The 72,089-nt window shown below is 36.2% G+C and overlaps 2 protein-coding genes and 1 long non-coding RNA gene across 7 annotated transcripts; 1 reads left to right on the forward strand and 2 right to left on the reverse strand.

The window, feature by feature from the left end:
* Positions 1 to 10,445: 10,445 nt before the first annotated feature.
* LOC133878652 (protein SEMI-ROLLED LEAF 2) lies at positions 10,446 to 42,263 on the reverse strand. 5 transcript variants are annotated; one of them, XM_062317246.1, is made up of 22 exons: positions 42,188 to 42,263; positions 41,973 to 42,043; positions 41,496 to 41,624; positions 40,803 to 40,877; positions 39,771 to 39,886; positions 38,080 to 38,194; positions 37,526 to 37,654; positions 26,724 to 26,771; positions 26,325 to 26,515; positions 26,022 to 26,218; positions 25,626 to 25,918; positions 24,703 to 24,852; positions 24,245 to 24,610; positions 23,964 to 24,113; positions 23,473 to 23,568; positions 23,182 to 23,257; positions 20,002 to 20,129; positions 19,675 to 19,875; positions 13,830 to 13,970; positions 13,615 to 13,737; positions 12,162 to 12,368; positions 10,446 to 10,959 (listed from the first exon to the last, which is right to left on the reverse strand). In XM_062317246.1, exons 3-22 carry the CDS (start codon positions 41,619 to 41,621, stop codon positions 10,801 to 10,803), a joined length of 3,087 nt encoding a protein of 1,028 aa, XP_062173230.1. In that variant the 5' UTR covers positions 41,622 to 41,624; positions 41,973 to 42,043; positions 42,188 to 42,263; the 3' UTR covers positions 10,446 to 10,800. The 5 variants fall into 5 exon arrangements, with proteins under 5 accessions (XP_062173230.1, XP_062173214.1, XP_062173243.1 ...); XM_062317230.1 differs by having other exon boundaries at positions 10,446 to 10,971; XM_062317259.1 differs by lacking the exon at positions 23,473 to 23,568.
* Positions 42,264 to 47,160: 4,897 nt separating this feature from the next.
* On the forward strand, positions 47,161 to 50,047 carry LOC133859110 (protein FAR-RED IMPAIRED RESPONSE 1-like). The gene is made up of 5 exons (XM_062294427.1): positions 47,161 to 47,176; positions 47,274 to 48,002; positions 48,129 to 49,492; positions 49,586 to 49,699; positions 50,012 to 50,047. Exons 1-5 carry the CDS (start codon positions 47,161 to 47,163, stop codon positions 50,045 to 50,047), a joined length of 2,259 nt encoding a protein of 752 aa, XP_062150411.1.
* A 2,881-nt stretch (positions 50,048 to 52,928) lies between these two features.
* LOC133863035 (uncharacterized) lies at positions 52,929 to 55,794 on the reverse strand. The gene is made up of 3 exons (XR_009899352.1): positions 55,577 to 55,794; positions 53,355 to 53,490; positions 52,929 to 53,262 (listed from the first exon to the last, which is right to left on the reverse strand). It is a non-coding gene; the product is annotated as an uncharacterized LOC133863035 (long non-coding RNA).
* Between the last annotated feature and the right edge of the window lie 16,295 nt (positions 55,795 to 72,089).

Here is a 72,089-nt window from a genome sequence, read left to right on the forward strand (position 1 = left end):
GGTAGACTTCATGTTCCATGGAAAACTTAGTACAAATTTGTCCTCACAAGATTTTGTAGTTTCAATGTCAAATTATCTTATATTATATGATAAGTGTTTGCGAATTGTTCATATTTAAGTGATAGAGACCTAACATTTGACTCACATGAAGACATCTTCCCATATGTCAACAAACTAAACTTAGATAAAAGATTTACTTTGAACTAGTACTAAAGATTCAATGAGGACCCTATTCTCTGCTTATCTACTGCATCAAATCATAACAGATGAATTAGGAACATATTAGCCATCTTGATGATTCACTATGTGAATATTCCTCATCTAATTCCATCGTAAATAAATGAATCAAGAGCAAAACAACCCTCATTCATTCCCCTGGATTTGTGACGAAGCAACACTTCAATAAATTCTTCACTGCTTTTGATATCTCATCGGGATATATGGCACCAATCCAACCTACATCGCTCTCAGAAATCCCATGACCACTTGATTTTTCAATTAAATCGATCAGATTTCCTCTTGAAGCAATTTTCAAGAGCACGTTTTAAAGCACACTCCCAACCTTCAGTTCTGCTCTGTTAAAAATTAACATTTGACATGATTTACACCGTAATCAAATTAAACAAGCATACTTGACAATTAACATGATAATCAAATCCCTTCAGGTTGGATTAAGATCATTCATCTCATCAATTGATGTCAATAAACATAATGGTGAATCATTTTTATTTTTGAAAAAAAAATTCATAAACAAAAGACAAATTGATTACTCTACAAATTTATGGGCCAAAAGCCAAAATCAAAGCTTACTTTACATTAGATCATAGAGAGAAAAGAAAGCAAAAAAACAACAACAAAAAAAAAAAGCAAAAGCAAAAGAAAAAAAAAGACACTTACGAAACCACAACGAGGCCTAAATGATGAAATTCACAACGACACAACTCTCCTCGCTCTGCCATCTTGTATTGAAATTTTTATTTTTAACAGACATGAGAAGCTGCAACGACTCTTGCGATCGATTGGAAACCCAAAAATTTCCATTTTTTTTTGTTGTTGTTGTTGTTTGTAGAAGATGAGGGTCTAATAGTCTTCTCCTTTTTCAATCCACTACGCTTCTCTCTCTCTCTCTCTCTCTCTCTCTCTCTCTCTCTCTCATGTGAGAAAATGCTGAATTCCATGGGATTGTCACCGAGTCTGCATATGCGTTTGGTTTTCATCTGGTTGTTTGGAAGAAAATATCGGGGAAGAAGAAAATTCCAAGCATTTTGAGATTGACGCTTTTAATCGGATTGGGATTTTTTAAAGGAATTGTTTAAATTTGAAAGGTTATTTTAGACATTTAGAATGTAACGAAAATGATAAGTCCATCACTACCGTTAAGGATAGACAATTTTATTTAACTGAGATGGGACATTGACAAATTTTAGTAGTTTGAGATGGGACATTGACACAATTAATAGTTTAGGGGAGACATTGACAATTGAATGGTAGTTTGAAAGGGGTATGTATACTTTTATCTGATTCCTTTTAAATTGTGACTAATTCTATTATCATAGACTTATGACATAGTCATCTCTTATATTTACAAGAAAAAAAATTATGAAATCACTCGAGTTTTTGGCCCTTATTAAATCGCCCATTAGGTTTCTATTTTTATCTTTTAACTCTTTACGGTTGTCCTCATTATCAAATCGCTCATTCCATCCACTCTCATACAAATTCCTTCATTTGTTTTTTAATGGAATTCATTAACAAGTACAATTATTCCATTTCTAAAGAAAAGCCATAAACAAGAAAGAGTGAGAGAGTAACCATTAGCCACTCGACTTATAATGGGGTGGAGCCACCCCATTAACAAGGTGGTGGCTCATGGCTACTTCAATGAAACAAGATGTGGCTCATGGCCACTCCCATTGATACAGAGGTGGCTCACGAGGGTGGTTGTGATTCACCCTCTTGTTAGTGCTAATAGTCATGAGCCACCCTCTTATTTGTGGGAGTGATTGCAAGCTACCAACCCCTCATATGGCCACCCAGATTTCTTTTTTCTTTATGTTATTTATTTTTATTTGAAAAAGTGTATATCTATAATTTACCATTAAAAAAAATGACAAAATCTATATGGAATTGAAAAAAAAAATGAGCAATTTGATCATGGAGACAAACTCAAGAAGCTAACAAATAAAAACAAAAACTCATACAGTAATTTGATAAAGACATAAAACTCAATGAGTTATTCAGTAATTTTTCCTATTTACAACTCATAACACGACAAGTAAAAAATAGTCCATTACTAAAAAACAAATTTTATTGATTTTGAGTTTTAAAAAATACTACATAGTTAATCATCACTTCATATACCTTGTTATGTATTCTACAATATTCTTAAAAGAAATAACACTATGCTTTGTTTGGCTGCTATAAGCAAGTGTTAGAAACTAAGGCTCCGTTTGTTTCGATGTAAAATATTTTTTAGAAAATGTTTTCCATATTTTTCTGGTGTTGGTGTGACCGAAAATAATAATCAAATCAAAAGTTATTTTTGGTTTGACAAAAAAAAAAAAAAAAAAAAAAACGCTTCTTTAGTTACAGGAAATGATTTAAATTTTTAAATTTTGTAAATTATTTTCCGAGTTTGAATTTCTCCTCAAATCGCCGAACCATCATTGGACCACCACTGAACCATCTTGGACCACCATCAAGCCAGAATTGGGCCACCACCGAGCCACCCCAGACCATCACCGAGCCACTCCTGAACCACCATCGGGCCACCCTGAACCACCACCAAGCTACCCCCGGAGCACCAACCACCCCTGGAACACCCCCGAGCCACCATTGAACTACCTCCGAACCACCACCAAGCCATTGCTAGACAACCAACCCTAGACCACTATCGAGCCACCCCTGGACCACCGATGAGCCACATCAAACCACCCCCAGACCACCACTGAGCCATCCCCAAACTATCACCAAGCCACCATCAAACCACCATCAAGCTATCCTGAACCAGTATCGAGCCATCCCCGGACCATTACCAAGCCACCCCTAGGTCACCTCCGAGCCATCGTCTTTGGACCACCATTGAGCCACCCCCGAACCACCCTCGAGCCATAGCCGAACCATCATCAAACAACCGTTGGACCACTCCCGGGCCATCGTCGACCCAAAACCAAAAAATATTTGTGATTTTCCATACATGCCATACGTCGAAAAATGTTTTCAGTAAAAAATATTTTCCTGAAAATGATTTTCTTGAAAAGATTTTCTAACGAAATAACATTTTATGCCGAAACAAACGGAGCCCAAATGTAACTAATTAAATACCAAGTATTGAAAGTAATAGATTAATTATCTTGTAAATGAATTATTCAAAAAAGGAAGAAAAAAAATGCTTGGTAGATGAAAGGAAGAAAAAGAAGGGAAAAAACTATTAAGAATCGTGATAGGAGCAAAATCCTTCTCTAATAAATCTTGAAACGATATTTTGTAACTCAAAAATAACTCAAAAAACGATATTTTGTAACTCAAAAATATTTTCCCTCCATCAGTTTCACTTTCAATCACAGGTGGTACCTCCCTTATGGGCATATACCTAAATAGTACTTCCGTTCATCTGAGTTAAAAAAGAAAAAAGAAAAAAAGAAACTAACGTAATTCTACGTCTCAGCCATGCTGCCCCTATAAAAAAGCGATACATGTCCTCGATGCCACATAATTTCTCCACCAATTGACTGGTATTACATGTAATTTACTAAACTTGGCCACAACATTTTTTTTTATCCATGCCAGACATTAAAATTTGAGAGGGAAAAAAATACGTTGATTTCTCATTTTTCTCTCGGTAACATTTTGTCCTAAGTTTTCAAAATCCACCATAATTGGCCAAAATTTTTGTCTTCTTGCAAAATTTCCCCACAGAAAACTCAAATCTACGATTCTACTACTTGTCCGAAGAGAGAAATCCAACATCACGGCTTGGTTTGCGTATGTTGAAGCTCGATTCAATTCGCCAGAGCCTTATTTTCAGCATGGCAACTTGCGAAGGTCATAGTAGCCTAAGAACATTTTTCCATTACTGAAGGTATGTTTGAAGCACTTTGCTAATTTCACACTATTTTCCTACAACAAAAAGTTGGTACGTTTGATTGATTGGAGTTACAGATTTCAAGCCAATGGTTGTTTTTTTGTAGTCTTTAGTATATGTACTCCACATGGGTTTCACATGTTGTTATCACATTTATGTTGGCGTGAGGGGGATGATTTTGTATTTTGGCCTCCAATGTACGTGCTCTTGTTAGCTGTTGGTTGATAGGCAAAGTATAAAGTTCTTTAAATTTTTTCACATAGGATACTTTATTGTATGTTTGGTTGTTCGGCAAAGTATAAAGTTCCTTAACTTTTGTTGGTTTTTTTAAGCCCTAGTTGGTTGGATTTTTTGACATTCGACCTTACACATTTTGTGCATGTGTTGTATATGAGTGTGAGTGCATGTGTCTTAACTACTCATATAGTATTGGTGCATAAATGTCAGGATCAGAAGTTGATCTCATTACTCACCATCATGGGTCACTGTCTGGACCACGAATGGAGTATGTAGGGGGGATGTGTTTACTGTAGAGTGTTTAGATTTAGGTCGCCTATGCTTCTGGGATATTACAAACATACTAAAAGAATTGTACTTGAGGTACAACTATAAGGACCTTCCTCGTTTGTCCTACACTTTCGATAATTAGAGTAATGAGGAAATTCATGGACTTACCAAAGACAAGGACATTACGTATTGCTGAACAAGTTGGTTAAGTATGGGGTAAAGAATTTGCACATATTTGTAGATGATTGCAAAGTTGAACATGTCCCGATTCAAGTAATGCCTTCATTGTTGTATTTACTTCAATCGCCTGCTCAGGTGAAAATTAATGATTATGAAGTGAAGAGTACATAAGTTCATGATGGGGATGAAGATGAGGTGCTCGAGCAGCATGCATAGAAACAGCCTCCACAACAGCCTACTCAAGAGCATCAGTAACTTGCACAACAGTAGCCTCCACAACAACCTGTTGGGCAGCATCTGCAGCATGCACATCAGCATCCTCCACAATAGCAGCGTCAAGTACATGCATAATAGCATGTTGGGTTTGAGGACGAGTATGAGGATGAGGGGAGATTCCCTTGAATGACTTTGAAGTCACATATGGTGATGAGGAGACCATTTACTTTGGTAAATGCAAAGAAGCTTTATGGGCTACTAGGTAGGCTAAAGCCAACTGGTTTCAGCCATAGGGTGGAGCATCATCCTCTAAGAAGGGAAAAGGTGAGGACAATCCTCCTAAGATTGCATCAAAAGAGCTAGATGAAAATGTTGTTAAGAGTGACGACTCAATAAGCTTAGACAGTGAAGATGATGGTGAATGGTCACTGAGACGAGTTAGAATGAGGTATCCAGAGTGGAAAGAATTGCAACACATGAAAGACAAGGTTGAATTAGTAGTGGGGTTGGATTTTAGGGAACCCTTTCAGTTTAAGGAGACACTTAAGCTAAATGCAGTTCAAAATTCTTTTGACTTCAAGTACACGCACAACGAGAATAAGCAAGTATTTGTATTTTGTAAGAAAAATTGTGGTTGGAGAGTACATGCATCATGGACTCTCGATAACAAGTATTTCCAAATCAAGACTTTGTTTGATGTCTATAATTGTATGAGTCATTACTACAACAAAAGAGCAACAATCAAGTGAGCCGCAAATCGATACTCGGTAAGTTTTCGAGACCAACCTAATTGGAAACCAAGTGCATTGTAAGAAATGATTAGAAGGGATTACAATGTGGAGATGACGTTGTTGAGTTACCGTTGTGCTAAGAAAATGGCGTTGGACTTGTTGAGTGGGAAACATAATGAGCAATACAAACACACAAAAGAGTACGCCAATGCAATAATGAAGTGGAACCTTGGTAGCTTGGCTTTCATACAAAGGGATGGAGTATTCTTCCATAGGATGTATGTTTTGCTAGCTGGTTGTAATAGGGCTTTTTGGATGGATGTAGGCCCATGATTTGTGTAGATGCATATTTTTTGAAAGGTCTCATGGTGGCCAGCTCCATGCCACTATTACTTGGGATGCAAACGACATCTTTCCAATAGCCTATGCTGTATGCGAGGCTAAAATTAGAGAAACATGGAAATGGTTTTTGAGTATTTTGTTAGATGATATTGAGTAACCAAGACAGAACATGTGGTCATTCATGTCCAACAGACAAAAGGTATTTTCTAATGTAATTGTATAATTATTTAAATATTTCTAAGTATATATATATTTTTATTTTTATTAACATTTGTTAAGTGTCATTGCAACGTAGGGGCTGCTTGATGCCTTAAAGTATTTGATGCCTAGTCTGGAGCACAAATTTTTGTCAGGCATTTGCATGCGAACTTCAAAGGCAAAGGATATAAAGGCAAGGCCTTCAAGGATGCATTGTGGGGTGCAGCTCGAGCAGCTAACGAATTACAATTCCAACACTACTTGTCGATGATAAAAGGTATGGATTCAGATGCATACGACTACATTGAGAAAGTAGACCCAAAGATGTGGTCAAGGCATGAATTTAGTGCGAGTAGTTACAATGATATTCTGTTAAACAATACTGTTGAGGCTTTCAATGTGTGGATCATTGAAGCAAGGGAAAAGCCTATCCTCATATACATGTAGATGATAAGGAGGCAGGTAATGGATAGGTTCAATGAAAAAAGGGCTGGAGCAGCAACTGCAACTAATGTTATTTGTTCGAAGATTGTGAAAAAACTTGATAAAAATAAGTTAGAAGGTAGGAACTACATTTCACTATGGAGTAATAACTTAACATTTGAGGTTGATCATAGTCATGAGTCTAGGAGGGTTGTAAATCTGACAACCAGAAACTGTGTATGTAGTAGGTGGCAACTGAATGAGATTCCATACCCTCATGCATGTTGTGCTATTTATACAAATAGGAAATTCCTAAGAGTTACATAAGACAATGGTATTTAATGGAGACATTTAAGAATTCATATGCCTGGGTAATTAATCCAATGCCTGGACCTGAGGAGTGGCTTATTGACTATGACATTGAACCTATTATGCCACCTTTGCCTAGAAAACAACGCGGTAGGCCAAAAAATGTGAGAAGAAGAGTTGGTGAAAATGAGCCGATGAAGGTGTTAAGGACAGTCAGATGGGATATGATGTACGTTGTGGAAACAGTAGTTGACAAGGCCTCAATGATAGAGGATGCACCCAACCGGACAATCCAAATAGGAAGAAGTGGCCCAAGAGGGTTAGGAGGTCAAAACTAAACACTGAAGTTCAGGTGAGTTGTAAACAATACTTTGAAATTGTTTTCTATTATGTCCATAAGTTTGCAATTCAATATATTTTTTAGTATACGTATGTGTATGTATGTTGATATGATGTGGTAGGGAGAAGTCTCATCCAATGCCTGGACTTGAGGAGTGGCCTATTGACTATGACACTGAACCTATTATGCCACATTTGCCTAGAAAACAACGCGGTAGGCCAAAAAAGGTGAGAAGAAGAGGAGTTGATGAAAATGAGCCTGATGAAGGTGTTAAGGACAGTTAGAAAGGATATGATGTACGTTTTGGAAACAGTGGTTTACAAGGCCGCAACGATAGAGGTTGCACCCAACCGGACAATCCAAATAGGAAGAAGTGACCCATGAGGGTTAGGAAGTCAAAACCAAACATTGAAGTTCAGGTGAGTTGTAAACAATACTTTGAAATTGTTTTCTATGATGTCCATAAGTTTGCAACTCAATATAGTTTTTAGTATACTTATGTGTATGTATGTTGATATGATGTGGTAGGGAGAAGTCTCATAGCCAATGCAACCCACTAGCACACAGCCAAGGGTGAGTTCCTCAATTTGGGTGTAGTGGCAGTAATTGTCATCTTATGGTGTACTTAAATGACTTTTAAACATATGTTTATGATTTTGGTCCAGGTTGGAACTTCACAACCATCGGACAGAATGAGAAGAAAAACAAAGCCAAGCCAAGCAAGGGCCACTCAGTAGGGATATGGATTCTGAATTTATGTTGGCGTTACTCTTGTTATGTATTTTGTGACTCAATATAATTTGATTGTACATTACCATTAGGGTTTTGAGGACAATATGGATGTAAATGCTACAATGTTTTGTGTTGATGCATGTTTGGGGTTAGTTTGGTTATTTATGGAAATATGGATGGAAGGGTTATAATGTTTTTGTTTTTGAGAAGTTGGATGTAAGTGATGTCCTTACATTCATTTGAACATCGTTGTAAATTTGACAATATAATGATGGGCATTTTGAAGCAACAAGTTGTACTAGTTTAGTTGTGTGTATATACTCTTGTTTGAACACTTTATTTGCTTGCACTTGCACAAGTGGCACCTAATGTGCTAGATGAATTGAGATGAGCATTTTGTAACAGGTTGTACCATTTTGGTACCTAATATGCATACTTGTTGTGTATGCTATTATGGTGTAGAAATTTCCAAACTACATAATCAATTTACATGATTTCGTTACATAATTCAAAACTACATAGTCAATTAACATGATTCCATTACATAGTCAACTAACATGAGGACATTACTTCGTGTAGAAATTACAAATTACATAGTCAATTAACAACATTACAAGAGAGTCACTTAATAAGTGCAATACCATCAATCAACAACATTAGCAACCATGACAACAACAAACCAATTATATAAAATTTCTCTCTTGCCCTAGAGATATCATTTTCCTTCTCTAAGTAATTAATCATCTCCATATGTTCATCAGCTTCCTTTTCTAACTGCTTCACCCTTGTCATGTATTGTCATTTCATTCTCCAGTTCTTGAACCCTTGCCATATAGTTGTAATTTTCATTCTCTATGCCTTTAGCCTTCTTCAACAGCTAAGGTAATACCTCCATACTCCTTCCATATATTAGTTTGTCCAACCATTTGAAAAATCAGCACGCTTTTTATTTTTTATTTTATTTTTGCATGTTGGATAATAACCTACCAGTCAACTTAGGTAACATCTAATTCGGGATTTACACTTCACAGGTTGTTGGATATTTCCAAATTGTCAACATCAAACTACCTATGTTTGAATCATAGGTAGCGCAACCCTAAAAGCATCCACTAGGGTTCTCCTCAGTCCAGTATGTCTTCAACGGTGTTGGTAAATCACAAAAACATACCAACGACATCTCACTATAGCCCACTAAAGAAGATGCAGATGATGACTTTGTCTGGTCCTAAGGAAAAAAAAAAAAAAAAATTCCAACTTAACTCCCCAAACAGAATCAAGAAATCTGATTTGATTCAGAACGCATACCTTATCTATGCCGCGGGAAGCTTCCTTTGGAATCCCGTATGCGACCTGATGATGCCATTTACTCCTTCATGCCTTCTATCGTGTGAGCTTTAGGATGAAAATCACTATAGGAAGGTATTTGACTTCGTCTGCTTCAAGATCTTTGAGCGATTTGGGGAGAAAGACAAAAAAAATTACAGTTTAGGGTTCATGCAATTTGGGCATCAAATGGGGAAACGGTAAGGACGAAGAAGATGAGTTACTACTTTATTATTTGAAGTGAATAAAAAAAATGACGTGGCCAAGCCATGTAAATTACACGTAATACCAATCAATTAATTGAACAAATTACGCGGCACCGACAATAGGTGTCATTTATTTATGACTTGGTTTTTTTTTTTATTATTATTTTTATTATGACAGATAGACATAGGTACTATTTGAGAATATGCCCTTGCAAGGTACCACTTATGATCGAAAGTAAAACCGATGAAAAAATAAAAAAAAGTTGTTAGAACCGACTAGGCAAAAAGATATTTAATCCTTTTTATTATTCCAATCAAAATGACAAAATTGTAGCCCTCATCAAAAGTTCCTACCGGTTAGCTTAATGTTAGAGACCATTCTGGTAAGCATATTGTCCCAAGAGTTCAATTATGAAGATTAGTAGTCAAGAAATTTGAGCTAATGCTCATTGGCACATTCTACATATTAAAAATAAGATGGGAAATAAAAGCAAAAACTTGCTTATTTAAATGTTTATTTACCTTTTGTTTTTTGTTTTCCACTTTTCCTGGTTCTCTTTCCCTCCTTTTCATGAAGAGTTACAGCCATGTATCCATAGATCAAGAGAAATGCTACATGTACAGTACTCCCAAGTGCTTATCAGTGAAAATCATCATTGATGTGAAATATACAGATTAACCCATTCAAAATCTGACAATGATTTTAACTGCCATATAAAAGAGCAACCACTCGGAAGTACATGTAGCATTCCTCGTAGATCAATCCCCAGCACCCTGTGTTTCCATTTTTCTACTTCTACACACTTGTGGCAAAAAAGAAAAAAAAAAAAGAAGGGAAACCAAAAACCTGCATATAACAAGAAGAATACCTTTATAGTGTACTTTTAAAAAGTCTCGCATATAATTTACATGGTACAATGTCCTGTAATATAGAAACTCGGTAAGCATCTATTCATGTATTAACAACTCTGGCCAGATATCCAAATATGAAATATGCACAAGACAATCCATTTTCTTCACCACTCTTTGTCCTGCTCATTTCATCATCATTTGGGCATGACTGGTAGAAGGCATCTAAGCATACTGGAACTTGGTTTATAGTTAATGCTAAAGAATGAAAAAATAGCCAACTGATTGGGGAGGGAAAAAAAAAGAAAAAAGAACAAAGAAAATGAACTAGAGATGGTAATATATATGCAGCTCATTCTATTAACATCCAGCTGCTTTCAAGAATTTGTCGTAGGGGCTTGAAGGTGGTAATCTGAAAGAATGTTGTTGATACTCAAGTGAACAGAGGAGAAGCTGATCATGCCCTTGAATTGGCTCCTTATTTACCAACTTCAGATCCCCGTTTGAAAACTCCAAAGGCTGAAACAATGGCTAAGAAAGAATGATTCAGTAACATTTTGCACATGTATACTAATAACAAAACCACCCAGCATTCAAGATGCTATAATGTTCAAATATGCTCCAGCAACTACCACATTATAAATAAAATTACCCACCTTTCCAAGCTTAAAAATTAGAATTAATGTTCTTGAGCCCAAACTTCCTCTCTAATATAACACAAAAAATAATGAGAAAAATAACATTATGAACTATGAGCAACTTTTTTCTTTTTCCTTTCAAACCTCTGAATGAGTACAAACACCTTAAAAGTTTCTGAACTGGCAACGACTTCACTAGTCAGGCTGCTTTGCTTATGTGAAGTCAGTTTTTCCAACTTACCAGAAAACAAAGTTCCTCCGACAGAAAATTAATATTTCCTTTTGATTCGTACACAAAATTTAATGTCCTTTTCCACCATTTTAAGTATCACCATCATCTTTAATACTGGTATGATAAAGTTTTAAATAACAGGTCCCAGATTCCCCCCTTTTTCTCTCTTCTTCTTCTATAGGTAAAAAAAAAGGGCCAGACCTAATTCCCATAATAGGGAAAAATCAAAGAAGATATGGTTATGTTTGCTAACATATTCTCCAAATGTTTTCTGTTTTCAGTTTGAAACACTTTTTTCAAACACATTAACAAACAACTCAAAAACACAAAACACTTTTCATAAAAAAAAAAATTCACAACTTATTGTAGAAATATTTTGACAAAACAAGTGCTTAACTTTTGCAAAGATGGGAGTTAACATTTTATTTAGAAAAACTTAAAAAAAAAAAAAAAAAAAAAAATTAAGAGTGGCCACCCTCAATGGAGGAAAGGGGTGGCCGCGTGGCCACTACAATAGGTCAAGGGTGGCTACGCGACAACTCCAACCAGGACAAGGGTGGCCCCGCAGACACCTCTTTCCTCCATTGAAGGTGGCCACATGACACTTTTTTTCTTAAATTTTTAATTTTTTATAAGTAAGCAATCAACTCTAGATATTTTTGTGTTTTTCTCAAAATTAGCAGGTGTAATCCCCAAAACAACATTTTTGCAAATGTAGATCCCATCAGGATATACTTCTATTGACTTCATGTTACAACCAAACACTTTTCAAACTAACAAAAAAAAAACACTTCCCGAATACACAAACAAACATGGCCATTAAATTTTCTTTCCATGACGAATTTACTCACCTTGGTTGGTAAAATGTGGTGTTTCTTTTCATTTTCGTCGCAGATAACTATTGCATTGGACTCTTTTTGATGCTTGAAACTATGAAGCACTGACATCTTCCGCTGTTTTCCCGTTACAAGGGCTTCGCACTGGCTCTTCATTTGATCATAAGGTATGGGTGTTGAGGAAACTGGGACACTAGCAACTTGTCGAGCTGTCTCCAAAACCTGTTGAATAGAAAGGTAGGTTAGTCCTCGTCCTTCCATGTGTTGAATTTAAGACCTTCCCCTTAGTAAAGGGAGAGTGATATTGGTTGGCTACAAAGGCCATTAACTTAAGATGTTATTTGACTTACAGAAGTATGAACAGATAACACAGCCGTGAATTACACAAACAACCAAGGCCACTCACAGTAATCATAGTGATATAAAGGGATGATATCAATTATTTCTTATCCTATCTTTCACCACCTTAAAATGCCATATACCATCTCGACACTAAATCATCACTTTATACTTACTCACCAAAGTATTGAGTAATAGAAATGGCAGCAATATCTAAATTCATTATGACCAAGAGCAGCTCTACAGGGTGGGTGTGCACCTACTTTTTTATTTTATTTTTATTTTAATTTTTAGAAATTATGTGAGTATATAATGCAATTTTAGCTTTCATATACAAGTTCATAGTTGCATTAGTCAATGTAATGCAAAAGTCATAGCTCGGCATACCAAAATTGTTGGATCTAGTACAAATATCTTAGGGAACATGTAATATATCAGGTTCAGAATGACAAAACAAAAGCATTTGTATGTCTGAGGTTCAGCCACAGGCACACTCTAGGTTCACTAACATACTCTCTCTCCCTCTCCCCCCGATTTAGGAATCACAAATTAAAATGAGAAAACCAAGGATACACAAACTGACAAAAAACCATAATAAAGAATATTTGAAGACTTGGCTACTTTTATACTTGGCTTTGTTCTGTAACGTAGTTCAACTATAATGATTATTTAACCAAGAATTGGAATCAGAAAATTAAATATTGGAATTTGCAGATTTGAGAAAAATCAAATCTATTTTCTCTTCCTAGTTGGCAACACGATTTCTCAGGAAAGGAAAAAAATGGGTAGCAGAAAGGCAAAATACAGGAAAATTAAACACAAGCAATCTTGATAGCGTGTCACACAATACATGCAAACATACACAAACTGACAAAACCATAATAAATAATATTTGAAGACTTGGCTACTTTTAGAGTTGACTTTGTTCTGTAATGTAGTTAAACTATAATGATTATTTAAGAAAAAGACAGTATCTCCAAAATTCAGTTTTAATCGAGAAACTGAAACTGATAATTTGGGAAAGAAGTCATTAAGCTATTAACTTAGCTAATTTACAGAGTTATTGAAAATAGTACCTTAAAATAATAAGTAAAATACTGACAACTAAACATAAAAAAGTTTGTCTTACTGATTCTAAAAGCTGATTAACACTAATAATGTCAAGGGTATTGATGGAGAGCGATGTTCTGCGACCCGACTGACTTCCACTCGGTTCTGGGAAGGCTTCCTCATCTGTCAAGGCTCCAGTGACCTGAAAATAAGCCCATTATGTCAGCAAAACTGTTTGATATAAAATGGTTGCTAGAGCCATGAAGATGGAGATACAATCACAAGAAATTTTACCTCATCAAAATCCGGAAACTCAATCTGGGCAAGAGGAGAACAAGGCCGTGGTGTCTCCATAAATAATGGAGGTCCTAAGGGATATGCATCATCAGGAGAAAATCCCTGTGAGAGCTGCTTCTTTATGCTTGACAACTCATCCTAGGGAGAAAAAGAGAAGTTTAATACAAAATTAATTCCAGAAAAATACATGGACAGACAAACATATACAGCTCAGAGGATTAGAAAGCAATAACATATTTGATGGAGCTTTGACAAAAAAGTGATCAAATGTACACCTGAGTTCAATTGTAGATCATGTAATTAGGCAATCCATTTCTTATCTTTCAAAAACTCCCAAAGGATTCAAGCATGGTAAGTGAAACCAAGAAGAAATCAATGTAAGTGGTCTGGCATATTAACTCAATGAAAAATCAACCAGAACTGAATTAAATTATATGTATTCAGAATTAGAAATTCAAAACCCTTCTTCCAATTAAAAATCTCCCCCCACCCCCCGTGTGTGGCCCAAGATTTACATCCTTTGGTATGTGTTCGTGTATGTGTCATTATATGTATTAACACAACTCCAATAACAACTACAACTCAAGACTCCAAATCCACTTATGAGTCTTGTGCGGCACTACATAATCCAAAGACTATTGAGTAGAGGTCTAATCCTATCCGGAGTCCTAATCTGAAGAGAGAGTTCTAAGATAAATTGTATTCTAGTTATTTGAGAGATAAAGAAGTCCTAGATCAATTATGTATAGGAGTCCTTGTGTATGTTTATCTCTTGTAATACTCCTATATATATTCAATGAAAGCTCATCTATAGAGCATGGTTTTACAGCACGGTTTTACAGCCTAATACATTAGTTCTATCATGGTATCAGAGCCATATCACCGACTAACGCCGTGATCCATGGCTTCCGACTCCGAATCCTCTGCCACATCGGCAACTTCTCATGCTTCACAGCATCCCCCACCACCCGCCCAGCCCTCTGTTATTTTTTCAGTCCCAAACATGAGTCATAACCTCAGCATCAAACTTACCAAAGGTAACTTCATGGCCTGGCAAACTCAAATTCTTGCGTATATCAAAGGCCAAGACGCTTATGGCTTCCTTGATGGTTCTTCTCTTCCGCCTGCCCAGACGATTCCAAATCCAAGCACTGCTGCTGGAGCACCCGCCACCATCGTCAACCCAGACTTCCTCGCCTGGAATCAACGGGATCAGATGATCCTTAGTATTTTAATTTCTACACTGTCCGAGCCCTATGTCGTCCATGCAGTCGGCTCTCCCTCGGCTTCCTCTCTGGAACACGCTGCTCACCATGTTCGCTTCTCAAGCCCGTGCTCGGGTCATGCAAATTTACTTCCAGCTCGCAACGGTCAAGAAAGGCACCAACTCGATCACCGAATATTTTCAGACTATAAAGACGCTCAGTGATACTCTTGCTGCCGCCGGACAGCCTCTCAACGATTTTGAGAGTATTTCTTTTCTTCTCAAAGGGCTCGGCTCTGAATACGATCCATTTGTGACTTCGGTCACAACCAAAGTCGACCCACTGTCCATTGATGAACTTTACGGCTACCTCCTTGCTCACGAAATGCGACTGGAACAACAAATTCCGAGCATTGATGTTCACCCACCTGCTGCGAACATCACCACCCACATGTCCAACTTTTGTGGTCGAGGTTTCCGTGGTTGTGGCGGCTGATCCTCCAACCGGGATGTGGATCTTTCAACAACAGAGGACGCGGTTCCTATTTCTCCACGGATGCAGCCTCTTCTCGACCTATCTGCCAAATTTGTGGCAAGCCCGGACATACAACAGTCCGTTGCTACTATCGACAGGACCAATCTGAGTCGTCTCAACCGCCCGAGCCGTACCAGTCCTCCAATCCCCAATGTTATTACTCCACACCTACCTTGCCAGCTGAAGAACTGTGGTATCCTGACACCGGTGCAACTCACCATCTCACTGGCCACCTTCAGAATCTCAACTTAGCTCAAGAGGAATATCACGACCAGGACCAAATCCGCATAGGGGATGGAACAGGTTTGAATATTTCTCATACTGGTACTGCTTCCCTTCCTTTGTCTCGTCGTAAGTTCATCTTACAGCAAATTCTTCATGTCCCCTCTATTTGTAAAAATCTTCTATGTGTTAGAAAATTTGCCCTTGACAATTTTGTTTTCTTTTAATTTCACGCCTCTTATTTTTTGATCAAGGACAAACACACCGGGCTCCTCCTTCATCACGGGCACCTTAAAGATGGCCTTTATCAGTTGCTTCCGTCTTCCTCTAGTTCGTCATCATCAATAAATCAAGCTCTTGTTGGGGAACACACCACTCCGGTCTCCTGGCACAAGCGCTTAGGTCATCCCGCTTTTCGCATTGTTCATCGTGTCCTATCTCAGTTTAAGCTTCCTGTTATTTCCAATAAGGCTGATCCGTTTTGCTCAGCTTGTGCTCAAGCAAAGGGACATCAATTGCCATTTTCTCCCTCTATTTCTAAAGTTTGTAAGCCCTTACAATTAATTCATTCCGATGTATGGGGACCATCCCCAACTATTTCAGTTAATGGAAATCGATATTATGTCTCGTTCATTGATGTTTTCACTGGATATACATGGGTTTTCCCTATTCAAGCAAAATCTGATGTCATGTCCACCTTTCTTAAATTTCAAGTCATGGTTGAATGTCTCCTTAATCATAAAATTATAAGTGTTCAATCTGACTGGGGTGGTGAGTATCGTAACCTTCATACATATTTTCAATCTGTTGGTATTACTCATCGTCTCTCTTGTCCTCATACACATCAACAACAAGGATGTGTTGAACGTAAACACAGACATCTTATTGATACCACCTTGGCATTGCTCGCTGACAGTCATCTTCCTCAAAAATTATGGGATGAAGCTTGTCTTACATCATGCTATCTCATAAATTGCATGCCAACTCCAGTGTTACAAAATCAATCTCCCTTTGAAAAACTTTTTCATAAAACACCCGACTACACTTTCCTCAAAATCTTCGGGTGTGCTTGCCATCCAAATCTTCGTCCCTATAATTCTCACAAATTTTCTCCTCACTCAAAGGAGTGCGTTTTTCTCGGGTATAGTCAACATCACAAAGGTTATAAATGTCTCCATCTAGAATCCGACCGGATGTACATCTCTAGAGATGTCATCTTTCATGAAGACCGGTTCCCCTTTTCCAAGGGCTCTCCTCTTCCTGAATCTTCCAGTGTCTCCCTTCCTGTTGTGCTTCCTCCATCCTTGTTTTCTCCTCCTTCTACCACTATATGTTCCCCGGACTCTCCTTCTATTTTATCTTCTCCCTCCCAGTCCTCCCCTGCTATTTCCAATACCTCTTCAGCAGTTTCCAGTATGCCTTGTTCTACTTCCTCTGCAGATCAGCCTCCTGCCCGAGTACACTCTATGAGAACTAGGTCAATGAACAACATTGTGCAGCCACGACAACTCACAGATGGTAGAATTCGGTATCCAGCTCCTCATGCTTTCATGGCAGCAGCTTCTCCTGCCAATATTGAACCAACCTGCTACTCCAATGCTGCCCCTATTCTAGAATGGCGACAAGCTATGCAAACCGAGTTCAATGCACTTCTTCAAAATCAGACCTGGTCACTTGTTCCTCCTCATCCTTCTCAAAACATTGTGGGATGCAAGTGGGTGTTTAAGCTTAAAAGAAAAGCTGATGGTTCTATTGAAAGACATAAAGCTCGTCTTGTTGCAAAGGGTTTTCATCAACAGGCTAGGGTGGATTATGGAGAAACCTACAGCCCAGTAGTGAAGCCTACCACAATCCGGACAGTCCTATCTCTTGCTTATTCTGCTAGCTGGTCCATGAAACAGATTGATATCCAGAATGCTTTTCTCCATGGGCTCCTTTCGGAAGATGTTTCTATGGTGCAACCACCAGGTTTTGTTCACTCTACCTTCCCTAAACATGTGTGCAAGCTTCAAAAGGCAATCTATGGCCTCAAACAGGCTCCAAGAGCCTGGTTTTCAAGACTTAGTGACAAGCTCCTTCAACTTGGTTTTGTGGATTCTAAAGCTGACACTTCTCTTTTTATTTATCGCACCAAGACTCTTACTATGTATCTTCTTATCTATGTTGATGATATCATCATCACTGGGTCAGATCCAACAGCCATTACCAAACTTTTACAGCTTCTTAGTGCAGATTTTGCTGTAAAAGACTTGGGCGATCTTCATTATTTTCTCGGTGTGGAGGTGATCAAGCTCAATTCGGGTCTTCTACTTTCACAACATCGTTATATCATGGACCTCTTGAAGAAAACAAATATGCATGAAGCAAAACCGATCACCTCTCCGATGGCTTCTTCATCATCTCTCTCGACTTTTACAGGTGATCCAATGGAAGATCCATCACTCTACTGTAGTACAGTTGGATCCTTACAGTATCTCTCTCTCACTCGGCCAGATCTCAGTTATGCAGTCAACCGTGTGTGCCAATTCATGCATCGGCCTCTCAAACCTCATTGGCAAGCGGTTAAAAGAATTCTTTGATACTTGAAACATAACGGTTTCTCATGGTCTCCTTCTTCATCACAATTCTTCTAATACTTTACAAGCGTATTTCGATGCGGACTGGGCTGGATGTCCCGATGATCGTCGCTCTACAAGTGCCTATTGTGTTTATCTAGGTTCCAATTTAATTTCTTGGAGCTCCCGCAAACAACCGACTGTTTCACGATCATCTATTGAGGCCGAATATAAAGCTGTTGCCAACACTACAGCCGAACTACTTTGGATTCGTGCACTTCTTAAAGAACTTGGAATCACTCACTCAACTCCACCAACTCTTTGGTGTGACAATATTGGAGCCACTTACATGTCGGTTAATCCGGTTTTTCATGCTCGCACGAAACATGTAGAAATTGATTTCCACTTTGTCCGTGACCGAGTGGCTGATAAATCTTTAGTTGTTCGTTTTGTTCCTACTTCAGATCAGATTGCAGATGTCCTTACAAAGCCACTAGTTTCTGCCAAGTTTCTTCACTTTTGTTACAAGCTCAACGTGCGATCTCCCCCGTTGATCTTGAAGGAGGGTATTAACACAACTCCAATAACAACTACAACTCAAGACTCCAAATCCACTTATGAGTCTTGTGCGGCACTACATAATCCAAAGACTATTGAGTAGAGGTCTAATCCTATCCGGAGTCCTAATCTGAAGATAGAGCTCTAATCTGAAGAGAGAGTTCTAAGATAAATTGTATTCTAGTTATTTGAGAGCTAAAGAAGTCCTAGATCAATTATGTATAGGAGTCCTTGTGTATGTTTATCTCTTGTAATACTCCTATATATATTCAATGAAAGCTCATCTATAGAGCACGGTTTTACAGCCTAATACATTAGTTCTATCAATATGTGTGTGCAGGGTGTGCATGTCAATACATGTTTGTGTACATGCATCGATGGTGGAGGCAACCATGATGACAAATAATAGAAAATTCCAGTTTCATCTTCTTTTACTTAATATGACTTCTTGTTCATTGACCACTCCTTGATTTCTTTATTACCACTTGATCTTCTTATCCTACTCACTTTTTAAAATATTATTTTCTCTCTGGTTGACTAGTAGCGAACAACACTTACTATGTAATAGTCCTTGCAGTGTAAGTTGAAATTTCCTAAACCCACAAATACAACTACTGACTGTTGCAAAATAAATCAGATGCTCAGTATTGGATAGCTATCATATGCTTGATGAACATATTTTTCATATTTTGATAAAAAAAATAAACAAATTTCCCACCTAAAAGACATATTCTTAAGAGACTGCAACAGACAGAACCGGTATATCACCTCTGACAATTTTGCAGATTTAGACATGAAGTGCGATATAAAGGTTTCTTTCAACTGTTGGTCATCTAATTCTATTGCTGAGAGAGATTTCAATGCAGCAACTTCATCTTCCTGTGATCCATATAACATCTTCTCCTTATCAGATTCTATAGAGACGGCCTGTAGTCGGATATTGTCGACCAACTCAAGGTAAGGATCAACCTGTCAAATGCATATATTTAATAAAATGATCTAGAGTATGAAGAGAAGCTCAGCAAAATACGAATGTTCCAAAAGTAATATGTGTGTGTGTGTGTAATAATCTGAAGGGTAGGTGTAGGTATTAACTGTTTTATCTGTCAACGATTCCTTGACAACAGGAATTAGCTCCGGGAGACTGCCTGCTCTGGCTGAAAATATAAGCATCGATGATGCCAAGGTAAAGAGAGACCTTCTGCGAGATGGTTGTAAACCTCCTTCATAAGCAGGCAAGAAACACATTAGAAATTTTCACCAATGAAAAGCTTTATTGAGTTCAACGAAAAAGTTCCACTTCCTAAAAGCAAAGCGATTTCCACATTGTTTTGATTTATGAAGATATAACAAGGAAATTTTATTAGAAAACTAATAGGTAACCTGTTTTGTCTTGTTTTTTTTAATAAGACGAGAATTTGTCTAAAAGGTCCCAAGCCAAGTACACCCGATGTTTACCAAAGCAAGAAATGGTGCATCAGTGCTTACAAAAAGGCAAACCACAGAATCACATGGTCGACCTTTGTGCTGCGAACCACATTGCTGTCTACTGACTAGTCAGTACATATTTGACTATGGACTTTTTAAAACAGTTGTAGTGAAAAATGTAACGAGGAAGCGCTAGCCACATCTGCTATCACTCCGAAAGCACTAACCAGGTTACACTTAGATTTCTTTAGAATCACTTATAAAACTCAATCTCCCATGGTAAGAAACTAATATGAAACTTAATACTTATAAACACCTTTATAATCCATCCACCGAATGTGGGGCTAACATTTTGAGGTGTCACAATCTCCCTCACTCAAATCTCTGACATTCACGTCAAGGACAATGTCATGTAGTGCCCTAGCGCCTCATGGTGTTATTAGGTTGCTCTGATACCATTTATAACAATGTAGAGAAGCGCTAGCCATATCGGCACTATTACTCTAAAAGAAGTGGTCAAGTTATAATTGAAACTCTCTAAAATCACTAATAAAGTAGTCTCATCTAGTAAGAAACCAATGTGGAACTTAGCACGATAAGTACCTTTATAATCCACAAACTCAATGTTTGCAATCCAACCGCACAATGTGGGACTAATATTATTGGGTGTCACAATAAGACAAAATTATTTTCTAAACCAAACTAGTTTTGATTCTATAATTTGAAATATTGTAAAAACTACCAAAATCAAAAAGAACTTTAAAAATTCTTGTGAATAGTTCGCATAACCCCATTTACAACAAAATAAAATGAACTTTAAGGTATTTGCTTGAAGAAAATAGGAAAAACTCTTACCTAGGAAGGCAGCTAGAATTCTAGAGATTGTTGGGGGCCACTAGGGTTGAAGGTGTTTTCTCTTTTGTTTCAAAAATGACAAGGTTTTTGGACAATGGGGTGGCTGGCCATGTGAAAAACATTTGCTTTTATATGCTAGGTTTTTAGGGTTTTCATTAATTAGGTCTTTTAATGACAAAAGAGCATTTTTCAACTGCCCGGAAACACAACTCAAGCCCCGCCCATCCCGGCCTTCATGAAACATGGTCATCCCTATCCGACCGCCCACGGCGTAGACCACCACCTCCAAAAATTGATCACAGCTGCTCCTACCACTCTGAACGATTGTCACCTTCGAGTCTTCCCCAAAGGATATAACAAAATCCTTCGAAACAGTGCTACGCAACGCCTCTTCCACCATTGGAACCAGCCAAACGGTGCATCGCGAGCTTAACAAAACAAACCCAATAAAACCTTTCCTCTTTTCCACCATCCTCAACTCATCTGACCCATTTGTCACCGAGAAGAGGAAAGATTTAGCCTCCACAAAGAAACAACTCTCCATCCCCAAACTTTAACGGCAACCCTGGGAAGGGTCGCTGTAGCTACTCCACCTCAAGGTGATTTACATGGCCGCGACAGCGAGAAATACAGTGGTAGGTGAAGGAGAAGAAACCCTAGTAGAGTGGGTAACTACGTAGTGACCTCCAACTTCAGGGAGATGTCAATCTTCCCGATGATCTGCCAACCTACTTTTACTGTCCATAGAGAGAGACTGACAATGGTCGGCGCTCTTGGTCAACAATAGGCGGCGAACTACGGTGGGTGGCAATTGCGGTTGTCGTGGGCAATGGAGATTGGGGGTGAAATTTGGAGGGATTTTGAGTAGAGATTCTATTAAAGATATTTCAGAAAGTTCCTTTTGCAAAAAAAAAAAAAAGAAAAAAAAAATCATATCAAAGTTTAGTAGATAGCTTTTGTTTTTATAGGTAAGTAGAGAAATATATAAAAAGCATAAAGGCACCCCTAAGCATACAAGAAGTATACAAAAAGGACACCAAAACAGGAAAAAGAAAGAATAAAATAAAAACACCCGCAAAACCAAAAAACAGAAGAAAACCCAAAGACCATTACATCACAACAATAGCTCTCTTGCCTTTGCCCCGGTTAGAACCAAAACCCCTAGCATCATACTTAGTCGAGCACTCTGAGTTTTTCACCTCTATACTCCCTTTAAACTTAGGAGTAGAGACTGAAACCTCTTGATGCTGCTCCTCATCAACTTGAGCCAATAAATCCAGAAAGCCCTTCAAATTTCCCTCGTGGGAGACCCCATAGTATGGAAACAGAACCTAACATCTATCGCAGCCCTAGGGGAACTACAAACCCCTTCAAAATCACCTCCCCTCAAAGATTCACCCACCTTTAAGGAAGACGACAACAAAGGAGGACACCTAATCACAGGAGAGACGAAAAGCCTCGGCGGGGGCATCAATGCCCATCATCTTCACACCCACAAACTGGGCCGAAGAGAGAGGAGATCCACCCACTTTAGTAGAAGGAAGGGCCACATCGCTTGGGAGAAGGAAGCCACGCCAAAGAAGGCTAGCCGAAGGAAGCTTACTGACCGTTCACCCACCAGGCTCCAACGAGGACTAGACCATGGTCCCGACCAAAGCCTGAGTAAAAGAACCAAAAGGCGGTGCCATCAAAGCACTAGTCGCCGTCAATGAATACTATTTCTTCAATTTGTATTTCTTACGCAATATAGGGAATTAAGTGCCATGTTGGCATGCTAGAAAGCTATTGTTTATTTACTTTTGTTTCCCATAACAGTTAGTTTAGACTTTTTAATACTTTCAACATTAGTATTATTTTTAAGTTTTGCTTTGGTTTATTGTTGGTGCTCGACCTTCTTCCTTCGGGCATCTGAGAAAACTTACTCCAGTAATTAACCCTGGTAGGGTTAGGGGGTGAGACAAAAAATATCTTTTAATCATACATTCAGCTTACCTTCTTGATCCAAAGAGATGCTTCTAAGGGAGAATGCCAGCTGGAAACATCTTACTAGAGCTGCGTGACTGGAGGTCTGTCAAGAGCAAAATAAATCATCACACGATTTGGGAGAAAGCCATCGAGTACAAAACTTCAAAAATTTATTGCTGATATTAACATGCCAATATGATTAGTATTAGAGACGAAATAAAATTGACATGTTCTGTTTCTAGGGAAACTCCTCTCCAGAGCTCTTTGTTCCAAAATCCAAGTCAAGAGAACCAATCTTGTCGGACCACCACTACCTACCAGCTCAACATTGATTCCCATTTCACCAGAGTTTTGGTGGTCTTTATCATCAGGCTGACCAACCACATGCGAAATTGTCTTCTTAAAGTTGTAGGCCTAGAAAAACAGAAAAATCTACTGACATGGCAGGAAGAGAATCTTGTCAGGTTAATTCATGATGCAAGAGATTTCATGAAATGACTGAGAACCATCAACAAGTGACTCCCAAAATGTTCAAAAAGACCCATGTGTGCTGGAAATCACTTGGAAGACTATATGCTGTCCAACCACCAGGTTGACTAATGTATTGAGGGCAGGGTAAGCAGATTGTATGGATGCAATATATTTACACAAAACTTGTATTCTCCACCAAGTGAGCAAGGGAGATTTAAAAATTTACCAATAAAATAAGAAATTTATTCTCCACAAAAAACGAGAGGTATAACACTAAAAACATAGGAAAAATAAGAAATAACAAACCATAACAGCATGCACAATGTGCAAAATCTGACCTTAGATCGGGTAAAAAGCAAAGCAATGTTATAAGCATGGGCCATCGCCACGAAATTTGCAGGGGTGTTTTCTGCAGATGTTGCCTGAACCCAAATTGATGAAAGCAAAAGACTGATTTGGTGACTGCTCAACCGAAGGCAAGTTAGCTCCTAAGCATTTCAGATAGATAAAATATTTCAATTAGATTTAAATAAGTACTACCTATGACAAGTAAACTAAAATGCTAAATCATGAATTATTAACCAGGAACTTCAGTAAGATATGAGTGGCAATTTCATACTGTTTTTCCATCAGTCAAAGCATGCTTGAAACTGTAGGCCTGATCACATGATGGATCAATTCCAGACCGTTTAAAACCCACATCTGATATTTGAATTACTTCCTCCCTCAGTCCAACATTTGTGGGTTCTGTGGCGTCTTTACCTTCATCCTGAATGGAAAAACTTCCACTCCTTACCTTCTTCATCGAACCAACTGATGAAAACCTAGAAACTGCTTGAGAAGGTTCGAGATTCTGGTCGAACCAAGGGCAAAGAAGGGATGGCATAAGCACCATGGAGAAAACACTGTGTGCCCCAACTCGTGTTTCAGGGTCTGGATGGGACATTGCTAGGAGCAAATGATGAAACAGAGCTTCAGGGAAAGCCTGAAACAGGTCATAAGTATCACCTCAGAAACTTGAATAATTTTTTACAAGATCTCAAAATAGCATAGTACAGCGTATCTAAGGGCACTGGCCTTCTTGTGATATGATACATTAGGGATGGAAGAGATAATCTTTGCAGTTTGAAGTACAGCAGAGATTGTTGTTCTAGCCACAAGAGCAGTTGCTGGGATATTCTCAAGCACCACAGCCATCGTATCAAGAATGGGTCCCATGTCTCCAACCTGTGTTAATAAAAAATAAGCTTTGTAAACTAACTACAATGCAACAAGAATGATTCTCACACCTAACCAAACCCACACCCCTCCACTCTTCCCCCGCCCCCAACCCCAGCGCCAAGAGAGAGAGAGGAGGAGGAGGAGGAGGAACTGTTTCTGAACTGTAACCCAGAAAATCTGTTTAATTCACTAGGATTTGCTTGTGTGAATAAACAAAAACAAAAAAATAAAAATAAAAATTGAGAACTAACAATAGAAAGGCTGTAGTGTTAAGAAAGGTAATTGAGAGTACTGAGTAAGACTACATTCAAAATTGGATTAGAAATGGTTTGCTTATACTGGGATGCTGCTTAATTAGTTGAGATGAATAAAAGTGTGAAGAACTGCAATGTGCTTATCAATTTTAGGAGTTCACAACTATGAGACCAACAATGTGTTATGTACTGACCACCCAGTCATTCACATTAATAAAAGCTCAAATAAAAAGAACATGGTCCAAATCTAGACAAAGTTCCAAATATCAAAATGAAATTAGAAAATTATCTTAATTAAAACATGTCATGACTTTCTTAGTGTTTTCGCTTCAGTATTCTTGATATTTCACAAAATAATTCACATTTATCTGGATTTTTTTTATTAAGTAATTGGCCTCAAAGGAAGGGGGAAGAGGAAATTCGAACTAGTAATCTTCGTTTCATGAGGCGTTGTGCCTAGCTGATTGAGCGTAGCCCTTGTGATTTCACATTTATTTGGAATACAATGGCAAAACAATTACAAACCTTAATTGACAGCAGTGAAATGCATTTTTCTAGAGCGGAATGAAGTTCAGTGTTCCATTTATCTGTAGCATCTCTAGGGCTGGATGCTTCAGCTAAATTTTGCAGGCATTTCCGCAAGTGTTTGATCAGGTCAGATATTGCACCAATGATCGCGACTGAGGCCTGCTGCTTTGCATTTTTTGCAAGTTCTGTGGTGACATTAACAATGTTTATCTGTACGAGAGGTTGTTTGACAACATTCTTATGATCCAAGTGCTTGACAAGGATAGACAACAAGAGGTGGGAGTTGTCTCCTGGAGTTTTGCAAAAAATAGAAAAATATTAATTATGCACAAATGATTTATTAGAAAAATAATTTTTGAAGGAAAGATAGAGCATTAAGGATCCCAGTGTAACCTGATTCCTCGAAAAGTGACTGGAAATACATCAAAACAGAAAAGGCAACTCCTTTTTCTGGGGACCAATGGTTACCAGCATCAAAACTATGGAAAAGTGGTTCAAGCACACGACGCACTGTTGTGGCTTCCTTTGCCAATCTGGCCATATTATGCAAGCACACCCTTGACCAGTAAGCAGGACTTTTGGAAGTATCCCTGTGAAATTGGCAAATGAATCAGGGATGTTAGGAATATTAATTATTTCTTAAGAAAATTAATATAAACCAATGAGTTTTTGAAAACAAAAAATGAAAAGCTTTACGTTGTGGAGTCCAAATGAGGATTAGTCATGATATTCGGCACCGAAGAATCCTTCTTACTGATATTGGGGAAATATGAACCATGTTCTTCTTGAACCCATGGGTCCTGAGGCTGAGAATATAGTCCATCTTTCTTTGCATTCTTGGAGTTAATTTGGAGATCCATGTAGTTATCCAAGGTGACTGATATGATCTATTTCGGAATGGACAAAAAGTAAAAATGATTTCATACTGATACAGAAAGCCAAATGCCACACACTTGCACCGTACTTCAAAATAAAACTTCCAATTTTTTTACAAAAGATTCACAATATTTATTATTTATTATTTTAATTGGTCAAGGCCTTTGCTTATGTCAAAGACATTGATAATAAAAGCGACAAGAGAAAAAGAATACGCACATTGTCGAAGTCCATTGAGATATGGGAGTGCTCACCCATGAACCACACCTAGGCACAATATAGTGGAGACAAAACAACAGAAGAGATCATACAGAGTGGAAAAAGCTTACATTAGGATGTATTAGCCAATTGGCCTTGGTAAAGAAAGTTACAAGTGAAAAAAAAGGTAAATATGAAACACAAAGATTTTTTTTTTGGGTGAATAATAATTTATTGAAAGAAAAAGGCAAAACACTCGTACACGAAAAGTATACAACAGAGAAAACCACCCTAAAAGCGTCTACAATCTAAAAAATTAACAAGGTCTAAAAGATTCAAAGAGAATAAATTATGAGTATAGGCTACAGCCCAATCTAAGAGAGATCTCAAAAAAGAGGATTTTAAACAAAGCACGTTAGACTTGTAGTCCCTAAAGAGACGCCGATTCCTTTCTCTCCAAACGCTCCACATTAAGAATACACAAATAACTTTTCAGATGGCCTCATTGAGATGTCCCCGCCCTTGGAGTCTTACAACAATGTAGTGGCTCTAGAATGTTACTAGGCATAACCCACGAAACGTTGGATAAGCTGAGAACCAAGCGCCAAAGATCACTGGTGTACTCAAAGTGAATGAGGAGGTGATTTACGATCTCCTCGTTCTTTTTGCATAGACATCACCAATTTACAAGAGTACCCTACCTTCTAAGATTATTAACCGTGAGAATTCTATCCAAAGCTGTCGTCCAATAAAGAAAGCAATGTGGGGTAATTGATAGTTAACCATGTTAATTGGGCCTTAACCTTCCAAACACTTTCCAAGGGAATAGACAAGGTTTCCAGTCAGTAAAGTTTTAAAATAGCTCTTCACTTCAAAGTCGTTATTGATAGTTGGGGTCCACAACATTCTATCTGCCTCCCACGTATGAGTTTTTGAGGAGAAAAACAGATTGAGGAAAGAGACAAGAGATTCTAGCTCCCAATCCCAGATTGCCCAAGTAAAACTCGGATTACTTTAATAAATTTTGCACGCACTTATCAAAAAAAAAAAAAACTCGGATTACATTGGATATATGAGTTGGAGGAATCCAAGTAATCTGACACCAAGGCCTCTTTGTCACGTGCTATAAAATAAAGTTCTAGGAATGAAGACTTCAAAGCAGCTTCTCCGTACCACACATCATGCCAAAAACGAATGCGGGATTCATCCCCAACCTTGAAAGAAATGAGGTTGAAGAAATTCCCCCAGCCATTCCTCCAAAGGCACACCTTGAAAGGCCCTTTGACCAACCCCTTCTTTGGACCTCATACTGCTCAACAATCACTTGTCTCCATAGAGAATTCTCCTCTTGCACGAATCTCCAAAACTATTTACCAATTAGAGATTTATTAAACATGAGACTTTAACTCCCAACCCTCCTTCAGGAACTGAGGAGCAAATAGCCTTCCAGTTCACCATATGAAATTCATACTCATTGTTTGGTCCATCCCAAATAAAGCCTCTTTGAAGACACTCCAATCTCCTAGCTATGTCAGTTGTTATAGAAAAAAGGGGCAAAAAGTACGTAGATAAATTGGATAACGTACTCTTGATTAGAGTTAGGTGACCCCCTCGAGACAAGTAGATCTGCTTCCAACTAGCCAATCTTTTTTTTCATTTTCTCAACTACCCCATCCCAAATAGCTTTTAAATTAAAAGAAGCACCTAGCGGAAGTCTCAAACATTTCAAGGGTAGAAAAGAGATATTACAAATGAGAATATCGGCTAGCTCTTCCTAATTTTTTTTTTTTTGATAAGTAAGAAAATTTCATTAAAAAAGCATAAGGCGTCCCTAAGTACACAGGAAGTATACACATGAGCAACTCAACTAACCCACATGAAAAACCCAAGAAAACCCATAAGAAACTACACACCCACAACACCCAAAACCCACATGAAACCCAAGATACAAAGCAACCCCCCAACAAACACCCAAGATACAAAGTAACCCCCATAATAAAATAAAACCCAATAGAACCCTCCATCCAACACCCAAGATACAAAGTAAACCCCAATAATACAATAAAACCCAAGATTCAAAAGAAATCCCCCATCAAACACCCAAGATACAATAGAACCCCCCATAATACAATAAAACCCCAAGATACAAAGTAACCCCCCTCATACAAGAAAACCCCCCAAACCCAAGAAAACCCCCAAACAATACCCCCAAAACCCACACAACAATACCCCAAATACAAGAAAGCAAACCCACACAACAATACCCCAAATACAAGAAGCAAACCCAAAATACAAAGCAAACCCGAAATACAAAGAAAAGCCAGATCTACAGGAGGAAAAAAAAAAAAGCAGTGGCGCGTGGAGCCACGCGCACCAGTGCGCCACCGGCGTGTGTAAACACGCGCAACCGGAGCGGAGTGAAACCAGCTGGAAGGACCACCGGAAGAAGCGGAAATTGCCGAAGAAGTCATCGGAGAGGCGCGTGTGTGGAGGAGAGGTCCCATACGCCGCAGATCTAGCACCCAAAAATCAGAAACACCCACGGCCGAGTGCGCCGGAATGGCGCGAGGCGGCCACCCGCAGCAGAGCCGACGGCGGAGAAGAGCCAGACCACGACGGAGAGTCCTCCGGAAAGGCAGGTGGACGGCAAGGAGGCCCCAAAACCCGTAGATCTACAACCCAAGAAGCGCATGAACAAAAACAGCCACCCACAACGGCGCGGCGGCAACTAGAGACGGCGACATCGGCAAGGACCGGAACAAGCTGGCGAGGTCACGAGCTGGGCGCAAGCGCGCAGGAAAACCCAACCACTGAGAACTACCCCCAACAAAAGAAAACCCCAAAACTAAAAGACCCAAGCGAAGAAGAAAAGCTAAGAGAACCTAGACCGGAGAGAACCAGAAGGGGGGGAGGGAGGGAGGGAGGGATCCCTCCCTCACAAGCGAAGTAGAGTAGGCTAAGGGTTTTTTGAAGATTGGCCTTCAAGCCCAAAATGGCCTCAAAACACAGGAGAATGTGACCCAAATATAGATTTGATAGCAATCTGCATCACACATAATAAGTGTATTATCTGCAAAAAAAAGGTAGGATATTTCTAGGGGGTAGCATTTTGGATGTCTACCAATTCCTCATAAATAACCCCCAATCATAGCGCTCTAGAGAGCATCCTACTAAGAGCCTACATGAAAATCACAAAGAGGAGATAGAGAAGAGGGTTGTGGAGGTACAAGCAGACATCCATTTCCTCTATTTACTACCAAAACCAAGATGCCCCCAAGAGATAAAAGAGGAACTCCCAATTAACATGGTCGTAGGCTTTTTCCAAGTCTAGCTTGCAAATAACACCAAGAATTCCTAATTTCAACTTGCTGTCCAGACACTCATTAGCTATAGGAACTAAATCTAGAATTTGTCTTCCCCCTTATAAAGGCATTCTAATTGCTCGATATGAGCACTCCTAACACCTGCTTTCATTCTGCAAGCAAGTACTTTTGCTAAAATTTTATAAACACTCCCAGTCAGGTTATAAGGTCTGAAATCCTTTAGTTCCAACTGCCCAATCTTTTAGGGATGAGAGCAATAAAAGTCGCATTGAAAGTTATGGAAAATGCACATAAGATCATCCTTCATTGTTGCCCAACAAGACCAAAAAAATAAAGCAACAGTGAAGTTGTCTTGGCCGACACTTTGTCACCATCCATACTAAGCAATGCCCAAAGAACTTCCTTCTCTTAAAACAGTCTCTCCAACCAACCCGCTTCTGCAGATTTTAAACAATCAAACTCCAAACCATCTAATTTGGGGCGCCAAGGAACTGTTTCATTTAAGAGATTCTTGTGATACTAATGATTGTATCATTGATCGTCTCTTGGTCAGAGGTAGCAATACCACCAATACAAAGACTAGAGATAAAGTTGTTTTTCCTATGAGAGCTGGCAAGGTGGTGAAAAAAATGTCATGTTGTGATCTCCTTTTAACCAAGTCGCCTTAGACTTCTGCCTCCAACTAACATTTTGCATAAGAGCAACATTCTCCAACTCTGCTTTTGTCTTAGCCCTACTGACTCTCTCCTCTTCTAAATGATCAAGAGATTGGATCTCCTTAAGTAAGGACTTCTTCCTCTCTCCTGTACATATCCGAAGACCTCATGTTCTAGCATTTTAAGTCAAGCTTCAACCGTTTTAGTTCAAAACAGGGTATACTAAGGAACTGATATGAATTCCACCACTGTTTCACCATGCCTACAAAGCCTTCTGCTTTCAATCACATGTTCTCAAATTTAAATGAGCGTGATCCTCTAGAAATACCTCCACTGTCAAGCAATATGAGAAACTGGTTTGATAAGGGTCGAGGAAGATGGTGCTAAATCAAGTTTAGGAAATGCTCTTCCCAATCTGAATAAAAACTAGAAATCTATGAATCCAGGACATAGAAGGGGTCTTGGTTATTAGACTAGGTGAAGGAACCTCCAACCTACGGAATAATCATCAACCCCTGCTCTGAAATGAAATCTGAAAATTCTCACACAGTAGATGTTAACGGAGACACCCCAACCCTTTTGTTCGGGAAGAGAGTAACACTGAAGTCTCCCACCAACTGAAAACCCTTGACAACTCCTCCCACAAATAATGCCTTTCAGAATCAGCATTGAGAACATAGACTCTTGAGAAATCCCAAACAAACTGGTTCAAAACAAACTTGAATTTGCAGGAGATAGAAAAAGTGCCCACTGCCTCTTTAATGCATCCCACTACATGTTTATCCCACATTAAGAAAATACCACCCAAGGCTCTTGAGGTTGGCAGAATTGTACACCCCGTGAAAGATCCACCCCACAAACCCTAGACAATACCAGCAATAATCCGCTCTATTTTTGTTTCTTGAAAACACTCTACTTCAAGCCTCCAATTTTACAATAAAGTGCTAATGTTGAACATTTTCCCTGCGTCGTTAAGTCCCCTAACATTCCAACAAATAATTTTCAGATTCATAATTGTTAAGAGTCCCACATTGCCAATGTATACTTGGGTTGTGGACTTTATAAGCCTTGAGCAAACCTCTTATCTAAAGGTATCTTTTGTGGAAAAGTAAGGCTTAATGGACTTTATCATGGTATCAGAGCTTCAAGGCCTTGGACAATGGTGTGCTTTCCCTCTTGTTGTACACGTGTTTGGACAATAGTGCCACACGTGAGGGAGCGTGTTAAGAGTCCCACATTACCAAGGTATACTTGGGTTGTGGGCTTTATAAACCTTGAGCAAACCTCTTCTCTTAAGGTGCCTTTGGTGGAAGAGTAAGGTTCAATGGACTTTATCAATAACATGATAGAAGTCTTACCACAATACCGAGAAAGACGGGTTTGGGCGGGTGCCTTTTGGAATCATAGTTCACTGACCATGACAAATTGAGAAGTTCCTTAACTCCTTTAACCCTAATCCCTGACTCTTTTTTTTGGGAACCCAATGTTCCTATGACCCTTACGGCTAGATTCCATGGCAGAGAACAACTCTAAAACCTCATGTTCAAATCCTTCATATGAAACCCCCAAGAATTTTTCTAACCCACACATGCGTCTCTTAACCCAATTTGAGCTCTCAATCTAACTCGCACATGGGGTTGAGTTGAGAGGAGAATTCATGGGAGCGATACAGAGGGCACCCTCTTTGCAAGAGGAAACCACAGTAGTGGGCTCAGGTTTAGCTATGCTGGTTCCCTCAAAAAAATTGAGATCATCCCTACCAAAACCATGCTCAGAGCCATCCGAATCCTCTAGCAAAGGCAGTCTTTCACTCCTCTCGGATTCGAAGGGGAACCCTCTACAAAAAGAAACCACATGGAGAAGCCTACTATCGTCATCCGGGAGAAAGCGAAGTTGGGCAAGATGACAGGGAGGAGCTACAGCGAAGGGATCAAACCTTGAAGTCCATTGCCGATGGAGAAGACCCGGCCATTGATGAGATTGTAGCCATACTCGCCATCATTATCTGACACTCTATTGCCGACCTAGAAGCAAGAATCACCAATGATTTGTACTCGGTGAGAAGAGGTTTGAAGAAAGGGAGAACAATGTTGACCCATGAATGGTCCAAAAGGATCTCTAGCTTGAGAAAGAGAGACAACCTGAGAATCGCAACTCGTGCCACACACTTGTTACCCATCACAAGCTGTTTCCCATTGGTATTTAGGCATTCGGGTAACATATATATGAAGCCAATTCAAACATAAAATCCTGGAGTGAAGCCCGCTGGTTACAAGTGAGAATAATTGGGCTGTGGAAGCCTGTAGATGGGTCCTTTGTTACTACAATCTCCTTAGACAAGGATGGCCTCAACTGACTTGGCCTACGAATTCCACTAGGCCCAAAGCACTGATAGAGTTGTTGGATTGTCTACCCCCAAGCCCAACTTGCTCTGGGGCCTTGTCGATTTTATTTACATGTGGAATCCACGTGGGAACTAGCAGAGCTTTTACCCACGACATGTGTCGCTTTTCTTTCTTGTCCACGCAGACTCTCAATCGAGGTCCGTTGCCAACACCCGATTGCCTTGAGGAGCACTGAAAAAGTACTCTTTTGGATTTCTTCCACATAAGGAAGAACAGTGTACCCACCTTACTTCCCCTCCCGTCTTGTTTTTGACAGCACTGAACGGTTGTGCTACCACACTCTAAGCGTGCCTAGAGGGACAAACTTTCTGGTGCACCGCTACAAAGGCCCCTCCGGCCACAACTTTTGTTTGAAGTGGTCAAACCACCTTGCAGCTAAAGGCTAAGACAAAAATCATATAGAAGTTGCACAAAAGCTTAGTTCCAAGTAAATCGAGAGATCCTAACACAATCTGACAAAAAGCTTGAATTGAATACAAAGGTAAAAAATAGTTAGAAACACTTCCAGATCGTGTCTAATATAAGGATATACTATACTCTAATCATATTTATCCCTATATGTTTTTTGATAGGATCTATACAAATGAATATCTCTCTGCTCTAGCATCGGCGCGTGAGAGCGCGTCTAGCTAGGGGTCGTTTTCTCTTCTGATTCCTCTCCCCTCCTCTCTCTCTCTCCTAGCCGCTTTCTTGCTTTTTTGGGGTCCAAGCTTCGGTTTGCAGGTTTTGTGGGGTGTGTTTCTCGTAGGGAAGTCAATCAGTGTTACTCTGGTTGGGTGAATCTCTGTCTTGGCGATGTGATCATTCAGGTTTGGACATCTGTTTTTCGGAGGTGTAGCGAGATGGAGAAGAGATTTACTGTGGAGTCGAAGTCTTTTGCATTCGCAGTTTTGGATGGGGCGTCGGTGCTGAGGGTGGTGGAGAAGAGAAAAAAAGTTTTGGGTGAGGTCGTACTGAGTACTCAGTGCGCAGATTGGTTAGTGTCGACGTTGGAGGTACTGTTGGGTATACCAGAAGAACAAGAATTTGTCAAGTCATTCCGAGAAGGCTCGAAAATCCTGATTGCTCGGAGGGGTGGGAACAGAGCTGGGCGCTTCTTAGAGACGACAATCTTTGGCTTGGGCGGTCGGAAAGGTTTTATCATCATCCCTGAGGGTCATGGAGGGTGGGGATGGCAGAAATTCTCCAGCGAGTTGAGTAAGGCTGTCAACTTCCTCTCTGTTACGGTGGGTAGCGGGCTAGGTTCCTCGTCTTCATCGACCAAGAAGGATGCGAAGGTTTTAGGGTTGAGCTTGGGTTTGGCTTCAAAGTGGACGGGGCTGTCCTTTGCGGAGGTGTTGTGCTTGATTCCGACCATTGCTGTGAAGAAGTTGCCCTTCATGGGGGGTCTTCGTTCTGGGTTGAGGTCTTCATCAGAGGAGGTGGGTGCTCTTGTTCCCCTCCCAGCGCCAACTCATGCAGAGCAAGTCCTGAGCTCGGCGGTGGGTTGCATCGATTTGGAGTCTCGTCCACCTAATCCGTTGGTTAAAGACCAGTCTCTTGATTCGCTGGGTAAGAAGCCTCCCCCACGTTCAAATTTGAATTTTAAATGTTCGATGATGTGCACGTGGAGCAAGCTGGTCAACGATTTGAAAGTGGTCTTGGGTCGGGCTATTAGGAAATTTTTGGGCCGGCTTGTCGGGTCTGGCCAGGGTCGAAAACGTTCTGGTTTTCGCTTGGCCCGACTCCTGCCAAAACCTAAAGCACGTCTGTCGACCAAACCAGAGGCATCTCCTTCTCTGGCGCCGTCTCGGCCGGAGCCCTCGTTGTCGGCAGTTCCAGGGGCACTTCCGGTTGCATTGTCTTCTTCTGGTTCTCTCTGGTTCATCCTCCTCCAAGGGGTTTGGAGGCTCTTTCGTCGGGGGAGGGTCTAGCAGCTCCAAGGGCGTCTCTTGCCCTTCGGGCACCGTCTCTTTGGCCGGAGCCCTCGTCGCCGGCAGTTCCAAGGACTTTTCCGGTCCGGTCTTCCTCTTCAGGGGGAGGGACTAGCAGCTTGAAGGTGGATCCTAGCCGAGTTATTGCCTCTAAGCCTTTCAGTGATTCTCTAGCAGTCTCTCAACTCACGGCCTCTCCTTCCTCTAGAGCGACTGAGATGGGGGAGAAGCTGTGCTTTTCTCTCCCCGTGGTCTCAAAGCCTTTTCAGAGTTATATCAAGAAGGCGAGGGTACTCAGGGAAGGGGTTTCGTTGAAGTGGAACGATGTGCTGCTTTCAAATTCCCTAAAAGCCTCGAAGAAGGTTGCCGACTTAGCTGTTAATAAGGTTTCGGTTGCAGAGCCTCCAGTGAAGAAAGGCTTCTCAGAAAGGGGTTTCTCAACCCTCGCCCAGATATTCCAGCCACTCCCACTTTGCCTCGGAAGGTCTTCGATGGACCGATAGTCGGGCCTTCCTCCCCTCCTAGAGGTTGCTCCATTTCTTCACCAGTTGACGGTAATGGATTCTCCCAATCTCGAAATTGGCCGATTGGTTTTGATCATAATGGGGAGATTGTGGTTTGGGAGGAAGTTGATCTTTGGGATGTTTTGCCTTTGGATTGAGCGTCAGAGGGTGCTTTAGGGGGAGGAGGCGTTGGCAATTCGGGATGACATGGAAGAATATTTTCAGCGTGACAAGATGATATCGCGCCAAAAGTCCAAAGACAAGAGGGAGCTTCTGAATCTGCATAGCTCTATTAACTATGGTGACGCTAAACCTTCCGCTAGGCGTAGGAAAGGAAAGGACCTTATGTGGTAGAGTTGTAAGCCTGGGTTGGTTTGTGGGTCATTTCTCGGACTTTTGGTTTTTGCTTGGGATCTTTTGAGGGTTGTTGTTCGTGGGTTTTTCCCTCTGTATTTTGGGTGGGGGCTTCTTCTGTAGTTTGGGTTTTATGGGGGTTTCGTCTGGATTTTGGGTTTTATGGGGGCTTTGGGTGTTGTGAGTGCGTAAGTCCTTGTGGGTTTTCTTTTGTGGGCTAGTTGGGTGGTTCTTGCGTGTACTTCATGTATACTTAGAGGCACTTTTCGCTTTTTTTAATAAAGTTTTTCTTACTTATCAAAAAAAAAAAAAATTATCCCTATATGTCTCAACACCTAGACAATATAGGATTAATTGCTGCTAACTAATGAGGTGTACCTCACATGTATCATACCAAAAATAACTTGATCATCACTATTGTGTTTAAATTCTCCTAACATGTGGATTATAGTAAGAACAAATAAAAAATATAGGAGTAAAATGATCTTTTGTTTTCCATAAGAGGAAAAAAAAAAAAAAAAAGATACATCTCAGACAAATACACTTTAAAACCAAATAATAAAATAAAGGGATAATTGCACCATTAGTCCCTGTGGTATACCATATTTATTTTTCACTCCCTATGGTTTAAAAAGTTCATGGGAGGTCCTCGTGATATACAATAATTACAAATTGATCCCTGGCGTCAAATTCTGTTAAAATTTTTAACAGATTCCGTCAAATGCCACATCAGCGCCACGTGTCGCCAATAAGATGGCGACACGTGTCTACCGTAATAAAAAAATATAAATTTATTAAAAAATAAATAAAAATACTTATTTTTTTATAAAAAAAATTCAAAAAAAAAAAAACAAAAAAAAAAAAGCTGAAGGGGTGGCCCAGCCACCCCTTGGGGGTGGCGCCGCCACCCCCAGTGGCTGCAGGGGGTGGCACGCAGCCACGCCCAAGGCCCAGGGGGTGGCCTTCGGGCCACCCCTAGATCTACTAAGGGTGGCCCGATGGCCACCCCCGGCCACTGGGGTGGCCGCTCGCCACCCCAGGTGGCCTCTGGGGGTGGCGCGCGGCCACCCCCAGTGGCCGGGGGTGGCCATCGGGCCACCCTTAGTAGATCTAGGGGTGGCCCGAAGGCCACCCCCAATGGCCTTGGGGTGGCCGTGCGCCACCCCCGGCCACATGGGTGGCCGCGCGCCACCCCAGGCGGCCCCTTTCCCCATTTTTGTTTTTTTTTTTTTTTTAAAAAAAATAAAATAAAATAAGTATTTTTTATTTATTTTTTAATAACTTTATAATATTTTATTAAAATTAGACATATCAGCGCCACGTGTCACCAATAAGATGGCGACACGTGGCGCTGACGTGGCATTTGACGGAATCTGTTAAAAATTTTAACAGAATTTGACGTCAGGGATCAATTTGTAATTATTGCATATCACGAGGACCTCCCATGAACTTTTTAAACCATAGGGAGTGAAAAATAATTATGGTATACCACAGGGACCAACGGTGCAATTATCCCTAAAATAAAATAAGTCCACATATACATGTATACAAATAGGTTGGGCTATCCTAACAAGAAAAAGAAAGAGCAGTGCATAGATGTATTAACAAAAGTGAATACATGTCTGAGCAATTTTTGTACGTCACATTTAATCTAGGAAAAAGAATGTACCATATAAGCCAAAGCTTGTAGTCCTGCTGAACGTAAACGTAGAGCTCTTTCGTTTTCTCCAACTTCTTGAGCCAAATTACAAAGTTTGGGAATGAGGCCCTCTAAGTTGAACATGTACGTACTATCAATCTACTTTAATTTCAAGATGTCAGTATCAATTAACTAATGACAAACTAGATAATTAGAGCATATTTGATCTATGGCCTAACTTATAGACAAAATTAACATGGCATATGTATGGTCTCAAGCAATATGGGGAGCATTCAACAGGTCCCTCTGTAGCATCTGTCAATTCAAATCAGGTATCTAATCTTTAGGTCACTGCAAACACTCCCATTCCCTTTCCTGCCAATGTCCACAAGATGACATAGACTATCTGCTTCAGAATTTACTAAATTGTTCATTGATGGGGTGGTGAATTCATTAGAGGCCCATCAAACAAGTTCCCCATATGCACTAATACCATGTGTATATAACCATGGTATTAATAAATACATTATTTACGTCAAAATGACTCAGAACAGATCAAATTTTCATCTTTCTATATTATGTACCTTGCTATTTATAAAGTCGACAAGAATACTGCAACCCGAAATCTGCATTTCGTCTTGCCGAGTTTGTTCTAAAAGAATCCGAACAATCCCTAATAAACTACTAGCAAATAGTGGCCTGCACGGATTGAAAGCCTCTGGTGAATATCATCACAAATAATAATAATTTCATGGGAAAATATGATGGAACCCCTCTTGTGCTTTACCCGATTTAGACTTTTAGACCCCAATTTCCAACTTTGCAAATTTTAAGACCTGAGTTTACGGTCAGTTTAAATCTGAGACCTTCATCTATTTTTCTGTCAAATAAATAGCAAAAATAATATGCCCCCCCTCATAATTTTTTTTTTTTTTAAAAAAAAAGGAAAGAAAAAAGAAAAGAAAGATAGAAAGAAAGAAAGAGAAAATAATAAAATAAAATAAAATAAGAAGAAGTAAAAAGAACAGGAAAAAAGAAAAAGGAGGTTGGGTCATGACTCAGCCACTGTGGCTGGGTTTCCCAGCCGTAGCCATGGCTGGATCATCCAGCTGCCGCGGCTGGGTACAACCCAACCATGCCCATGGTTGGGTTACCTAGCCACCGCCGTGGCAAGGCACAAGGTGAGAGCCCATTCTCTCTCTCTCTCTCTCTCTCTCTCTCTCTCTCTTAATTTTTTATAAGATGAACATAATTGTATTTTCATTTCATTTTTGTTATTTATTTGACAGAAAAATGGATGAAGGTCTCATATATAAAATAATCGTAAAGTCGGGTCTTAAATTTACAAAATTGAAAACTGGGGTCTAAAAGTTAAAAACAGGTAAAGCACAAGGGGGTTCTATCATATTTTCCCTAGTTTCATATCAAAAATGGAAAAGTGATACTTCTTAAAGAAACAAGTTAGCAACCAAATAGCAGCGATCAAGCAAACAAAATATACAATAAATGAAGCTTCTTGCTAGAAGACTTCTTTATACATTTACCAAGACTAGTTCCCTGCGAAGTAGCAGGGATAACACAACATTTCCTCAGACTTCTCCCTCTCCCTATCTTTTTTCTTCAGACTGAATCTTGTATAACCTTGTTTACATCATTTTCCCCCTTAAGAAGTTGGCATACTTCTAAGATCAGATGAAGAACCCCATCTGACCAAGACGATACGTATTGTTTATATATAGTCTCCAATAATACTTTCTAAAAATTACGTTAGCTCTTCCGTAAGAGAGAGCCGAGGGGTGGTAAGGTTGTCGACTCTCTTGAAAATGGGGTTTTTCAAAAATTAGTTACCACAAAGTGGCACAATCTGTGTCTGAACATATGTCCAAACACGCTTCTCTAGAAGATTCTTATAGAGTATTATAAAGCAGCATTAGCAGACACATAAAATGTCAAGATTCAGCACATTTTCTCTTCGTCCAGTCATAAAATAGATCCTCTAAAGCAGATGCAGATAATATATTTATAGACTTCATAATGAGGAAATACTTTAAAACCCGGTGGGAACCATAAAGGGGGATTGGAGCCCAGGAAGAAACCCCTTTCATTGTCTACGCCCCAAAAGTCAGCTACATATCATGGTTTGCCTAGTGCAGAATTTTCTTCATTTCCAAAATCTTCTACCCCTGCCCCTCAATTGTTGAAAAGATTGGGTAAAAAATAACGCATTTCGTTGAGATCCAGATCAAATTATAAGATTAAAATAGATCAAACTTACATCTGCTCCTTACATGACGATAGCAATTTCCCATAAATGCACAACACAACTTTCAATGATCCAAAGTTCTCATTCCGCAAATCCTTGTAACATCTCTGCTCTAGCTGATTGGTAATCTGTGGAGACAGTACACTGACCACCATGAGAATGAAGCTAATAGATGTCCTTTTTTTTTAATAGGTAGGCATTTAAACCAAAACTACAACTTGACATGACTGGTGGAAATTTAAAAAGTTCTTTATCTCTAGCAAACTTCTTCAATTTTGAGCCAGAAATATTTTCCATTATAGCTTATCAATTACTTCAAACAATTGTTGAAAAAAAAAATTGTAAATATACTGGCATAAAATCATAACTCTTCTTATAAGAAGTTCGGCCACAAAATGCAAAAGAAAGCACTAATTGAAAAACAATATGAAAGTGTAACTATGATAGCACTATCATATAGCAAGCCTAACTAAATCTTTGTAAAAATGGATGGGTTGATGAAGATGAGATTTAGAACTAATAAAGAGCATGTGTTGACTACAAACAGTTTCCTTTTCATCAAAACTAATGAAAGAGAATATTGAAAACTAAAAATATATAATTAAAAGCTATATTGCTCAAAAATCTTTAGGGGTGGATGGCTGCTTTCAACAATTCTCGCTTTTCTAATTTTCTAGATTTTCTGGATTTGCGTTTTTCTTCTTCTACCTAATTGGGTGTCTCTTGTATATACTCCATGTTTACTTGGATTGCACCCCTTTACACTTTCTAATAAGATTGAATTACTTATTAAAAAAAAACAATTGAACAATTTGCAAAATTATAGCTTCTTCTTCTTTTTTGATAGGTAAACAAATTGCATTAAAAAAGCGTAAAGGCGCCCCTAAGCATACAAGGAGTATACAAAAAGGACACCAAAACAAAAGAAAAACAAAAAATAGAAGAAGAACACCCGAAAAACCCAAAAGACAGTAGAAAAGTTACATCAAACCCAAAATTATAGCTTCTCAAACAAAGAAAAAAAGGAAGAGAAGAAAAGTCTACCTTGGGGATTCGCAATGGGTTCTTTGAAGCATATTCACAAAGTTTCCCAATTTTCCTATCGCTTGGTTCAGCATCCTGCCATGTATAATGGGAGAACAATAAGCATATCCAAAGGCTCTATTTTTTCTTTCTTTTGTTCTTTAATTTCCCAACAAAGCCTCTCTGCCACCCCTTCCGAATTTCTCTTTACAAAAAAAATATTTTCACAATGACTACTATACCATCCCTACCCAATTTATATTTTACAAGATTTACTAATAATAATACTCATGAAAAAGGTATAATGATAATATAAGAACTCAACAACAGCAACAGTAATTAATCTTACAATAGCTACTACACTTTCATGGTTAGGCAACACACATCACTGACATATATGATATATCATAGCAAAATAAACAATAAAACTTAATATTTTTTTTTAAAAAAAAAGTACTAATCTAACTTATCATTACTGAAATACCACACATTCAGTGTTCATAGCACCAGCACTGAATACAACCTTAGATTTGCTAAGTCAACCCTTCTTCCAAGCAAGCAAAAAGAACTTACTTGATGAGAATAGTCGTATACATTAAGAGTCCTTGAATAGCTAAGCAAACTCAAAAGTTTATCACATGAGCAAATATCAATGACAAGCATAGAAAGGATATGAATTGAAGGAAAATGGCACTAAATTAGCAGAAAACTCACCTTTAATATATCAGTGAGCAACTTCTTGTACCGTTTCACGGGCTGTCTTGACCTTGCTCGCATCGAAGGACAGAAGAAGCAGAGGTTACCGCAAGCGGGCACAACCCGCCTCGACATAACCCCCATTTTCTAAGGAAACACAAACCCCCGTCGCCAAAAGTCAAAATCAAAATTCAGTAAACCATTTCTCATAAACTCACAGACCCACCAGACCAAAACAACTTAAATCCTCAAAACTATCCTAAAATTCTGTTCTTTTGGTGTTTTACAGAATTGGGTACGGGAAAAGCTCAAAAACCCCAGTTGAATTCAGCAGACTCCAACAATGCAAATGTGTTCCAATGTTTTCAAGAATCAAAAACAGTAAAATCCCAAGAACCCAGATTAAAATAGCAGATTTGACGGTATATGAACTCTAAATGAAACAAAATTTAAAATCACCAAATTGAATCAAAATTTTCAAATTTAAAGACATACCTACAAATTCGAGTTATGCAAAATTCAACTTTCAGGCACAACCAAGGCCCCAGACCGTGATCTGGGCTAGCCTGAAGACAAAAATGATACAAAAGTGGTTCAGAAGACTACTAAAAAAAAAAAAATTCTATAAGAACTCTTAAGAATTATAAAGCATAAATAAATAAACAAAAAAATTCTCAGATATTTGATTGAATTTGATTAAGTTAATTTACCTCAGAAAATTGCCAATGGGGCAGAGGCTTGAAATATCCCCTCGGCGTTTTTCTTCTCGCTCTCTCTCTCTCTAACATCAATATGGGAAATTTTGCATTAAATTTCGATTTGTAAGATAAAAACTTCATGCTAAAGTCACGGCCATGTGTAACGATATGGGTGACAGTCCTCTAGTCCAGTCGCCGCTGTCTTGCAGAACCCTTCATCATGGTCACTCTTGGGTCCACAGATGACCCCAACCATTTTAATTTGAGCGTGCGGTGGATATTATGGCTGTGATTAATGGTTTAGACAGGTGGTTGTGACTTTACTTTTGCCCCAACCAGAATATGACAACTATATGTCCAGTTGTTGGGGTAGCCCCTGTTAGTGCCAAAAAGCCCCAACGGTCCCGAGATTTAAGGGCGAGTGCTTTTCTGATTGCATGACAGAAATGTCCCTCAACTATTCACCTTTTGACTTTTTTTCCTTTCTCTTTTTCTTTTTCTTTTTCTTTTTCTTTTTTATGCGTTCCAAAGGGAAGGGGAGGCCACCTTTTGTGATCTTCTTTAGCCACTTAATTATTCTCCTTTTCCAAGGTTTTGTCCTTAACGAATATAAAAATAAAAAAGGTTTTGCCCTTACAAAAGAGCCCATCGCCAATAAACCAAGTTTGGTTCGGATAAATTTGATTATGATGAACATAAAAATATATTTAATTATTAAACGAAATATATTCCTATAAATTTAGCTCAACTCGGTTAATATTCATAAACACAAAATCATATAAGCTCAACTCAACTCTTTAACATGTTCGTGTATATATATTAGTATAAGTATGTATGTGTATATATAAAATATGTAAGCATAAATACTAATATCTTATATAAATATAAGATTGTACTTTTCTTATTCTTTTTTGATATGTCCACACAAGAGGGGGAAGAGGGATTCGAACTAGCAACCTCCGCTTCATGAGGCGTGGTCTCCAACCGATTGAGGTACACTTTGAGACTAAATATAAGATTATACTATATAAATATTAACATACTAACATATTAACTAGTTAATTAATATGTATTCTTCCCCTGGTTTGAGCATAATTATGAAAAGATTAACATTAAAGAAGATAATATTAGTAAAACTGAAAATACTCAAGAAGTATACTCTTCTAATCTTCCTTCTGAATCTATAACTTCTATACATTTAGAATCACAAATAATTGTTTCTCCTCTTGAAGTAACAAGTCTTAATGATGATAATAAAAATATGAATAATAATGAAATTAGTCCAAATCCTTTACCTAATGAAATTAGTCCTTTACCTAATGAAATTATTCATAAAAAATATACTCCTAACGAATCATTAGGCCTTATTTATAAAGATTCACAATTAGTTACTTCTCCTCTTAAATTAATTACTTCTTCTTTTAAAGCTAGTCCTAGTAATGATAATAATAGCATGTTACAAAATGATTTTCCAAATATTTGTATAAAAGATTTTAATGACAAAACTAATAAAATTGAAAATCAGATAAATTCATTAAAAACTAAAAATCAAGAAAAAGAAACTGAAAGACTTTTATTATATGAAACTCCTCCGGATTTACAATTTTCTTTTACAATAAATAATACATAATTATTAGAAATTCCTAAGATTCCAGATCAAAAGAATAAAAATCATATGTCTACATCAAATCATAATAAAATTTTAGAAAGATCACAAGAAGATTCTAAAACAGAATTAGATATAGAATCTAAAATAGAATTAGGTATAGAATTAGACATTGATAAGTTACAATCTCAAGATCTAGATCTAAACAGAATGATTTTAGAAAACAGAGATAATAGTGGAATAATATTTAGGAATAATTATAAAGGAAATTATGTTACACATACTTCTATAATTCATAATTGGTATCCTAAACCTCCTGATATACAATTTGAAGAATTAGGAATAAAAGCTAAATTAAGAATAAAAAATGCTTATATAGCTAATGCTTTGTATAATTGGAATATAAATGATTTATTTGAATATGAAACCTTAAATATCTTGCATGATATAATAATAATAGCAAATACTTATAAATGTCCTAATAAATCAAATTATCAAATATCAAATATTGTTTCAAATCAATCTATAAAAGATGTTTTAAGATATAAGAAAATATTTATAAAAATTTGAAACATTTAAAATACCTTTCTTCAACACATTTTAAGTGGTATAAGGATGTATTTCTTTCAGAATTATTAAACAAATGAATAATAAAGCCCCTTATTGGAAAGAAAGATTAATAGATTATTTCGCCCATAAGGTTAAAGAAAAATTTAATAATTGTCACGATGATTGTATGAGTCTTACATATAGAAGAATTATTAATGCATTAAAACATATAGAATTAAATTTATGTATAATCTATGATTTAAGATTAACAAATCATTTTAAGGATAAGAAATATGATAAAAAAGAATTAGGATCTTTTTATCAAAATAGTTTTCTAAATTGTTTTATTTCTTTAATAGTATCATCCATTAAGTATAAGTTTCATAAAAAGAAAATAAGATCATACAAATCTTATAAGACAAAAAATTCTAAAACTTTATATTACAAATTTGGTCAAAATAATTATTATAATAATTGCAAAATAAAAGATAAAATTATAAGATTTCAACTTTTAAACATATTATTTGAATCTGATACAAAATCTGAAGAATTATTACAAATTGATAACAACAATATTATATCTCAAGATGATGAATATTTTAATAGTAGAATAAGATTATGTTTCTATAATAATAAGAATATGTGTAGAAAAGAGATAAATACTATAACAAAAGAAGAAAGAATAATATTGGAATTAATAAACCACATTGAAGATCCAGAAACAAAAATAAAATACTTATCTAAAATCGTTCAAAAAGAGAAAATTATTGCTAATGACATAAATTATAATCTTATTGATATCTCTAAAAGATTTAAACAAGAAAAATATCCTACTACAAGTCAAGATTTAAAATTTGAAATAAATAATATAATACAAGATGATAAAATCAAAAATCATATACAAGATAATAAAATCAAAGATCATGATAATATCAAACAAATGAGTAATGATAGGCAGGGGCCATCCTGCCGGCCCCTGCCCGGCCCTTTCCAACGTGGAAAGGGCCACGTCAGTTTTTATTTATTTTTTTTAAAAAAAAAAATCAAAAAATCAAAAAAATTCAAATTTTGAAAACAAAACCAGATGTCTTTCTCATTTTCGCACATTTCTTCCCCGAGCTTCCCCCCAAATTTTCCCTCCCTCTCTCCCCACCGCCGACCACCGTTCCGAGCCCGCCCAGCACCGTCGTTCCACCGTTCCGAGCCCGCCCAGCACCGCCGACCACCGTTCCGAGCCCGCCCAGCACCGCCGACCACCGTTCCGAGCCCGCCCAGAACCGTCGTTCCACCGTTCTGAGCCCGCCCAGCACCGTCGTTCCACCGTTCCGAGCCCGCCCAGCACCGTCGTTCCACCGTTCCGTTCTGCCCGCCACCGTGCCGAGCCCGCCCAGCACCGTCGTTCTGCCCGCCACCGTTCCGAGCCCAGCACCACCGTCGTTCTGCCCGCCCAGCACCATCGTTCTGCCCGCCACCGTTCCGAGCCCAGCACCGTTCTCCACCTCCGGCCAAAACCTAGGGTTCCATCGACCCATTTCCGGCCCAGAATGACCCAACTCCGTCGTTGTTCCAGTTCCGGCGGCGACCATTCGACCATTCGTTCTCCACCGTGGTTCCGTCGTTCTCCATCTTCGGCCAAAGCCCACCCACCGGCCGTCTTCCAGTGGCGGCCCTCTTCCATCTCCACCTCCGGCCAAAAAGAGCAGGTTCGCCCATTTTCAAGTCAGGTTAATTTGCTCTCCTTTTCTGTTGCTCCATCTTCTATTCCATCTTTTTTTGATTTCTGATTTATGGAAAGGCCATGCTTGATGCTTGGTTGAGAGAAAGATCCAATCCTTTGGGTTGTGCCCAGTGCAATTTAGTAGCGGAAGAATTTGAGGCCATGACCATAGGTGGAATCTGGTGGTTCATCTGTGTAATCTTTATTTTATTTTATAAGTTGCAATCTTTATTTCCCTTGTATTTTATGTATCTCTTACTCCTTTCTTCACGTCATGTTGTGCTATTGATTATCATTTTTATGGAATATTGAATTTATAACAGCCACATTCAAATCGTCTTAATTGTAACATGTCATGTTGGTAATTCTTTTTCTTTTGTTGCACTGATTACTCATAGAAAGTGTTGATGGGTTATTTCTGATGGTATTGGTTTGTCTTCGGTTTGTTTTGGTAGCGTTAAGAAAAGAAATGCGGGGAAAGGGGTAAGTTGCAATTAAAGAGTTTGGGGTTAATTTGTTGCAGTAGTTGTAGTCTTCTGTAGTTTCCTTTGCAAAAGAAAAAAATGCTATGGTGAATGATTTTTTTTGTTGCTAGTTTGGTTCTGGTGGTGGTAAGAACAGAAATGAGGGGATGGGGCCGGGAAAGTTGCAACTGAAGTTGTAGTGTCTATATGCTCTGTTCTCTGCTCTTGTTCTGAATGAAAATGTTCTGTTGGTTTTGTAATTGTGTGATGTATTTGAGTTTTGTATGGTTGTTGTTGGTGTTGTTTTGGGATGGTGATAATTTTTTTTTTTTTTTTTTTGGGGGGGGGGGGGGGGGGGGGGGGGGGTTAAACTGTTAGAAAAATGGATTGGAAAAGTAATTCTTAGAAACAATTTGGAGTAATTATGTTGCATTTTCTGTAACATTGAAATTAGGAACCAATTTGTGCTGTGTTTGAATTGGGGCTACTACGTGGTGAACTAAATGAACTAAATGATAATGCATTGATATGAATCTTTATTTGTTACAGAAATTTTTAAATGGATTTATCACAATTGGACTTGATTTCACAACACGAAGATGATTGTTCATTGACACAGATTGAACTTGATGATGTTGTGCCCATTGAAATGGACCCTCAAAATGGTATGTTGGACACTTCATGCTTACCTTTAATTTTTGTAACATAATAAATGTTATTATTTATAGTTGGGTTCTTTACACCATATTTATTTATTTATAGATGTAAATGAAATTGTTGCTAATGACCAATTGAATGATGGTGTGGATAATTGTCGGTCCAAGGCCAAGCTCATAGATGGAGATAAAGTTGTTGAGGAGCCTAAGAGCGGTATGCTATTTGGCTCCATAGAGGAAGTCGTTGACTATTATAGGAATTATGGAAAGCAAGCGGGCTTTGGTGTGACACAAAAGAAGAAGAAAAAGTATGAAAATGGAGATGTACACTACATCAGTCTGACATGTGCTCGCGGAGGCAAAGCATCATCCAGTTCAAGTAACAACCTGTGCAAGGCTAGCAAAACAAGCAAAACGGGGTGTCAGGCTACTTTGAATGCAACGTTAGTGGATACATCGTGGTATGTGACAAATGTAAATCTAGGGCATAATCACGACTTAAGCCCAGGTAAAGCGAGATACTTTCGGTGCAACAAGAAGTTGGATCCTACTACGAAGAGAAAGCTTGATATAGATGATAGAGCTGGAATCCGCACCAATAAAATTTATAACGCACTAGCCGTTGAAGCGGGGGGTTATGAGAATCTTACATTTGGAGAGAGAGAGTGTCGCAATTATATTGCGAACTCAAGACGCCTTCGCCTTGGTACAGGAGGTGCCGCAGCACTTCGTGACTATTTCAATAGAATGCGGAAAGTAAATGATGATTTTTATTTTGATATAGATGTGGATGATGAGTGTAGGCTGAGAAATGTTTTTTGGGCTGATGCACGAAGTAGGGCATCATATGAAGATTTTGGTGATGTGGTTACATTTGACACAACATACTTAACCAACAAATACGAAATGCCATTTGCTCCTTTTGTGGGAGTAAACCATCATGGTCAATCAATTCTTTTAGGGGCGGCATTAATTTCAAGTGAGGATACGGAGTCATTTGTTTGGTTGTTTGAGGCATGGTTGAAATGCATGAAGGGCCGTGCGCCAAGGGCAATTATTACAGATCAAGATAGGGCCATGAAAAATGCTATTAAGAAGGTGTTTCCGAATGCTCGTCATAGATTTTGTTTATGGCATATACTGAAAAAACTTCCGGAAAAGTTTGGATCACATTCACAATACTATGCCATTAAGAGTGCCATAAGAAATTGTGTGTATAATTCTCATACATGTGACGAGTTTGATGCATGTTGGCAGAGTATGCTTGAGTGTTATAATCTAGAGGAGAATGCATGGCTGCGTGGTTTATACAGTGAAAGGACTTTTTGGGTACCAACATATTTGAATGATGTATTTTGGGCCGGCATGACTACCACACAACGTAGTGAGAGTATGAATGCCTTTTTTGATGGTTATGTGCAATCGTCCACCTCATTGAAGGAATTTGTGGATCAATACGATAACGCTTTGTGCAGGAAGGTTGAGGTTGAGAATGTTGCTGATTTCGATTCCTTCAATACCACCATTTCATGTGTGAGCCATTGGCCCTTTGAGAAGCAATTCCAAGAAATTTACACCCATGCAAAGTTTAGAGAAGTTCAGAAGGAGATTTCATCGATTATGTATTGTGGTTCTTCTCTTTTAAAAAGTGAATGTGGAATTCGTACCTATCAGGTGATCGAACAGGTAGAAATTAATGAATCCTATAGGAAAAAAATCGTTTTTAATGTTTGCTACAATGACCCTGTATGTGAAGTGAATTGTAGTTGCCGTTTGTTTGAATCAAGAGGAATTTTGTGCAAACATGCCATATCCGTGTTGACTGCATTTGAAGATGTGGATTTGTTGCCCGAAAAGTATTTTCTAAATCGATGGAGGAAGGATTTGAAGCGGCCATATAAGTTAATCAAGAGTAGTTATGATCCTTTGAGTGGCAACCCTACTGCAGATCGATATGCTGAACTGAGCAACAATGTGCTGAAGTTGGCCGCTATTGCAGCACCAAACGTGGACCATTGCATGGAATTGCAAAAGTATGTTGATATGCTAATTAAGAAATTTAGCGGTCCAAGCTGTGAACAAAGTCAACCTTCCCAATCACTCCCAAGTGCAAAAGATCTACCAAGTGCACCTATGATCGATAATGGAGCCATGGATTGTATGGAGGTGGAGGTGTGTAGTCCTCTTGTGGCTCGAACTAAAGGCGCGCGACCATCAATCAGAAAAGTGTATGTGGTTGAAAAAGTGGTGAGAAAAAAGTCGTCAAAAGGAGGAAATAAGAAACAGAGCAACGCAAATCCCGAGCAGCGAAGGAAAAGAAAGAAGGTATTCAACTATTCAAAAGTCGTTGTATGTGTACTTATTGATGTGTAATTTTAATATTAATGTTAACATTTTTGAATATTTTATTTTTTGAAGACATGCCAAAGATCGCTAGTAGATGAACTGGACACAAGTGAAGATCCGTTGCTTTTTTCAACTGATGTGCAGCATGACCAAGTGATTGAAACACAACATAGTGTACTTACACAGGTACTGAAAGGAGGGGAAAAAAGTTCATATACGTGCATTTGATTCATACATGTTGATTAATAGTTTAATTTCATATATATTAATTGTTCGATGTATTTGTTTCAGACGTTTGGGAATTCACAATCGTCATGTATTTTCGAAGGAGATTCTATATACTTGTCGTAAGTGGTAAGGTCTTTTTGATTAAAAAAGTATATCACATTCTCTGACTAGGAAACTGTTTCCCATTATAGCACGGGTCACTTGCAAATTATGAAGGATGTTATATATTTCTTAGCTTGTAACACTGATTTTGTCCTTTTAAATGTGTAGGAGCTGTTGGTTACTTGGGCTCTAATTTGTTTGTGAGGAGGATCTACAGAAACATCAAGTGTCACTAGGAAGGAAGGAGTCTTGTGAGGGGGAAACAGACCGTAGAGAACTTCCCCGAGCACTTTGGGTAAACACAATAAATTATGAGAGGAAGCTTTTGTGGTCATGTACGTGCATTGTCAACATATTCAAATCACAGGGTTTGAGGATGGGGATGTATTCTTCTTTCTCTCTTTTGGGGATGCCCTGAGATTTTTCTTTTTTTGTCTTTTCCCCGGCTGTAAGTGAAAGCCTTTAATTTAGGATGCAGGAATTTGTCTCTATAGTCTTGAAATTTAGCAAAATATCAGACTCGTGTTATTTTATTTCTGCTACTTTATTATTTCTGCTACTTTTTCTCATCTTATTTCTGCTACTTTAACTCGTGTTATGAAAACATGTCAAAGCCTTTATTATTTCTGCTACTTTTTCTCATCTTTGGGACAAAGGACTTCAGAGGGGAGACTTAAGTTGCCATTAATCAAGTCCAGAGGCATAAGTTGCCATTAATCAAGTCATAAATAATTTATTATTTTGTTTTCGGATGTTATATGTTATAGATTATTCTGTTATTTGTTATAGCTGTAAGTTGTTTTTTGATGTAATTGATATTGGGCCATGTAATCTTTTACTGCTCTTGGCTTTACTTTATGGTATGGTCAATGCCTTTCTTGCATGCTTTTATTTTGGGTGTAACTTGGGGTAAAACTATGCTTATTCAGCTGTTACTATTATTGATGCTGTCATTTCTGAATGTGTGATGTTGTCTCATAGCTTCATGGTGTGACCGAGTGGATGTGGTGATTTAGCTGTAGGCTAATTTGTGTTTCGCCATGTTGTTCTTCTTTATACCATGGCTTTGGTAGTGGTATTAGTGGATCTTTGATGATTTGGTTGTTGCAGTGCCTCACTACCCTTTACGCAATTCTTTATGATGTCTATGCCTAAAATATAAGTTGAAGTGCTGTGACTATTAGGCATACTTGTTTCAAATGTGTATCTCACTGTACAAGTTGATGACCTCTTCTTTTTCTTTACAAGTCTGTTGGTCTTAAGCTTGTTCCTTCGATGTGTTTTTCTATTAGAGGAAAATGGGATCGTATAATTTTTGGGAGATGGGGTTTTGGGTTTTGTGGGTATCATTTTGTCGCTGGATTGGACGGTTTTTGCTCTAGGAATTCTGATCTTTTGTCTCTTTTTTGTGAGTATTTTATGGGATTAGAATAAAATAGGAAAAAAAAGAAGATAATCGAGTCATGGGTGTCGTTCGTTGGCTTGGTTTTGCCGGTTTGTTTTGTAACATAATTGTATTTTTTGATTTTCTTATTGAGCAAGGGGTTATAGTATTTTGGGGAAGTTGAGTTTAGGATTTAAGTTTGTTGATTGATTGCATGAGTTCTGCTCATCATTCTGGGTTATACTTCTTTGGGATCTCTAAAATTGATATTAGGTTTAAATAGTCTTAGAATCCAAGGTGGGTAAAGTTTCTATTGGCCATGATTGTGGATTTCTGGTTTGCATTTTGATTTGTGTCTGGCTGATTGGTATTTGGGTAATAGTCTAATGTAATTATGTTTGACTTCAATTTGTGTGAGAAGTTTACAACAGACATGATGCATTAATAAATGGATGGACATGTTTATGTGAATCACAATTCACTCATATATATATATAAGTGAAACACAATGGAACTGCATCTCGGTCGGCCCATAAGCGCCAGTAGCACTCCTTCCGTTTCTAATATAAGATTCCCGCAACGCACAATCCGCATGGCACCAATGAAGACAAACATCACAACCAACCCAACTACATGTATTTGACGCCATGTCAAACTTCAAGCACACAAGACACGTACAAGCACTGCAAAAACCATTCTTCTGCACACAAACCTTGCAATCACATTCATCCACAGGCAAAGACTGCTTACAAGTAAGATTTCTGCATTTCAAGTTCAGAAAAACCTCAGCCAAATGAGTAGGTGAAACACTGTTGTCTTGCTGGAGATAATCTGGCAGCCCAGTTTTCAAAGCGACCAAAATTTCCAACTGAGCTTGATGGGATTTCAGTAGCATCTCCATGGTTATGTCAGACCTGTTCTGCAATGCTTTCTGACACGCGAGTAGTTGTGGTCGCTTGTCAACATTCAACATGATCTGGTGAACGCTCTCTTTTAGACACGCTATGGATTGTCCGGCCATCTCATGCAATCTCCTAGCCATTACATGTACCGGTTCAGCAACTATCCGGGCAATGACCGTCTCAACAAATTCCATTCCACCTATCGGAAGCTGTTTAAGCTCCTTCTGGCTACTAGTCCTATATAAACTACCACTACTCTTCTCTCTCATTCCTCGTTTCTTGTCGAAACTATAATTTGATCCAATATCATGAGACCCTACACTCTGCGAAGGTGATCTAACATCGTCGTGGTGCCTTGACTGTCCACCAGACAACTGCCTATGAAAACTCAACTGCCTCTCTAACCCATTGCCCATTTTAGAGCTTCCTTTTAAAACCCTGTGATGTTGTCCTTGCGTAGCTTGACCATTCGAACTGCCCTGTAATACTGGAGACTGACCAAACCAAGTAAACAGCATTCAAAAATGCATGATTAAGGATAAAAGCTGGATTAAGGTGTGCTTACAGCAAGCAGCATTTAAAAGTAGATTACCTAGAAACAAAAGGTAGCAGAATTATTTAGAACAAGCAGAGTATAACATCAGAGACATAGATAACACCAAAACCAACCATTCCTTACCATAGATAACACCAAAACCTACCATTCATTACCATTAACAATTAAGTTTAACATACATTTAGGATATTCATACAAACAGAAAAAAGTCTCTTACAACTAAATTGTTTTCATAATTTCATTTTAACATTAAGTTAGTATGTCTAGGTTCACTATAACTACAAAAATAAAAGGCTAACAGCAAAATGACAACTAACAACAAAACACGAAACATCTTCTCGTTACGTTGCGCTAATTGTTCCTTACATTTTTTTTCAATCAATTCCTCAACTTTCTCCTCCATTTCTTTCAAATGTTGCACTAATTGTTCCTTGCATTTTTTTTCAATTAATTCCTCAACTTTGTCATTGTCAGCTTGTCTTCTCTCCTCCATCTCTTTCAGATATTGCGCTAATCCCTTCTCGTATGCAGACATCTTCTTATCAGCCCATTCAAAAAAATCACAATCACCGGCTTTCTACATGAAAAAAACAAGGGTCAACAAAAATGTCATGAACTACTAACGACGAAATATAACACAAAGCTAATTTAAAATATAACAAAAATTACCTTGTAGTTATTACATCCATACCACTTTTTAGCGGGATTGGATGTGGTCCAAGAGTACCTTAGACGTGCAGGAATTCCACACTTACATAACGGATGACCGCTTGACAAATCACTTGTTGTAGACATTTACTTGTGCCTAAATTCAGAAGCACATGACATGAGAATTTCCTATATATTGAATTGGGAGGCTAAATATATGTTACTCAAACAAGAAATATACAATCATAACCTTTAGATAAGTGACAAGCTCAGATTCCACCAAAATCCATCTAACATAATAAAAAGAAAAAAAATCCTCAAATTCTACCAATCTTCTATGCATGCGGTTATTAACGAATAACTAGGAGGATCATTGCTATAAGAAAACATCTGTGAATGTTATGTATGGTTTTGGCTTACATGCATGACGTTTCCTATAAACATGACTCCGTGAAGTTTGAAAGTACCTAGGTCCTCCTTTGGTTGGTCTCTCACCCTAGTCAATTTAAATTTTCTGGCATGATCAAATTCCATGCTTTTAACAATAGACCGTTCTGTTGAGAATCGATGATATAGTGAACAAATCTTACCAATCAAAAGTGAAAGAAGAAAAAGATATAGTGAACAGATTGCATATATAAGATAGGTGCTTGAATTTATAAAGTATTTGCTTATGTAACTTCCCAAGAAACAGCAGCATTTTCCACTATAGGCATTAACCACACATGTTATCACCTTTCTATTGCATGTAGGGCCGTATATGAATTGTAGATGTAGTTGTCTGCCTATTTATTTGTATTATCTGTTAGGTTGTTTCTCTTTCAGTTGAGTGGGAAAAAACTTTGTTTGTAGCTAAAAAAAATTTCATTATGTAGAGGCCATATCTTGCTTAGATCAGGCAGTAAATCTGTTTTGTGATTTGGTGAATTTGGAATTTTTTTTTTCCTTGCACAGGAAATTGCTGAATTGTACGAGTTCGAACACAACATTGAGCAGGCTATTGTTTACTTTGAAAAGTCAGCCGAATCAGTGCAAGCATAGAAGATTGGTAGAGTCAAGAATGGAAGGAGTGAATGCCGGCCAATGAAAAATATAGAACCAAAAAAATAAATAAATAAATTAAATGCTAAGAAGAAAGAAGATGGAAAGTCTCTTTCAAAATATAAGACTTAAATTAAGTCCGATTATTGCACGTCCAACGTTCCTTAAGTGATAAGTCCAACGTTCAAGACATCAAATAATATAAATAGACATGATTCTCAAACCATCTAAATATACAACTTATTAAAAACAATCAAAGATGTACATTTTTTTTTTAGAATCTATACAATATTCAAAAGTCACCATTTGATCTTTATGAAGAAAGATGAAGTCTCTCTAAAACTAAATGATGGACAATGTGGTAGTCAACATTTAGTCATTTAAGCAAATGAGAATTCAAAGGATTGAGTTTTCCCTCTTCCCTGATAATCTAGCAAAAGGATTAATCTTCCATTACTCTTGATTAGCAAAAGGATTAATCTTCCATTACTCTTGATTAGTTAAAATTATTGCTTTTTGTATGGCAAAGTAGAATTGATTTCTTGGAATATTTGTTACATGTTAGTTTTATAATTAAATTATTTGATTTCATAATTGAGTTGAATTAACTTTCCAAGAGGCCAGATTTGAAGAAGAGCAGAGAGGAGGGTCAAATCTATGATTTGAGAAACAAATCCTATTGGTCCTATTTTTGGATATATATGAAGCTTCAAAGACTGAAGAAGAAGAGAAGGTGCATAGAATCGCTCAAAATGACATGTATCAAGCAAATCCCAAGGCTAATGTGGGGGTTACTACTATGGTCTAAGCTTATGGGTCAGGGAAAGAGTGAGCAATTCTTGTGAACTCTCATGGGTATGAAATTCTTGCCGACTATTTTGATTGAAGTGGACTCTTTGATTTTTCTGTTTGAATTTTTATATGGAGATTTATGGAGGACTTTGCTTTGACAGAGAGTCTGTTCATTTAGAAACTAATTTCAACCCTTCCTTTGAGTATTATTGTTCAAAATGTCTATGGTACATTATGATGCCACTATATTATGAATTGATGGGTATTGTAATAGATTCTTCCTAATATAAGTGGTATTGTAATAAGTAAACCGGAAACCCAATAGCAAAAAACCACAAATAAATCACAGCAAAGAACTAAAGCGACTCTGAAAATAACTGAAAAAACGCAAAAATGGGGGAGATCGGTACCAGAGCCGGAAATGGGTCGCCGGAGGTGGAGAACGAATGGTTTAGCTGGTCGCCGCTGGAACTGGAAGAACGACGGAGTTGGGTCGTGCGTTGAGAACGATGGTGCCGGGTCGTGCGTTGAGAACGGCGGTGGCGGGTCGTTCTGGGCCGGAAATGGGTCGCCGGAACCCTAAGTTTTGGCCGGAGGTGGAGAACGACGGTGGAGAACGAATGGTCGAATGGTCGCCGCCGGAACTGGAACAACGACAGAGTTGGGTCGTTCTGGGCCGGAAATGGGTCGATGGAACCCTAGGTTTTGGCCGGAGGTGGAGAACGGTGCTGGGCTCGGAACGGTGGCGGGCAGAACGACGGTGCTGGGCGGGCTCGGCACGGTGGCGGGCAGAACGGAACGGTGGAACGACGGTGCTGGGCGGGCTCGGAACGGTGGAACGACGGTGCTGGGCGGGCTCGGAACGGTGGAACGACGGTTCTGGGCGGGCTCGGAACGGTGGTCGGCGGTGCTGGGCGGGCTCGGAACGGTGGAACGACGGTGCTGGGCGGGCTCGGAACGGTGGAACGACGGTTCTGTGCGGGCTCGGAACGGTGGTCGGCGGTGGGGAGAGAGGGAGGGAAAATTTGGGGGAAAGCTCGGGGAAGAAATGTGCGAAAATGAGAAAGACATCTGGTTTTGTTTTCAAAATTTGAATTTTTTTGATATTTTTTAAAAAAATAAATAAATAAAAACTGACGTAGCCCTTTCCACGTTGGAAAGGGCCGGCAGGATGGCCCCTGCCTATCATTACTCCAAACAAATTTCAGTAGATAAAGAATTATTTATTGATCTTATAGATAGAATAATCTTTCAAAAATGTTATGTTAAAGTTACTTTAATAATTAATGCTGAATTTCAAATTACAACCATAGCATTATTAGATTCAAGTGCAGATATGAATTGTATTCAAGAAGGAATTATACCTACAAAATATTATAAAGAAACAAATAAATTATTACATCAATCTAATAAAACAAAATTAAAAATAAAAAATAAAATACCTAATATCCATATATGTAATAATGAAATATGTGTTAAAATATATTTTAAGATTACCATTATTTTAGTAAAAGATATTACTTCTAGAATAATAATAAGGAATCTATTTTTAGCATTATTTGATTCTTTTATAAAAACAGAAAAAAGAATTAGTACTGAAATTATGAGAAAGAAAATCTTATTCAGATTAATTAGTACTGAAATTATGAGAAAGAAAATCTTATTTATTTTACTAATAATAAAAGAAGATATTAATAATATTTCCAAACAAATAATGTTCTTAAAACAAAAACATAAAAGAATAAAAGAACAATTAAATGATCCTTTATTACAATAAAGAATTAAAAGTTTTCAAAGAAAAATAGAATCAGAAATTTGTGCTAATATTTCAAAAGCTTTTGAGTATAATAAGAATCATGTTGTCCAACTACTTTATGAATCAAATTTTGATAAGAAAATAATACTAACAAAAATTAGGCCTATTCAAGTGAATCAAGAATTATTAGATAAAGAAATTAAAAATTTACTACAAAAATGTCTAAAAAGAAAAAGTAAATTATCTTGGAATTATGTTCAGAAAAATGTTGAATTAAAAACTTTAAAATGGATAAGGTATCCAATTCTTAATAAAAAAGATTTAATTTCCAGATTAAATGAGGCTATTATATTTTCAAAATTTAATAGAAAAAGTAGATTTTGGCAAAGTAAAAATAATAGAGATAAAATTGCTTTTATAATATCCTTCAAACATTATGAACGAAAGGATATGTCATTTGAATTTGAATTAAAAAATGCTCTCAGAAAATTTAGAAATGATATGAATAATATTTTCACATCTTTTACCAACTTTTCCATAAATGATGTTTTAATTTTCTCTAAATCAATCAAACAAAATTGGAAACATTTACATACTTTTGTCCAAATCATAAAAAACAATGGATTAGTAGTTTCATCTACTAGAATTAGTTTATTTCAGAATAATATTCGTTTTCTTGGTTATAATATTGTTCAAAATATTTTCATAAATAAATCATTGCAAATTCTTGATAAAATAAAAAACAAGAATCAGCTACAAAGATTTCTAGAAAGCTTAAATTATATTTCTGATTATTATAAGAATTTTAGAATCATTTGCAAATCTCATTATCAGAGATTAAAAAAGAATTATCCTCTTTGGTCAAATCAACATACAAAAATCATTAGACATGTCAAAATCCTCACACGCCTAGGTTTCCTTTCCTCTAATACTTTTAGAATTATTGAAACCAATGTCCCAAAAATAGGTAGAGAATATTATGTCTATATAGTTTGTTATCATTTTGGTATATGGTATACTCCACAGAATTATAGTATTATTAAAAAAGAGATTTTAGCCATTATATTATGCATTCATAAATTTCAAAATGATTTTTTAAATCAAGAATTTATTATCTGTGTTGAGTATGAAGAATTTCCAGCGGAAATTCCTCAAAATCTTAAGCGCCTAACTCCAGCGGAGAAATAAAAGGCTAAGGTGAATGAGTATGAAGAATTTCCAGCGAAAATTCTACAGAAAATTCCTCAAAAAGATGATAATGATAATAATATAGCTTTTAAGCAAATATTTACGAAATGGCAAGTCATTTTAAGCTCTTTAAATCATTTTGATTTTAAAATTGAATATATAAAGAGAGAATCAAATAGTATCCCTGATTCCTTAACCCATGATCTTTTTTCAGGGAAAATGAATAAGCCAGATAAATCAAAAATTCAAAATCCCGGTGATTATGCTATTAATAAGCGATCATCTCAGAATAATCCTTCATCTCAGAATAATCCTTCTTTCACTTCCCCAACAAATGTTGTCCCAACTCAGAATAAGTTTACTGTCTTTGGAAACTTTCCTCCTTTACCTTCTAAATTAGCTTCTTTTGCTCAGACAACATCATCTTCCTCAAAGGATCATTCCTCTTCAAAATCAGATAGTATAAGTTCTCCTTGTCCCGCACCAATAATACCCACTTTTGCCCAACCATCCCAAATATTGCATAAATACAAAACTGTCCTGCCAAAATTATTCCCTATTGAATTTGAGTATCAGCATATGAAGAATGCCAGAGAATTAGTAACAAAAGTATTCCCGCCAGGATGGGATTTTATGCCAGAAGAGAAAAATAAATCTAAAAAATTTTATGAATTCATCCTAGTAGATTCTGGATCAGTCATATTATCTCATACTCCTTGTAAATTTGACCCAGATCTTAAAAGAATTGCCTTTTCTAAATGTACTATAAAAAATGTGCTTTCACCAGCCCAGTGGAATTATAACCTTTGGCAAGGCAAAAAAATTTCACAACCTTTTCATCCCCAAACTTATAATTATTATGATTATCAAAAAGCTTGGTATAATACCTTCTATCTTCAGAATGATCGTTACCAACATTCTTGGTTTTTCATCTTTGACAAAATTCATCCAGTCCAATCATTACCATTATGGTTTGAATATTGGTGGAAGCTCTTTGGAGCAGAAACTGGTATTTTACCACCTCCTCTTCACAACAAATTTTTAGATTATTCAAAGACTCATCCTTCTCCGTCTCCTTTCAATAATTTTCCCTCAGAACTTTATTTCTTCCTTCACTTTAACATTCCTTGGATAATGTCTTGGGATTATAATTTCTTTTCCCCAGAAAATAATCCTCAGTCTCCCAATAATAATATCAGATATATTGTCCGCACTACTGCAGTCAAATGGTGGGATAGATATACTTATGATAATATTATTACAAAAATTAATAAATTATGCACGGAACAATTCCTAGCCTCGAATCAGTTTCTTGTGAAGAAAAACATTAATCAGGCCAAATTAGCCTCCTCCAGTTCAAAGCATGATTTTAAAAAGCATTTGCTCGAAACTCTATCTCAATTATCAGATGATGAAGATGAGAATGAAGATGAGCCAGTATTAGCAGGATATGCTCAAGATCCTTATGAAGACTTAGAATTATGAAGAAGACTTTATGAATCAGAAGACTTTAAAAAGAATCATTTATGAAGATGCATTATGACAGACGTATTATGGCAACCTAATTATATGAAGACTTTTGAAGATGAATCAATGGAATGAAGACTTATAAATCAGACTTTATGAATTATCAGCTACCAGCCGCCACAAAAGACAAGCAACTTTATTATGGCATCAGACTTTATTATAGCATCAAGACTTTTGGGATCATTGTCAGAATTCATGTATCAGCCGTCACAAAAGACAAAACAATCAATTATTCCTCAGGAATCAGTTCATGGAATCAGTTCATATATCAGCCAGTACAGAAGACTCAAGAATTATTGATCACAAGACCAAAGAATTATTGGTGCTTTACTATTTGGAAGGTACGCGGAACATTGAATTATTGCCGTTCAGAATTATTACTTTTACTGTTTAAAAGATATGCCGAATATTTTCTACTGTTTATATTTGTAGTTTTTCTTTTCCTTTTCGCCTATAAAAAGGCATGTAAGATATGTTAGAAGGCAGGAGTTTTTAGGAGTTTTCAGAGAGCATTTTCAGAGCATTTTTGGAGAGGTTCACAAGCTTTCAGAAAGAAGCCATCAGCCTTTCTAAGCCTTTAGCCTTTCTACCTTTTGTATCAGTACTATCAGTACTATTCCCTTCCCTTCCTTGTATCTTATCTTGCCTCGCATCAAGGCTTTGTATCATCACTTCTTCGAATCAATATAATCAAGTATGTTTATTACTTCGTCTCTCTTTTCACTATATGATTCTCCTTTGTATAATGTTTTCGAATTATTTCTTTAAATCAGTCTTTTAAATTATTTTCATTACTTTCATCATCTACTTTCATTATCTTCATAATACTCATTATCTTCATTATTATACTGTCTTTCTCTTAGTACTATCACCTGGGTGAGTTTATGGTATCAGAGCCAAGGGTGAGTAGAGAGAGGGTTCAGATTTGCGATAATATTTCGAGTCGTGGTCAGCCCGGTTAGCCAGGAGAGCGTTTAGGGTGGTCCCGGCAGTGGTCCCGATAGAGTTCGAATTGATTATTGAAAACTTAGAGTATTAAAACAAATGATGGATTCAATCTTTAGGAGCTCTTCCTCTAGGTCTCATAGGCCTTTTTTAGTTGATAGTAATAATGGGAACGTCATAAATAATGGAGAGAATAGGGTTATGAAAGATTTTGAAATTATGATGAAAATTAGAAATGGGTTAAATAGAAATTATGAAATAAACAAAGATAAATTACGAAAAGATTTTATGTCTCTTGAATATGATGATAAGAGAAAATGGTTTTTTAATAAATTTTCACAAATAGAACAGAATGATATAAGAACTAGATGGTATAATCATATGAATGAATTAAGAACAGATATGAATTAAGAACAGATATGTATTTCTTCCCCTGGTTTGAGCATAATTATGAAAAAATTAACATTGAAGAAGATAATATTAGTAAAACTGAAAATACTCAAGAAGTATACTCTTCTAACCTCCCTTCTGAATCTATAACTCCTATACATTTAGAATCACAAATAATTGTTTTTCCTCTTGAAGTAACAAGTCTTAATGATGATAATAAAAATATGAATAATAATGATAAAAATCCTTTACCTAATGAAATTAGTCCAAATCCTTTACCTAATGAAATTAGTCCTTTACGTAATGAAATTATTCATAAAGAATATACTCCTAATGAATCATTAAGCCTTATTCATAAAGATTCACAATTAGTTACTTCTCCTCTTAAATTAATTACTTCTTCTTTTAAAGCTAGTCCTAGTAATGATAATAATATTATATTACAAAATGATTTTACAAATACATGTATAAAAGCTTTTAAAATTGAAAATTAGATAAAATCATTAAAGATTAAAAATCAAGAAAAAGAAACTGAAAGACTTTTATTATATGAAACTCCTCCTGAAAGACTTTTATTATATGAAACTCCTCCGAATTTACAATTTTCTTTTAAAATAAATAATATAGAATTATTAGAAGAAATTCCTAATAATCAAGTTCAAAAGAATAAAAATCATGTGTCTACATCAAATCCTACTAAAATTTTAGAAAGATCACAAGAAGAATCAGAAACAGAATTAGGTATAGAATTAGACATTGATAAGTTACAATCTCAAGATCTAGATCTAAACAGAATGATTTTAGAAAACAGAGATAATAGTGGAATAATATTTAGGAATAATTATAAAGGAAATTATGTTACACATACTTTTATAATTCATAATTGGTATCCTAAACCTCCTGATATACAAATTGAAGAATTAGGAATAAAAGTTAAAATAAGAAATGCTTATATAGCTAATGCTTTGTATAATTGGAATATAAATGATTTATTTGAATATGAAATTTTAGATATCTTGCATGATATAATGATAATAACAAATACTTATAAATGTCCTAATAAATCAAATTATCAAATATCAAACATTATTTCAAATCAATCTATAAAAGATGTTTTAAGATATAAGAAAAATATTTATAAAAATTTAAAACATTTAAAATACCTTTCTGCAACAGATTTTAAGTGGTATAAAGATGTCTTTCTTCTAGAATTATTAATCAAAATTAATAACAGAATCCCCTTTTGGAAAGAAAGATTTATAGATTATTTTGCCCATAAGGTTAAAGAAAAATTTAATAATTGTTACAATGATTGTATGAGTTTTACATATAGAAAAATTATTAATGCAATAAAACATATAGAATTAAATTTATGTATAATCTATGATTTAAGATTAATAAATCATTTTAAGGATAAGAAATATGACAAAAAAGAATTAGGATCTTTTTATCAAAATGGTTTTCTAAATTGTTTTATTTCTTTAATAGTATCATCCATTAAGTATAAGTTTCATAAAAAGAAGATAAGATCATATAAATCTTATAAGACAAAAAATTCTAAAACTTTATATTACAAATTTGATCAAATTAGTTGCAAAATAAAAGATAAAATTAAAAGACTTAATATTATATTTCAACTTTTAAACATATTATTTGAATCTGATACAAAATCTGAAGGATTATTACAAATTGATAACAACGATGAATATTCTAATAATAAAATAAGATTATGTTTCTATAATAAGAATATGTGTAAAAAAGATATAAATACTTTAACAAGAAAAGAAAGAATAATATTGGAATTAATAAACCAAATTGAAGATCCAGAAACAAAAATAAAATACTTATATCAAATTATTCAAAAAGAGAAAATTATTGCTAATGATATAAATTATAATCTTATTGATGTTTCTAATAAATCTAAACAAGAAAAATATCCTATTACAAGTCAAGATTTAAAATTCGAAATAAATAATATAATACAAGATGATAAAATCAAAAATCATATGCAAGATAATAAAATCAAAGATCATGATAATATCAAGAATAATTCAGTAGATAAAGAATTATTTATTAATCCTATAGATAGAATAATCTTTCAAAAATGTTATATTAAAGTTTATGTTATTACTGAATTTCAAAATACAACCATAGCATTATTAGACTCTAGTGCAGATATGAATTGTACCCAAAAAAGAATTATACTTACAAGAAATTATAAAAAAACAAATAAATTATTACATCAAGCTAAATTAAAAATAAATAATAAAATACCAAAAACTCATATATGTAATAATAAAATATGTGTTAAAATATATTTTAGGATTACCATTATTTTAGTGAAAGATATTACTTCTAGAAAAATAATAAGGAATTTATTTTTAGCATTATTTGATTCTTTTATAAAAACAGAAAAAAGAATTAGTACTGAAATTATGAAAAAGAAAATCTTATTTAGATTTATTAATGATATTTCCAAACAAATAATGTTCTTAAAACAAAAACATAAAAGAATAAAAGAACAATTAAATGATCCTTTATTACAACAAAGAATTAAAAGTTTTCAAAGAAAAATAGAATCAGAAATTTGTGCTAATATTTCAAAAGCTTTTGAGTATAATAAGAATCATGTTGTTCAATTACTTTATAAATCAAATTTTGATAAGAAAATAATACTAACAAAAATTAGGCCTATTCAAGTGAATCAAGAATTATTAGATAAAGAAATTAAAAATTTACTACAAAAATGTCTAAAACGAAAAAGTAAATTATCCTGGAATTATTCAGCTTTATTATCCTGGAATTATTCAGCTTTTTATGTTCAGAAAAATGTTGAATTAAAAACTTTAAAATGGATAAGGTATCCAATTCTTAATAAAAGAAATTTAATTTCCAGATTAAATGATGCTACTATATTTTCAAAATTTAATAGGAAAAGAAGATTTTGGCAAATCCAAATAAGTAAAAACGATAAAATTGCTTTTGCAATATCCTTCAAACATTATGAACGAAATGATATGTCATTTGAATTAAAAAATGCCCTCAGAAAATTTCGAAATGTTATGAATAATATTTTCACACCTTTTACCAATTTTTCCATAAATGAGGTTTTAATTTTCTCTAAATCAATCAAACAAAATTGGAAACATTTACATACTTTTGTCCAAATCATAAAAAACAATGGATTAGTAGTTTCATCTACTAGAATTAGTTTATTTCAGAATAATATTCGTTTTCTTGGTTATAATATTGTTCAGAATATTTTCATAAATAAATCATTGCAAATTCTTGATAAAATAAAAAACAATAATCAGTTACAAAGATTTCTAGAAAGCTTAAATTATATTTCTGATTATTATAAGAATTTTAGAATCATTTGCAAATCTCATTATCAGAGATTAAAAAAGAATTATCCTCTTTGGTCAAATCAACATACAGAAATCATTAGACATGTCAAAATCCTCACATGCCTAGGTTTCCTTTTCTCTAATACTTTTAGAATTATTGAAACCAATGTTCCAAAAATAGGTAGAGAATATTATGTCTATATAGTTTGTTATCATTTTGGTATATGGTATACTCCACAAAATTATAGTATTATTAAAAAAGAGATTTTAGCCATTATATTATGCATTCATAAATTTCAAAATGATTTTTTAAATCAAGAATTTATTATCTGTGTTGAGTATGAAGAATTTCCAGCAGAAATTCCTCAAAATCTTAAGCGCCTAACTCCAGCGGAGAAAGGAAAGGCTAAGATGAATGAGTATGAAGAATTTCCAGCGAAAATTCTACAGAAAATTCCTCAAAAAGATGATAATGATAATAATATAGCTTCTAAGCAAATATTTACAAAATGGCAAGTCATTTTAAGCTCTTTAAATCATTTTGATTTTAAAATTGAATATATAAAGAGAGAATCAAATAGTATCCCTGATTCCTTAACCCATGATCTTTTTTCAGGGAAAATGAATAAGCCAGATAAATCAAAAATTCAAAATCCCGGTGATTATGCTATTAATAAGCGATCATCTCAGAATAATCCTTCATCTCAGAATAATCCTTCTTTCACTTCCCCAACAAATGTTGTCCCAACTCAGAATAAGTTTACTGTCTTAGGAAACTTTCCTCCTTTACCTTCTAAATTAGCTTCTTTTGCTCAGACAACATCATCTTCCTCAAAGGATCATTCCTCTTCAAAATCAGATAGTATAAGTTCTCCTTGTCCCGCACCAATAATACCCACTTTTGCCCAACCATCCCAAATATTGCATAAATACAAAACAGTCCAGCCAAAATTATTTCCCATTGAATTTAAGTATCAGCATATGAAGAATGCCAGAGAATTAGTAACAAAAGTGTTCCCGCTAGGATGAGATTTTATGCCAGAAGAGAAAAATAAATCTCAAAAATTTTATGAATTCATTCTAGTAGATTCTGGATCAGTCATCTTATCTCATACTCCTTGTAAATTTGACCCAGATCTTAAAAGAATTGCCTTTTCTAAATGTACTATAAAAAATGTGCTTTCACCAGCCCAGTGGAATTATAACCCTTGGCAAAGCAGAAAATTTTCACAACCTTTTCATCCCCAAACTTATAATTATTTTGATTATCAAAAAGCTTGGTATAATACCTTCTATCTTCAGAATAATCATTACCAACTAATGATCGTTACCAACATTCTTGGTTTTTCATCTTTGACAAAATTCATCCAGTCCAATCATTACCATTATGGTTTGAATATTGGTGGAAGCTCTTTGGAGCAGAAACTGGTATTTTACCACCTCCTCTTCATAACAAATTTTTAGATTATTCTAAGACTCATCCTTCTCCATCTCCTTTCAATAATTTTCTCCCAGAACTTTATTTCTTTCTTCATTTTAGTATTCCTTGGATAATGTCTTGGGATTATAATTTCTTTTCCCCAGAAAATAATCCTCAGTCTCCCAATAATAAAATCAGATACATTGTCCGCACTACTGCAGTAAAATGGTGGGATAGATATACTTATGATAATATTATTACAAGAATTAATAAATTATGCATGGAACAATTCCTAGCCTCAAATCAATTTCTTGTGAAGAAGAACATTAATCAGGCCAAATTAGCCTCCTCCAGTTCAAAGCATGAGTTTAAAAAGCATTTGCTCGAAACTCTATCTCAATTATCAGATGATGAAGATGAGAATGAAGATGAGCCAGTATTAGCAGGATATGCTCAAGATCCTTATGAAGACTTAGAATTATGAAGAAGACTTTATGAATCAGAAGACTTTAAGAAGAATCATTTATGAAGATGCATTATGACAGACGTATTATGGCAACCTAATTATATGAAGACTTTTGAAGACGCATTAATGGAATGAAGACTTATAAATCAGACTTTATGAATTATCAGCTACCAGCCGCCACAAAAGACAAGCAACTTTATTATGGCATCAGACTTTATTATGGCATCAAGACTTTTGAGATCATTGTCGGAATTCATGTATCAGCCGCCACAAAAGACAAAACAATCAATTATCAGTTCATGGAATCAGTTCATGTATCAGCCAGTACAAAAGACTCAAGAATTATTGATCACAAGAATTATTGGTGCTTTACTATTCGGAAGGCACGCAGAACGTTGAATTATTGCCGATCAGAATTATTACTTTTACTGTTTAAAAGATATGCCGAATATTTTCTACTGTTTATATTTGTAGTTTTTCTTTTCCTTTTCGCCTATAAAAAGGCATGTAAGTTATGTTTAGAGGGCAGAGCATTTTCAGAGGTTTTCAGAGAGAAGTTTTTAGAGAGAAGTTTTGAGAAGCCTTTAGAGAGAAGCCACTTAAGAGCCAATCTGTAATCGCCTATCAGCCTTTCTACCTTTTAGCCTTTCTATCCTTTTGTATCAGTACTATCAGTACTATTCCTTTCCCTTCCTTGTATCCTAAATCTTGCCTCGCATCAAGGCTTTGTATCATCACTTCTTCGAATCAATATAATCAAGTATGTTTATTACTTCGTCTTTCTCTTCACTATATGATTCTCCTTTATATTATGTTTTCGAATTATTTTGTTAAATTATTTTAAATCATAATCTTTCATCATCTACTTTCATTACTTTCATAATACTCATTATCTTCATTATTATACTGTCTTTCTCTTATTACTGTCATCTGGGTGAGTTTATGGATACCATAAAGTCACTCAGGTGATAGTACTAAGAGAAAGACAGTATAATAATGAAGATAATGAGTATTATGAAGATAATGAAAGTGGATGATGATATTAATGAAAATAATTTAAAAGACTGATTTAAAGAAATAATTCAAAAACATAATATAAAGGAGAATCATATAGTGAAGACAAGGAAGAGTTAATGAACATACTTGATATTATTGATTCGAAGAAGATGATACAAAGCCTTGATGCGAGGCAAGATTTAGGATTCAAGGAAGGGAAGGGAATAGTACTGATAGTACTGATACAAAAGGATAGAAAGGCTAAAAGGTAGAAAGGCTGATAGGCGATTACAGATTGGCTCTTAAGTGGCTTCTCTCTAAAGGCTTCTCCAAACTTCTCTCTAAAAACTTCTGCCTTCTAAACATAACTTACAAGCCTTTTATAGGCGAAAAGAAAAGGAAAATTACAAGTATAAACAGTAGAAAATATTCTACATATCTTTTGAACAGTAGGTTAGGTAATAATTTGACATAATTCCGGACTGCAGCAATAATTCAATGTATCACGTGCCTTCTGAACAGTGAAGCACCAATAATTCTTGAGTCTTCTGACTGATTCAGAGTAGCAATAATTCTTGAACTGTTTCCTGAGCAAAATTAATTATTTTGTCTTTTGTGACGGCTGATACATGAACTGATTCCTGAGGAGTAATTGATTGTTTTGTCTTTTGTGGCGGCTAATACATGAATTCCGACAATGATCCAAAAAGTCTTGATGCCATAATAAAGTTGTCATAATACATCTAAATGATTCACTTCAAAAGTCTTCTGATTCATAAAGTCTTCATAATTCTAATACGGCTCATAATGCATCTTCATAAATGATTCTTCATAATGCTAAATCTGCATAAGGATCTTGAGAATCTGCATAAGGGTCTTGAGCATATCCTGCTAATACTGGTTCATCTTCATCATCTGATAATTGAGATAATGTTTCTAACAAATGTTTTCTGAATTCTTGTTTGGAACTGGAGGATGCTAATTTTGCCTGATTGATACTTTTCTTTAGAAGAAACTGATTCTGATCTGTAGATTGATTCTTAGATAATCCCATGATTCTTGTTATAATATCATCATAATCATACTTGTCCCACCACTTGATAGAGATGGTACGAACAATATATTTAATGTTATTATCAGGATTGGGAGAGACAAAGTTGTAATCCCAAGACAAGATCCAAGGGATATTAAAATGAAGAAAGAAATATAATTCTGAAGGGAAGAGATTAAATGGAGCAGGTGAAGGAAAATTCTTTGAATATTCTAATAATTTGTTACAAAGGGGAGAAGGTAGGATACTAGTTTCAGCTCCAAAAAGCTTCCACCATTCATCAAACCATAAAGGTAAATTTTTGATTTCATGAATTTTATCAAAGGTAAAAAACCAAGAATGTTGATAACGATTATTCTGAAAGAAAAAGGTATTATACCAAGCTTTTTGATAATCAAAATAATTATAAGTTTGAGGAACAAAGGGTTGAGTAAATCTTTTTCCCTGCCAAGGGTTATGACTCCACTGAGCAGGAGAAAGAACATTTTTAATAGTGCATTTGGAGAAAGCAATCCTTTTATGATCAGGATCATATTTGCAAGGGGTGTGTGATAGAAGGACTGATCCAGAGTCAACAAGTATAAATTCATAAAATTTTTGATTCTTATTTTGGTCTTCTGGCAGAAAATCCCATCCTGGTGGGAAGACTTTTGTGACTAATTCCCTAGCATTTTTCATATGTTGGTATTCGAGTTCAACAGGAAATAATTTTGGCTGGTAAGATTTATACTTATGCAAAATTTGTGAAGGTTGGGAAATTGGACTAGAATTCATGCTTTCTGAAGAATGTTCTTTTGGCTGATACTTTGATGAGGATGATGCAGCTTGAGCAAAGGTGGTTAATTTAGTAGGCAAGGGAGGAAAATTTCCTAAAACAGTAAACCTATTCTGAGAAGGGATATGATTCATAGAAGGAGAGGTAAAGGAAGGATTGGTTGAAGATTCCTTATTCATGGCATAATCTGCTGGATTTTTGTATTTTTGATCTATCTGGCTTATTCATTTTCCCTGTAAAAATTCATGGGTTAAGAAATCAGGAATACTATTTGATTCTCCTTTGATTCTCCTTTTATATATTCAATTTTGAAATCAAAAGAACTTAAAATTGCTTGCCATCTGGCAAATATTTGTTTAGAAGCAATATTTTTAACATCCTTTTGTAAAACATCTTTTGCACTTTTACAATCAACACGAACAAGAAATTCTTGATTTAAAAGATCATCTTGAAATTTATGAATGCATAATACAATAGCTAAAATTTCTTTTTTAATAGTACTATAATTTTGTTGTGCAGTATTCCATATACCAGAATGATATCGGACTAATTGTTCTTTTGAATTGGAAATTCTTTGCTTGAGTATACCTCCATATCCTATTTCTGAGGCATCAGTTTCAACAATTTTGAAAGTATTAGGAGAACGAAGACCTAGACAAGGAAGGACTTTGACATGTTTTTTAACCTGTTTAACAACTTCTGTGTGTTGATTAGACCAAGGAGGAGGATCCTTTTGTAGTCGTTGATAAAGGGGTTTACAAATGATTCTAAGATTTTCATAATAATCAGAAATATAATTTAAACTTCCTAGAAATCTTTGTAACTGATTTTTGTCTTTTATTTCATTAGGAAATTTATCCGCAAATTGTAATGACCTATTTATGGGGGTAATGGTATTTTGAACAATATTATGACCAAGAAAATGAATATTATTCTGAAATAAACTAATTTTAGTAGGTGAAACTACTAATCCATTTTTCTTTATGATTTGGACAAAAGTATGTAAATGTTTCCAATGTTGTTCTATTGATTTGGAGAAAATTAAGACATCATCAATGTATACAATAGAGAAATTGGAAAAAGGAGTGAAAATATCATTCATAATATTTTGAAATTCACTAGGAGCATTTTTTAATCCAAAAGGCATGACATTCCATTCATAATGTCCAAAAGGAACTGTAAAAGCAGTTTTATATCTATCATTTTCATCTATTTGAATTTGCCAAAATCCACTCTTCATATCAAATTTTGAAAATACAGTAGCATCATATAATCTTGAAAGTAAATCTTTTTTATTGGGAATTGGATATCTTATCCATTTTAAGGCTTCATTCAAAGGTTTATAATTTATAACTAATCTAGGGGCTCCTCTTTCTAATTCGGCATTTTTCTGTACATAAAAGGCTGAACAACTCCAAGGAGATTTACTTTTCCTTATTAGGCCTTTTTGTAATAAGTCTTGGATTTCTTTTTTGCAATATTCTAATAATTCTTGATTCATTTGGATAGGTCTGGCCTTTGTTGGTATTGTTTTCTCATTAAAATCTGATTCATAAGGTAGTTGAACAACATGATTCTTTCTATGCCAAAAAACATTTGGAATGTTAGCACAAATATCTAATTCTATTTTTTCTTGAAAATTTTTAATTTTTTGTTTTAATAAAGGATCCTTTAATTGTTCTTCTATTATTTTGTGTTCTAAATCATGTCTTAAGAACATTATTTGTTTTTCTTTTCTGCTTCTTATTTGTTTAGAAATAACATTAATATCTTGAAATATGGAAATATCTTTTAATATATTAATATTTTTAGTCATTGGTGGTAAAATAAATTTAAATAGAATTCTCTTTCCCATAATTTCAGTACTAATTCCTTCTTCTGTTTTTATAAAAGGATCAAGTAGAGCTAAAAAAAGGATTCCCTAATATTATTCTGGAAGTAATATCTTTTACTAAAATAAACGTAGTCTTAAAGCATATTCCATCATTACATATATGAGCATTAGGCATTTTATATTCTATATTTAATCTTGTTCCACTAGCTTGATGTAATTTTTCAGTTGTTTTTTCATAATATTTTGTAGGTATAATTCCTTCTTGAATACAATTCATATCTGCACCTGAATCTAATAATGCTATGGTTGTAATTTGAAATTCAGCATTAATAATTAAAGTAACTTCAACATACCATTTTTGAAAGATTATTTTATCTATAAGATTAATGAATAATTCTTTATCTATCGAATCATGTTTGGTATTATCATGATTTTTGATTTTATCATCTTGTGTAATCTTTTTAGTATGCTGTTCTTCTGATTGTAATGCTATAATTTCTTGTATTAATTGTTCATTAGAGATCTTGAAATTATAATTTAATTCTTTTATCTCTTGTTTTATTTTATTTATTTCAAATTTTAAATCTGGACCTGTAGTAGGATGTTTCTCTTGTTTAAATTTCTTAGAAACATCAATAAGATTATAATTTATGTCATTAGCAATAATTTTCTCTTTTTGAAAGATTTCAGATAAGTATTTTATTTTTGTTTCTGGATCTTCAATTTGATTTATTAATTCTAATATTATTCTTTCTTCTTTTGTAATAGTATTTATATCTTTTCTACACATATTTTTACTATTATAAATACATAATCTTATTTTACTATTAAAATATTCATCATCTTGAGATATAATATTGTTGTTATCAATTTGTAATAATTCTTCAGATTCTGTATCCGATTCAAATAATATGTTTAAAAGTTGAAATCTAATATTAAGTTTTATAATTTTATCTTTTATTTTGCAATTATTATGATGACTAATTTGACTAAATTTGTAATGTAGAGTTTTAGAACTTTTTGTCTTATAAAGTTTGTATGATCTTATCTTCTTTTTATGAAACTTATACTTAATGAATGATGCTATTAAAGAAATAAAACAATTTAGAAAACCATTTTGATAAAATGATCCTAATTCTTTTTTATCATATTTCTTATCCTTAAAATGATTTGTTAATCTTAAATTATAAATCATACTTAAATTTAATTCTATATGTTTTAATGCATT

Source organism: Alnus glutinosa, chromosome 1 (genome assembly GCF_958979055.1).
Source record: "Alnus glutinosa chromosome 1, dhAlnGlut1.1, whole genome shotgun sequence".
NCBI classification, from domain to species: Eukaryota; Viridiplantae; Streptophyta; class Magnoliopsida; order Fagales; family Betulaceae; genus Alnus; species Alnus glutinosa.

Bases quoted from the DNA above. Each gene is read 5' to 3' on its own strand.
- LOC133878652 (XM_062317230.1), bottom strand. From the start codon at position 41,621: ATGGGGGTTATGTCGAGGCGGGTTGTGCCCGCTTGCGGTAACCTCTGC. The intron at 39,887-40,802 runs GTAGACTTTTCT...CTGTCTCCACAG, and splicing joins ACCCATTGCGAATCCCCAAG to ATTACCAATCAGCTAGAGCA. The intron at 38,195-39,770 runs GTAAGTTTGATC...CAATCCGTGCAG, and splicing joins TCGTCATGTAAGGAGCAGAT to GCCACTATTTGCTAGTAGTT.
- LOC133859110 (XM_062294427.1), top strand. The intron at 48,003-48,128 runs GTAGGGCATCAT...CAATTCTTTTAG, and splicing joins TTTTTGGGCTGATGCACGAA to GGGCGGCATTAATTTCAAGT. The intron at 49,493-49,585 runs GTATTCAACTAT...TATTTTTTGAAG, and splicing joins AGCGAAGGAAAAGAAAGAAG to ACATGCCAAAGATCGCTAGT.